At 32.0% G+C, this 72,089-nt stretch overlaps 1 protein-coding gene across 1 annotated transcript; it reads right to left on the bottom strand.

Annotated features, from left to right (window-relative positions):
• Nucleotides 1–12,341: 12,341 nt before the first annotated feature.
• Nucleotides 12,342–54,080, bottom strand: LOC147079344 (uncharacterized). Its single transcript, XM_085949413.1, has 3 exons — nt 54,042–54,080; nt 13,244–13,568; nt 12,342–13,135 (listed from the first exon to the last, which is right to left on the bottom strand). The coding sequence occupies exons 1-3, from the start codon at nt 54,078–54,080 to the stop codon at nt 12,342–12,344; spliced, it is 1,158 nt and encodes a 385-aa protein (XP_085805539.1).
• Nucleotides 54,081–72,089: the final 18,009 nt, after the last annotated feature.

Below are 72,089 nucleotides of genomic sequence, written 5' to 3'. Positions count from 1 at the left end.
AATCTAATTGGAACAGTACTATTTGCAAACTATCGCCGCATTTCGTAAGATACGTACAAATGTATTCCACGGTGAAATGTTCAAGGAAGAACTCGTCATTTGATAAAATGTTATACGAAGTCATGTTTCACGTACTGCGGCGCACGAATAAGTGTCCCACGATGAACTGCATACGTACAACTTACATGTAACCAAATAGTATACTCATAATAGTATATTTTGTTTTTCATTCGATATAAAGGTTTGAATTTTTACTTGAACCGAGGACAAGGCTTGTTCAAATTAATTTTGACTAAGTATGTAAGTAAGTACATAAATACATTTCAAATTTATATTTTTTAATACTTATCTACTTATGTATCTGATTAATCATTTGATTTTACTTATATTTATTTATATATTGATTCGTTTGAAGAATTATTAAAGCATCCGTGAATAGGTTGACCTTTTGAAAGTGTCAAATTCAATAGAATTCCATCGAACTCATACAGCATTTGACATTGAAACAGTAAGTAGTTTATTGTATATTAAATTCAAATTGAATACTCTTCAGTGTAAAGGATTAATTCGTTAATGACTTCTGTCAAAAATACGAATAGTGATAAAAATAATTATTGATTAAAGAGTTATTCTTATAATATTACTCGCCTGTATTATCAACCACTGGCAGTGACATTATTGTTAAAAAGATAAGCAAAAAAAAAATAATTTTGTTTTGTCACATTTGTTACGCTTTACCTACTTCATGTATATGTTACACCGAATGCGTAAAATTGCGTATTACATGAAATCGGCAAAATTTTGCCTAATTCATGAAACATGCAAGCCCGTTGCCTTATTCATAAATTGGCAAATTATTTGCCGAGTGCGTGAATTTGGCAGGATATGGGATTCTTAAACTGTCAACATGACAGTAGAAAAAGTAAATTTAATGCGGATGGTTTTATTAGTTATAATTGGACATAATATAATTATCACATAATATAAGGTTAGGTTAGGTTAGGTTTTGTAATTCTGAATTCAACTGAATGCCCATTTTGAGGTTAGTTAACAACTGTCAACAAACTATCAATTCATACTATCACAAACAAACGATTGATCATTTCAAGCACGAATCAAATCGCGAAAATACCTTTTAATAAAATTCTTCCGTTATCATATTATCGTTCTAGATTTTTTTTGGGCATAGTAAATGGAAATGAACATCATTGTAGTTATTGATTGGTATATTTTTATATAATCAATGACATTTGACACATGTCATTTGGTTAGTTTGATTAGTTGCAAAAAACACCACCGGAGCGCCACTATATATTTTGACCAATGCATGAGCATTTGACACATTTGGTTTAGTTGCAAAAAGCGCCAATATCTAATTTGCCCAATGCATGAACTAGAATGAATTCACGTACTCGGCAGATATTTTGCCTAATTAATGAATAAGGCAACGGGCTTGCATTTTACATGAAATATGCAACATTTTGCCGATTTCATATAATACGCGATTTCACACATTCGCCGTAACATATACAAGAGACTTGAATTTCAGTGCAAAAGTGTTAATGAGGTGATAATACAGTCTATCCAGTACTTCGTACATGGGCCTTCATGTAATGTTCTTCAAAAAACACTTTCGTATGACGGATCGGGAGCCGGGGGCAAAATCTCCACGACGGCGCTTGGGCTTGGGCCAAGGCGGCTAGGGAAGCAGACTTTCACTAGTATGTTAGGGTAATAATCGGTTAAATGGACATAATTTGAAAATATCTCTGATACCTTCTATAAAAAATCTTCATTGAAAATAATAATAACCGTGCCCAGAAAATTGTACGAATATAATTGATTATATTACAGTTCACTGTGAGCTGTTGTATCGGAAACGGATGGCTATATAGCATCGACATCGAATTAATGTCTAAACAAAAAACACATAAAATATATACAAAAACCACCAAAATATTAGAGAAAGTTAAAAGAAAATACATAGGTAGGTACTTAAGTAAATTAGAAATACCTGTAATATAATAAAAAATCTTTATTTTTAAATAGAATTATGAATTATGAAAAAAATGGTTAGCAAGTAGGTGATTCGTGAAATGCTCCACATACAACACGTAATTTTTTTATCTCAACCCCATACGGTCATCTGTTTTCCCTACAACAGCTTATGGTGAACTGTAATGCGGCGTACCGCATACGTTACCAAATAAAACATTTAACGGTCACGTGTAAATATATTATGGGATTATTTGATATTTGTTATATATATTAATTAATACGACATCCGACGGAACCTGAAACTTTCACTTTTAATGTGCTTTTCCAATTAAACTACGGGCATTCTACTTACTTACGTACTTAATTTATGAACCCACTAGAAAATATCTTTTTTGAAAAAATACGACGGTGCTTGAAACGGTAACCATTAGATTTGCGCCAATTTGCTTTAACCAATTAAGCTACGGGCATCCTACTTAAAAACTAGTAGTTCTTATATGAAATGCTTATCAAATCGTATTGATTTTGACTATCAGTTTTTATGTTTTAAATTAAGGTATCATTAATAATTACCCTAGTTATTAACCGACACCCGGATCCCTACAAAATTTTAGTTATAAAGGACTTGCACTTGCTAATAATTTTATAAACCATTGATTTTATTCAACAAATAATTCACGAGATTTGATTCATTTAAAAATTTAAACATTCTATTAATCAGTTACATTTAAAGTGAAAATACAGTTATATTTACTTACAAAGTTCTTTATTCAAAATGTATGAAGTTATTTACTTTATATCTAGCTTATACCATAAATATATTGTAAGTACCGTTTTTTACTGAGTTGATAAAATAAAAAATATTGTTTTTTTATATATTCACACTAACATGTCAAAGATACGTGATCATTACAAAGCGTATCTTTTTTTGAAGTTATACTTCTTTTGCTGCGTTTGGGAAAATATATCAGAGTGTATTTTTTGCGTGTAACGAAGTTGCGCGCGCCCATGTAACACATCTGGCGTGTGACGGAAGTTGCGCGCGCCGATGCAACACATAATTTATTATTATGATTATATTAATTTCGGTCTCAAGGGTACATGCGCATGCATATAGTGTCATTTAGTTAGTCGTTCAATACAACCAAGTAAAAAGCACGTGTTTTAAACATAACCAATATTGTGTCATAATAAATATATATGTTTATAAACAAATTTATGGAAACTAACATTCTACACTGTTAATTTATATTCATACAACTTTATTTATATTGGAGTGTATATTTATTTTTCATTGTAAATATTGTGTATCAAGATTTGAGGCTATGTTTATGTAAGTATTTTTTATGAGTAAAATTATATTTCAATAAATAAATAAATTTTGTGAATGTTGAGTTGGTAAATAATTTTAATTCCTCATGGGCACTTCTGAATCGATTATCACCGCTGTATGGCAAAGATGAGTTTTGGTTCAATACAATAATTAAATTACAACTATCATGTGCTATATGAGACACAGATGAATCGCGTACGTTTTCATCAACCTAATCCACTTTAATAATAATAGACTCAGGTAACAGCTTATTTTGTTTTGTTACGCCAAAGAAGTAGCACTTCTACACACCCCGATTTTTATTTTATCTATCCAGCCACCCACTTATCAGCTTACATCATTTAAATTTCATAATTCACATATTGAATCATAGAAAAAGTTAATATAGTCCATGGAGCATGGCGTAATAGGTAGATCCTTTGAAAACGGCAGATTATTATCTGCTTATTCTATAAGTAAAAAGATCTTTTCTCATATTATTTGTTAGCAAGAATTTATTATAAGATATTTTCAGGAATATTTAAAAATTTTAACATCGTTAAAATCTTAGAACGGCAATTTATTAAGAAACATCGGTGGTTTTGTTGTCTCTTATATTCTTTAATAATATTCTAGGAAATACGGTATAAGCTAGAAAGTTTCTGGAAATTTCTGAATATTTCCCCCTGTAATGAAGATGCTGCTTTTATGGTAGGTATATGCGTAGTATTTATTGGAAATTATAAAGTTTCATGCAGTGCTTTTCAACTCACAGCATATTAAACGTGAACAAGATACTTACAATTTCCTAGTACACCTACTAAAAACACGATTAATAAGGTTCATATTCAGTAGCGTAGCTCTAAATATTAGCATATAAAATATACGTTCAAAATCATTTTCAGAAATGCGAACATGACAATAAGAGTACACGTAAGCAATGCCATGTCTAGTTCAGCTAGACATATGACTTTTAACGGTTAATGAGATACTATTGGATTTAAATTTAAAAGTGACGAAAATTTTGGTACTATTTCATCGAAATCAGTTTCATCTACCCGGGTTTCAACCGGTTGTATACGGCAGTGGTGAAGGGTGGAGGTAGGCTATTAAGAGCCGATATAAATAGTGCACACTAAACTCTGTCAGTCAAACGTATTTCTTTTCATTGAAATAAAACTACAATGTACCTATAGATAATGTATATTAGTTTTTCAATTAAACTCTGTCTCATCCAAGATATCGTTATCTATAACATATCTAAACGTATACCAGTAAACCATACATAATTTTAGATATTTTAAAGATAGAAGAATATTTTTTTTATCGTTTATGGTTTAGTCTAGGCAGGGTTAAATCGATTTTTAAAAAAACCATCTGTAAATTTCTTAGTTCAAAGAAAACAATAATTAAGTATGACTGACAGAGTGTGCATTATTTTTGTCAGATCTCCATGACATATCTCTAGTATTATTATGGTTTGATCTTGACAGGGTTTAATTGGGTTTTAAAAACTAACCAAAATATCTGCAATTTGTATTCCTAGTTCAATGAAAACAAATTTGTATGACTGACAAAGTGTAGTATGTACTATTTATGTCGAATATTAACAGCCTACCTCCACCCTTCGTCACAGGTATACGGTATACGTCAAAGAGCTGGTATATATCATTACCACTTAGATAATAATATATACTAAATTAACAAAATTAACATAACAAAAAAAGAAATTCTTACAATAATTTACCATTCGTAAACGTACTGCAGAAGTGAAATTCAATGCACTGATTGATCTTTAGATACCACGACAATAGGAAACATAATACAATATCAAAGTGATGAAAATAAATGGCTCTAAAACATAATACTAAATTCCTTATTTACAAATTTTTTCATCGTACCTACGTACTGCTTATTGTACCTATTCCAGGTGTAAAACAGTAAACGTGTATGTTTATTTGAATTGTGACATTGACTTAATTAGACGTCAGGATTAAAATTTGATATATTACAACGTTTTTCTTAGCTCGTATTCTTGTTTGTCCGGTGGTTGTTTGTCCAGTACAAATCTTGCAATCGATTTTTAACTAACTTGCCGACTAGCTAGACATTTGTAACTTTTAGAATATATCAGAACACGATGCCAATGCATTCTTTTAATACTTTAAGCCATCTTTAAGTAGAATTGAATTCATTTTCACCTAATACTGTTTTGTATGAAAAGTAAAATACTATTATTGGTTACTAAGTGGGTCCTAGCATCTAAATTATTAATATATACGCTCCGCTCTGGAACCTAATACTTGCTCTAGCTCCGCTCCAAGGTCTGCTCCGCTCCGAAAGTATAAAAAGTATTATATGTATACAAATGTAAAAAAAATAAGTAATTTTATATAATTTGGTTTATTATACGTCCTTTTCATTATTAATATTATATTAAACAAAATTCAAACAGCTAATCGTCTTTCATTATCTACCTCTCCTGTCGAAAAAGTGAGCATTTCAAATAATTCCAATGTTGCAAAGTCTGAAATGTGATATTTTCATTAGATTTTAGGACGAAAGCACTACAAATTCTCGATGCTCCGGGTAAAACCCCATTACTTCACTGCTCCATGCTCATGCTCCGAGCTCCGCTCCAACGCTCTCATTATACTGCATATTTTCAATAACAGTGACGTCCCTTTTCATTTAAAGTTTCAAATTATCTGCGAATTCCTGAGTTAGGTACCTATTTACTTAATTTATTATTTATTTTCGGCTGTCTTAAATAAACAAATATACCAAACATCTTTTAATTGACATACAGATCATATACTAAGAATTAGAACATTTCCACAAAATATACTTACTCTCAAACATTGTTGGTGTTAGATACATGAAGGAATATAGCACTGACAGGATTGGAGGTACCCTTGTGATTTTTTTTTTTGTGTGATAAACCGCGATTACAATACGTATCACAACACAGTTTAGTTATTATATCAGGATTTTTTATGTTTCGATTATTTCTTAAATGTCGATACTTTTGATGAAGCAACCGCGCATCGTCTGCTCTCAAAAAATGTTATACAGTCGCACTCTGTTATTACGATCACGGATAGGTATAGCGAGATCTCAGATTTAACGAGAAAACATTCGTTGATATTTTAGTTCAAGGTTTTTTCCATACATTTATTAACTTTTATAACGAGCTCCTTATCGGATATACCGAGCTAAAATATAAAACTGTTAATGTTTAAAAACATTTCGACCCTAAGGAATAAAATCCGACCGGACAGGATGCCGCCGGGGTCGGATTACGTTTATGACACTAGTTTAGTGTGTAAGTACCTACCTAATTGATGTTTTCGTCAACAATATTGAAAAAGTATACACGCATATGGTTGAAATTGCATGTAAAAAATATAAGGTTTGTGAAGTCACTAGGTACCTACCAGCATTTATTACAATAAACAAATTCTTTTGTAGTTTATGAATGCCATGCTTGTTTCGGGGAAAAATTCTGATTCTGTATTTTTGTTTGAATTGCAACTTTTTGTGTTATGTAACCGCTCATTTAAAAATACCTATTCTCTGATATAACGAGTAACGCTTATTACGAGCAAATTCAGTCGGTCCCATCTTCCTCAAAATTTCTTCTTTAAGCACTATGGTGCATGGTTGCAGCATCAGTCCCGTGCGGCTCCGTCTCGGGACGGAATGAGCACTTATAATCACTTCTTTCAGACACGTTTAAAGCATCATATAAAGCGGCCGTGCATATCCACGGCTGTGCATATATGACGGGTGGTGGTGGGAACTTTAACGGTCCCATCTCCCTCGTAATAACCAAGTTCGACTGTATTTGTATTCGTTCCTTCAGTCGCCGCCTATATGCAACGCATGCCGTGATATTCCCCCACGTGACATCACTGTACAATAGACTATTTTGAAGAATAATAAATTATCGAATATGCGTATATATAAATAAAAATTATTATAAAATATTGACCTTTCAGGCGCCATATAAAATCTCGGCGCCCCTACAACACACGAGTTAAAATCGGTACCTATCCGACGTATTAACGGCCCACGTGCTCGTCGTAGGTCAAAATTGAGTTTTTATCGTATTTTCAAACCATGATCCTGGACACTCTTTAAACGTTGCAGATAATCTATTTATATAATTTTGAAGCCTTATTATCCCGTATAGTTATTTTAAACATTTGATGACTGCATAAAGTATTTTTGTTACATAAAATAGTATTCTTTTAAGCCTCTCGCTCTAATGTTTTAGAATATAGTCATATTTCGGTACATAACTGTGCAGTGGTGTTAATATTTTTTACATTTATTATTTTTTAAACGCATTTATAAAACCATTAGTATAATTTATTACGAGATAATTTTTGTAAAATATTCACGATAAAAAATTATATTGATAATCTCTGTGATCCCAAATTTGACAAGAATTAGGCGTTTTATTATAAAAAAATCGGCAAGATTAACACATTTAAAGATGATTTTAAAGATACCAATTATAAGCTTTGTCTTTGACCATTTAAGTGTGATAAACATCTTATGAATAATGATTGCTTTATAATAATTATTGACCTAAGAAAGAATAAGGTAGTGTTTTTTTGAAATACGCCATTTCTTTTGTCATTCTCAAGTGGTTAATCTACAACATACGGCCGTAGCCATAAATTAACAAACTATAATTGAAGTAGGGAGTAATATGATATTGACGCGCGTGTTTGAACATGTACCGTTTAAAAATAAAATAAAAATAAAATCGGTTAGGTACATGTTCAAACACGCGCGTTAACATAATATTACTCCCTATTTTAATTATAGTGTGTCAATTTATGGCTACGGCCGTATGTTGTAGCTTAACTACTGGGGAATGCCAAAAGAAATGGCGTTTTTCAAAAAAACACTACCTTATTCTTAGGTCAATAATTATTATAAAGCAATCATTATTCATAAGATGTTTATCACACTTGAATGGTCAAAAACATAGTTTATAATAAATATCTTTAGAATCATCTTCAAATGTGTTAATCTTGCCGATTTTTTTAATAATAAAATGCCTGATTCTTGTCAAATTTGGGATCACAGAGATTATCAATATAATTTTTTATCGTGAATATTTTACAAAAATTATCTCGCAATAAATTATACTAATAGTTTCATAAATGCGTTTAAAAATTAATAAAAATAAAAAATCTTAACACCACTGCACAGTTATGTACCGAAATATGACTATATTCTAAAACATTAGAGCGAGAGGTTTAAAAGAATACTATTTTATGTAACAAAAATACTTTATGCAGTCATCAAATATTTAAAATAACTATAAAGGATAATAAAGCTTCAAAATTATATAAATAGATTATCTACAACGTTTAAGGAGTGTCCAGGATCATGGTTTGAAAATACAATAAAAACTCAATTTTGACCTTCGACGAGCATGTCCCCCCTTAACTTATTGCGCTATTTCAGTTATTTCCACGTTATTAAAATGAAGCGGGCGGGCTTCGCGTTGGTGACGCCGGAGTCATCTTTGTTTACAGCGCGCTGGAAAATTCTCTCGGCGTATCAGCATAGGCAATTATATTTTTATTATTGCGTAATGATTCCCTTGGAATTCCTAGGTAGATAATAACTTTGAAGTTCTTCAATTTGAATCAAATTTACCATACCAATACATTATTTTGAAAAGTCTTCGAAACGTGAGAAAAATTCATAGAGCAAGTTGGACTAAGTCGGACTTATTCATTTAACTGCACCATGACTGCTTTTATTATTTAAGCTATTGATACATCCATGATTCATGCGGATTTGTTATTAATGTGCTTTCAGAGATACATACTTCAAATTCCGCCATTTACCTTTTTAATATTAAGGAAATAAATGATATTACAAAAGTGACGTCAGGTTTTTATTAGCTCGTATTCTTGTTTGTCAAGTACACATTTTTACTTGTGTGTCCAGTCCTAGCGACTAAATTATTAATATATACGTGCGTTACTATGAAAATCAATATGAAATGTCAAAATTACATTTCTGTATTATATATTTATTCAGTATTTCTATCAAGTACAAAAAAAGTATTTATTAATACATAGAATTGTCAAGTTTATATGATTCAACAGAAAATTTAAAAACGTGGTATATTAAAAGTTCTTTTTATGTTGTCATTATTTTTTTATAACTCTTACATTTTTTAATCTTGTGTCAAAGTGAGTATTTAATAAATGAATTCAAATTTAGTACGTTTGACATGAATATGAAAAAAATATTTATTTTGTTATCTCGAGATACGTTATTTATATTTATTTATGTCTGTCCTTATTTTACCTAGTTATGCTCCAACATGCATGCTCCGGCGCCTTGTCCTGCGTATTGTCCTTCCTATATATGAGACCGAAACGCGATTATTGCTGCAGGGTGCAAAAGAGTATGTCACCGTCCGATTTTGTTAGCGTGTCGTACTCTTTGACAGCATCCAGAACACATATCCTAACTAGGGATTGCAATACCGGTATTTAAAAACCGGAATTATTTTTTTTATCGATACCGAAATACTGGTTTCAAAAATCTAAAATACCGGTATTTTCGGTATTTAGTAAGCATACACGTACCTTATACTGTCTTATTATGCTGCCAAAACGCAAATACCAACAAAAGTTGAACTACTTTAAAACAATTTCAATCAAATATACTTATAGAATTGTCGCGAGAATTAATATTTATCTCAAAAAAGATAACATTCGTGGCAAATAATTCCAATCATTCTATTACTAATGCTCCAATGTTGATAGTACATCCAACGAACTGTTACGTCCCCAAAAAGTGGAATAGTTTAAGTAAGATAGTTAATCACTTTCACTAAGTCTTTTAGGTTTCGTAATATACGAAATTAAATAGTCTTTATACTTGTAAGGTATTATTTGCTATTTTATTATTATTATACAGAGGACTATGAAATAGGACTCTGTAAAAGTCTCTTTTGTTTTGTCAGGAATAGCGAAAGAGGGCGGATATATTCACAGGAGATATCAAATCGAAAATAGAAGAACTTTTGATAGATGTTTGATTTATTAAACGGTGATAAATTACAAGTAATACAGATTTATTACAATTGACAGAAAGCCAACTTACATAATATAGGTACAATGGTCGATAAAGAACTAACAAATTAATTACGTGTACAATGGTTCATATATAGATTGAATAATGTTCTAGATGTTTTCAATTATCAAACACAAATAACATGATATTATTGTTTTGTGGTTTTCTAGAATTAATTAGAATAAATGAATCAATATTTTAATTGACAATATTATTGATATCAGAGGATGCTATTAATTGTTATCAGCGGAAGTTGCGGTTTCTCTAATTATAATCAATCTACGTATCGATCTAATGCATAACACCTCCCTCTTTAAGACTGAAACTAATATTTTTTAAGTACATTAGTTGAAGTGTCTGAAATTCCTATCTTTGATTGACACGAAGATCTCATTTAATTTATCTTTCAGCATCTTGTTTTGTTTTTCTAGATAATTTTTATTTCTTTTGCATGAACGTAATTTCTTTTTGTAGTTATGTTGATTGATACATTCTTTATATAATTTTACATCGTCATTGTAATAATTAACAATTTTGTTATTATAATAAGGTATTTCTAAAACAGTTTTGTTATTGTCTAATGATACATCTTCATTTTTATAGACAACATGTTGTAAATAGTTTAAATTATCTATTTGAATATTTGAAAATAGATTTGTTTTATTTTTGTTTATATACTAGGATAATATAATGAATATTATATAAATGTTTACATATAATATAATTTTTATTTTGACAGAGAGAACGTATTTTATTTCATTTTAATCATTTGGATTCTATATAATTCAAAACTTTTTATTTGATATAATTCAAAAGTTGACAAAATATAATATGTAGACAGGGGTTGAACATTGTCAAGATCTTTATAGATCAATGAATAACATATTTCATTTCTTATATATTTCATTTTCTTATATATTTCATTTTCTTATCATTAAGATTTTATATAATTCAAAAGAATATAGAATAAGTACATAGATTTTTCTTAATATTAAAGGTAATATTTTTAATTAGAAAAGGATAATCAAATTAATATTATTGATTATTATTAATTATTAATAATTTTTAAATTGAATAAATTTGTTTTAATGTGTTTCGTTCTAAACTTTCCATGTTTATTTTTCGAAACTTTCTATTTAAGTTTTCTATTTAAGTTTTTCCATAACTTCCCTTAACTTTTACATGGATTCTAAGGTTAACTTTTCTAAGGGTTCCTGTTCTAAGAGAAATCCTATAAACTTTTCAATTTTTCTTATAATAAACTTTTTTAATTAAGCTTCTCTAGGAGAACTTTTCTTACACTAAGATTTTTTCCTATTCTAACTTATGAAGTTTTTCTTATTCTAACGCGTTTTAAGTTTTTAATTTGATTAATCATGATCAATATATTTATATATCGGAGGGAAAATCGATATACATGTTATTGATTTTATCAACATATTTATATATAAAGATATTGATATACATGTTATTGATTTATACGTATTAAATTAATTTTTATTTGGATTGAATTATAACCATTTAATTTTTATCTGGATAGAATTATAACCATTATTGATTGATTGACATATTAATTTTTATTTGTTAGCTAACACGTGTCAAAGTAATTTTTATATGGATAGAATTATAACCATTATCAATATATTTATATATCAAAGATATTGATATACGTATTATTGATTTTACATTGGATTCACTTATTTGTATACGTATTTATGTGAACACTTAATTTTATTTTTGATCAATTACTTATATATGCATTTTTATTTGATCACTTATATGCATATTTATTTGATCACATGCATGTTAAAAATGTGAAATATTTATTTCGATTAAAAATGTGAACTATGAACCATTTCCTTTTATCTTTATTTTAGTGAAATTTTTAAATTTTTAAATTTTTATTTTAATTTTAAGAGAATGTATTATCTCTAATTGAGGATGATCTTTTAGTCATCGTTCTAGTGACGGGCCTAGGATGTTCAGGTATTTCCTCTTCATCATCCTTATATCCTGCATTAATATTTGTTAAAGACATCGCTGGATAATCTTCTCGTGATCTTGGAGTATTTCTCCTAGTATTGTGACATTGATTAAATATTTGAATGCAATTTTTACCATGTGGTGTTTCATTTATATATTTTGAATATAATTTTTTCATAAAATATAACATTACTAATCCGATTAAGATAAATATCGCGATTGTAAAATAGTTAGAATGTTTAACTAAAGTCGGTTTTTCTTTCATCTTTTTCAATTCATCTTGGAAAATATTAAGTTTATGCGTAGCTACTCTAAGCTCGTCTAAATTAGCATTAGTTATTGTTAAAGGGGTCAAATTAGGTATGGTAGCATTGAAGTTTTCATTTTTGATACAACAGTCTTCATTTACTATATTAAATTCACTTTTAGTCACAGTAACATTTGTTAAAACATCATTACTTGCTATGAATTGTAAGGTTTTTGTATAAGCTTTGCAATTAGCTTCTAATTTTAATAAACCTGTACCTAATATGTCTAGTTCTTCTAATTGTCTAGAAGGGCAATCGATAGTTACCTTTGTTTTTTCTGATTGAACAAATATCCATCTACTATGTGATATTTCATGCCATATACTCAGTTTTCCGAATATAGTTTTTGTAGAGCAATCAGAAGGTATTTTTGAAATAGTTTCTGTTAATATTTTCGTTTCACAAATTCCATTATCTAATGTAGTGAAAATGTCTCTTATTTTACATATTAAATGTTTTTTCGTTAATGGTTTACATTTATCTAGATCGTTGAATTTTATGTATTGTATTTTTGTTCTAGTTTATCCTATATATTTATACTCATTTTGAATAAGTGAGAATACATCTGGGTTTTTTGGATTATGCGGAATTGGTAAAAGTGTTACCTTGAATATAGTGAAATCTTGTGTACTAGTTAAAGGTACTGATATAACATATATTATTTTAGTTTTATAAAAATATGCTGTTAGAGATGAGATATCCATAATCGAATGTATGTTATCTATAGTGAGCGGTATTGGTAATTCGCGTCCTCGAGTTAATTGTCCTACATGTTTGGATAATTCTTGAAATAATTTCATTGGTGAGATTAAAGAAGGGTGAATAACATTAAAATTAAAATTAAAATTCTGTTTAAGATGCGCTTTTAATTCATCAAACGTTTTGAAGGATCTAATTCTACAAGCTAATTGAGCTGTATGTATTATCTGAGTACGAATGTACGAAAGTAGAAAGTCATATTGATTTTCATCAGCGTGTTCAAAAGCAATTTCACAATTTTGTAAAAATGAACTTAATTGTTTTCTATTACCATCAAATGAATGTTGTATAAGTGAACGTAAATCAGAGTTTGAGCAAGATTTTTTCTTAGTACTAGATTCTGAAGTGTTAGAATTACTATCTGGATTTATTTTGAATAATTTAAATATGTAGAGGTCTATATGTAATTTTTATATAGTTTTGCGTATAATTTTTATACAAAATAATAGAAATTTTTATGTTTCAAAAATATAAGAATATAAAATATAATAAAACTTAAATTTAATGGATAGTTCTCTGCATGTACTCACAGTAATGTATTGTAATTCATTCTTCTATCTTGATGTCTTGTATCTTGATGCGTTGATATGTCTCGATGATCTACGTGAAGACATCTTGTCACAATGTGCACTTGTGTTTTCTTTCTTTCTTGGAAGATGCGGTTCCGCGAGGCTCCCGGCAGCAAAAACCCAAAGGTTCTTTTTCCCGATGATACTGGAAGGTCTCGAAGAAGACGTCTGCTTGTCACTTTCTTTCTGATAAATCCCACGGATGACACTAGTTGTTACGTCCCCAAAAAGTGGAATAGTTTAAGTAAGATAGTTAATCACTTTCACTAAGTCTTTTAGGTTTCGTAATATACGAAATTAAATAGTCTTTATACTTGTAAGGTATTATTTGCTATTTTATTATTATTATACAGAGGACTATGAAATAGGACTCTGTAAAAGTCTCTATTGTTTTGTCAGGAATAGCGAAAGAGGGCGGATATATTCACAGGAGATATCAAATCGAAAATAGAAGAACTTTTGATAGATGTTTGATTTATTAAACGGTGATAAAATACAAGTAATACAGATTTATTACAATTGACAGAAAGCCAACTTACATACTATAGGTACAATGGTCGACAAAGAACTAACAAATTAATTACGTGTACAATGGTTCATATATAGATTGAATAATGTTCTAGATGTTTCCAATTATCAAACACAAATAACATGATATTATTGTTTTGTGGTTTTCTAGAATTAATTAGAATAAATGAATCAATATTTTAATTGACAATATTATTGATATCAGAGGATGCTATTGTTATCAGCGGAAGTTGTGGTTTCTCTAATTAGAATCAATCTCTTATCTACGTATCGATCTAATTCATAACAGAACGTTAAATTCCACAGAGATTTTTCTGTACCCGGACATAATATAGTAATTGTAAAAATTAGAAATTAAATTTTAAAATTAATTATTAAATTAAATTATTATGATCTATACATATTTACAAAGTTCAACATAATAAATGTAGCTAGGTACTTTAGGTTGCTATAAAATAGTATTTTAATAGTTATATATTTTATTGATATGTACTTCTTTGTTTCTAAAATATGTTTTTACCGAAATACCGGTATTGATATATTCATTCGGTATTGCAATCCATAGTCCGAACCACAGGAAACGTATCTTCGTAATCAAAATACACCACTAAGGATTGATGCGCCATCCGAATTCGAGTATATTTTGTAACCTGGTTGAACCAGTGTATTGATGGAGTGGAGGCATCGATATTCAAAGCCCAAGCGCCGTGACCCCATAAACCTTGGTAAAATGGTGTAACTTACGAGCACAGATAGCCACGCATGCGTTGTACGACAAGCATTAACAATTGTTTTTTCAGATAATTCAGCAGCCTACATCTATACTGACCATCTACAATATTATAATAATGTATTCCTAGTAGCGAATTTCCATTGAAAATAAACTACAATATAAGCAACGTTGCAAACTTAGCGTATTTTCTTGCCAGATATAGCATTTTTCGGTAGGCATCTTAGCTTGCAAAAAATGCATCTAGCCTATGGCGTTTTAATTAGCGTTTTTTATGCCTTCAACCAATGGCATTATTAATGGCCAACGCACTCAGTATATTAGCTAGCAAGTAAATTCGCGCATAGCGAAATTCGCACATGTATAGGTAGACGTCACGCAATGTCCATTATGCGATATCACGCATCGGGAATTTATAGCACTTTCACCTTTATTGTAATGGCGTTAGAACAGTGTTTGTGGTGTCAATGTTGAACCCATTCGAACCGAACCATTCGGCAGACCCGACAAAAAGCATCGGAAATTTATAGCAATATCACTTTTATTGTAAATGGCGTTATAACAGATTATGCCATTCGGCAGACCCGACAAAAAAGTGAGTGTCATTTTTTTTTTCCAGATGCTTTGTCCATATTAATCTCATTGCCTTCAACAGCTTTAATTGTGCTAAATAAGCTAAATATTTAGTTGATTTATTCAGATATTTAATGAAGGTAGGATCAGTACTTGAGAAATAAAACAATAAGAGCATTTTTGACATTATAGTCAGTGACGTCCCAAGGCAAAATACCGCCCCTGGGCAGCGCCAAAATGCCGCTCCATTTTTTATGCCGTATTTTTTATCATCATTTCATGACACCAATATCTAAGAAATGTGTTGTATGGAATATGGATACATGACTAACAAGACCTATATTCTTATTTGAACGCCATCTCTGCTTCAATAGACAAATATTACGAGTCCACGGTTTCAGATAGGTAGGTGCATTTTAAAATACACGTAACAACTTATATTTGGATAAATTTTAAATTACGTAAGTATGTACCTACCTATAATTAAAATGTAATTCGCAAATCTGCGTATATCATTCCTGATCACCAAGGACGCGACGTCCAAGGACAGCGGAGGTAAACTAGACATATCAAGCCCGACAAAAAAAATACAATCCTGTTAAGCCTGTTATAGTAATTAATACACTTTGTTTCCAACCAGTGAGCTGATTTTTTTAATTGAAAGATATTTCCGTTATTACTAAGTTTAGGTAGCTATTTCTATATATACCTAATAATTCTCCTCGATTTGCCGCCCTTCGGGTAACTGCCGCCCCCAAGCGACGCTCAATCTGCCTAGCCCCACGGGACGTCACCGATTATAGTAATATAATGGTATTAGATAGTATAATTTAATGTGTGCTAGGCATGTGACATCGCATTGACGATTATCGGGGATTCACTTATCATAATTATGTTGTTAGATTAATTTAATAGATTAACAATTTTGAAATGAGTTGTTAGTTTTTTTGCACTTTTTTTTCAACAGGCAAAAAAAGATATTGACATTTTATTTTCACAAAATCTACTGTTTTTCCTGCCAAATGCATGTTTTTGTCAACGGCAGTTGGCAACACTGAATCCTAGATAATTATTAAATTTGTGTTTGTATTTTCTCGTGATTTTTAATCATGCATGCATTTTATTTTGATGAACGCAAGCAGCTAACTAAGACAATGTCAGTTTTACTTTTATTTTATCGTTTTCCATCTGTGGGAAACGTCACAATTAAGTGCGAACGCATCAAGTACAATAAAACGATACGTCTATCAAATCTTACTGTTTCTTTTGATAGTAAAACATAAATTTAACTTTATTTAATTAGAGCTCGTTGTCACAAAAATAATAGGTTATTTCTGATGAACAATGTTTTAAATTCTCATTCACTAGAATATTAAGGTGCTATCGTAAGATATTTAGGGAAAAGATTTTTTGCCACTTTAGTAATCAATCTCACAATCTTCCTAAAATATATACTTACCTAAATTTCAAGTACTATGATTGTTGTGATATAATTATTGTCAACTACGCCGTGTTAGGCATGTCTGAAATTTTGCCAATCTCACTAATTTATTAGAAGATAGGGGACATATTTCATTCATCATAGTTATAGGCATAAAGCCCATTGACGCAGCGAGTGCGGCGCTCGCGCAAAATTTCTACAAGTGGCGCGTAAATCATCGAAAATACAACGTAATCAAATACGCCAGCGCACACTGGACTTGACGATGCCTTGCGCCCCGCCTGCCGTATGAGTCACTGTTTTTCGCTTCTCGGCGATACGATTTAATGAAAATACAAAGAAGTCCATTCATTGAACACGGCTACCAAAATCACGCTGCGCGAAGCGTCGTCGATCGACGGGCGAAAAGCAATTATTTAATTACAGAGAAGTCATTGTTCCGTGTCCTATATTTCGCTGGTTGAATAATGTCGTCGTAAATATTAATGACAAGCCCCGAAATAATATAATATTTTTATTGCTTTGTTATGAGAGACGCTGTAAAAATAATTATTTTGTGCTGCTTGTGCCGCTTATTACATATGTGAAGGGTAATGCGCGGGAAGAGACGTGTGATTATGGTTATGAATAAACACTTCATACGCCGACTTCGCCCGCCCGACGCGTTCTATGGGCATCATCGCATAGATTAAATAATAATACATGTGGAGTAAGGTCATACATTGATATAGAAAATAACATGCTGTAACCTCAGTTTTCCCCATATCTCTGGCTATCTCACAGCTTACATTATTTAAAATAGATTCGACCTATTAATAATATTAGCCAACCACTGCTTAGCTTACAGATCGACTCGCAACAAAGGTCACTTTATTTAAACGGGGATATATTATGTCACATTAAATATAAGATAACAATTGTTTGTGTCGTACTTCCACGTAACCAATCTCATCGGATTTTTTGGATTTTTCAGTTTGATTTTTTTAAGTATTAAAAAATGCATTGGCATCGTTTTCTGATATATTCTAAAAGTTTCAAATGTCTAGCTAGTCGGGAAGTTAGTTAAACATCGATTGCAAAATTTGTACCGGACAAAGAACCACCGGACAAATAAAAATACGAGCTAAGAAAAACGTTGTAAAAATGACGCGTTATAATATGTGAAGCATTTCACGAATCAACAACCTGTTAACCAACTTTTTCAGAATTCTATTTAAAAATATACGATACGATTATTTTTCTAATTTACTTATCCACCTATTTTCTTATATACCGGTGGTTTTTTTATTATGTATATTTTAAGTGTTTTATTTAGACATTGATTTGAGCTCGATGGTGTAAGGCCATTTGTTTCGATACAATAGCTCACGGTGAACTTTGATATGGCCAACTAAATTCGTATAAATTTCTGGACACGGTTTTTATTATCTCTCCGTCTCCCTCGCAAGGTTTTGTGAATATATTTTTTACCACTGGATAGTAATAGTATTTCTTTTTTAGATTTAATTTAAATTATTCAATATAATATAAACCACATATTGAAATACATATCCCATTGGTTTACTCACGTTTTGCCTGTTTTGAAATACGGACAATTAAACAATTGTGTTATTTGTAGCATTAATTATTGTGAATTGTTGTTGATGAATTATGTACTAGTCAAGTCAAGGGTCAAAGCATCGTCACACTCCACCGTGAAATGTTGTATCGGAAATGTATGGTCGTATATTAAAAACCGTCCAACCTCTTTAGGTCGTATAGTACCGAGATAAAATTCTTGTCTCAATACAACATGGTTATTGTCGGTTTAAAAGAAGCCAGCGGCACACAAATTTTGAAAATAGCTGATATACTGAATTATTTGTTAGGTTAGGTTAGGTTTAAATTGGAACATTATTGTCTGCAATGCTCCACGAACAACGCGTATTTTTTCATCTCGGTACTATAGGGATGACCGTATACTGTACTATACGTATATGTACTTTCCTATAAGAAAGCTCAGCCAAACTGTGTTAGAGTGAAACGTAATACGTAAGTACAATTAACATGTAACAATTTCACACACATACGTGAGCACTGATAGCACAAATTTGTTGAACACTTTACGCTTGAGACAAAATGTGAGGTCACTTTTGAAGATACTATTCAGGCGCCGAAGAGAACGCAATATAATAAAGCTCGCTAAGCAGGCAATAATAATTTATTTATTTATTTAAAAAGTCACGTTGAGTACAAAACAAATTATTAATTCAGGACGTTCACAACATGACATTTAGAATAAAAAATACAAGTAATCATAAAAAACAAGGTAGAGGGGCTAAACTTCTATCTTCTTCTTTGGCCATATCCGCCCCTTAACTGGAGCATATGGACACCACGCGGCGTCTCCAAGAATCCCTGTCGTTCCCCAGTCTTCTTGCTTCGTCAAACCAGCATCAAACCAGCATCCCATAGCTCCGCCGTATACACTCTGTAGATTGTATTTAGCGGCCATCCAGGACGCCGGAATCCGGTCGGTTTGAAGAACAGGCAATCCAGGTTGAAGTTCTCTTCTGGCATCCACAGCACGTGGCCGAGCCAGGTCCAACGCCACCTATTCACTTTCAGCATGATGAGAGGCTGCTTGGTGCGTTCTCTTATCTCCTCGTTGCTCCTAAAGTCATACCACCCACCACACACCCAGTATTCGTCGCAAACATCTGTTTTCGAAGCTCAGTATACGGTTGCTCTGAGCCTTCGTAAGGTGCCATGATTCGCTACCATAAAGCAGCACCGTCAGAATGCATGCGTCGAATAGGCGGCGTTTGGTTTTGACCAAGTACATTCGTGAGTCCCAGACATTCCGCATCGAGTTGAATGTTCCTTCAGCCATTTCCATTCGGATAGCGAGCTCTTTCTGCAAAATGCCATCTCCCGTGATGTGATGTGTACCCCCAGGAGGGGCTAAACACTACTGGATAAATGCCTAGTGGGTACTAATCGACCATAACGATGCCCTAAAATCCGCTGGATAGATGAACTCACCAAGCTTGGTGGATGTACGAGGCAGCGGAGAGCTATGGACTGAGGAAAGTGGTGGAGCTTGGGCAGGTCTTTATCTAGCAGTGAATTGACCCGATCTCATGATAATACTGCATATGTATTATTGATCGCTGTGTAAGTCAGTTTATTTTGAAGGTATACTTCTTTTGGCGCGTTTGGGAAATCAGATCAGAGTGTATTTCTGGCGTGTGACAAAGTTGAGCACCCCGATGAAACACATAATTTATTTTTTTCACACAAAAAAACGCACTCTAATTGATTCGAACCACCGATTCTTCGGTTATCAGCCGAACGAACTACTTTTGCGCCACGGTAAGGTACTGCAGTAGTGACGATTATACAGTAAGTATAATATAATAACTGCAAATTTGACAACTGGGAATAAGTTATGAAGTATTTTTCTAACCCAACAATAATTACATTATTTACATTTTATATTAGTATTAATGTGTTTTATTTTATTATTAATATATATTTCAATAAAATATTTTTAAACCAGCTGCGCTCAAAGTGTGTAATTTGACAAGATATTTAAAATAGTAATAGTAAATAATATTAATAAATACGGAATGAAGCAACAAGGTAATTTTAAACCAGCGGCACTACATTTCAACTTCCTACCAATAAGAAAAACAAATAATTTGGATAGTTCGATGAACCAAAGAAACACTTTTATTTATTTTGTGAACCTGATTCTAAATCACCACACCAGAGCTAGTCGAAGAATCTAGGTATTCACAAGTTGTTTTATTACAATTATAATTGTTTACTGCGTGGTACAACCCCCCAAAAATAAAAGACAGTTTCTGTTTAGTGTATGTATAATGCCGGGTCCACACTGGCAACATGTCGCCGGCAACCTCGTTAAATTTTAAGATAAGTATGATAATTATCGTAAAATTTAACGAGGTTGCCGGCGACATGTTGCCAATGTGGACCCTGCATAAGGTATCAAAAACTTTGAGAACTACAATATAACGTGATGCAATTAACTAAAAAAATGTGTCTAATGACGCATACCAGCATCACATCTCAATATAAGAAAGTCGTTTCAAAACATTATTTTTCGTGTGGTCTGAGGTTTTACGAGGTATTTCTTATGAAACCTTTGACACTGACCCTTCCAAATACACTTGAAACCGCCAAATCGTTAAATTTGAACGGCAATAATAATTATTCAAGTATTTTAGAAAATAAAATAATTGTTTCACGTACGATTGATTCCCTGCGACATATTGGCAACATTCACTTTTTATTGTGTAGGTATAATGCGAAAGAAAAACTACGCACCGACAAGTATACTGTAATTAGTGGTTATTTAAATACAACATTCGAATTTCACAAAATATCATAAATACTTGCGTGAAGGAGATATATTATATATAATAAAAGCTTTATTATAACAGTTTTGCCTGTCACCAAAATATAATATCGTCTGGGTTTAGAGACATTTTGACTTTGGATACCATATGCCTTGAAGACGGTAGTTGAGATCGGTCTTGACTGATAAAACAGTTGATTACCGTTCAACTGAGTACCTTAGACCAGCGGTCCCAAACCGGTGGTCCGCGGACCACCAGTGGTCTGTGAGAGAATTTTGGTGATCCGCAGAGTAATTTGAATATATTTTCAATTTTCGTATTTATTAAAAAGTTTCATTATATTTTTATAATGTTTTTTTTTCAATTTTAGCCATATTACGTCGTCAGTCCGTATTCAATGTGTGAAAGAAGGAATAAATTGAATAAACGTAGCTGTTCGGGATAAAATAAAATTCAAATATCGACATATATCGGTATTATTCCAACCAACCAGCACCTGATACACCGGCAAAGGTACCAGTTCAATAGGTGCAACATGTAGCTTTTATTTTTAAATCATTAATAATATGAAAGTACATTTTTGCGCGTTTGGGAAATCAAATCAGAGTATATTTTTGGCGTGTGACATGTAACACATAATTTATTTTTTCACACGAAAAAAACGCACTCGGTTGGATTCGATCCACCGATTGTTCGGTTATCAGCTGAACGCACTACCTTTACGCCACAGTATGATACTGCAATCGTGACGATTATACAGTATAATATTATAATTTATAATTGTTCCGTTGCCTAGGCAGCGAATTTATTATTGTCGGCCATTTGCAATTTCTTACGTAAACAAATTATTAAACGTCATAGTGGCAGTTGTTACTTTAAAAATAAAAAAAAACGATAAATAATTATATAATTTAGTAATATAAGTTAAAGTGTATAGAAATAAACCAACGGCGTTCCAATAAGTGGTCCTCTTTCTTGAGTGTGTAATTTAACAAGATAATTAGGAGCTAGTCAAAGAATCTAGTTTATCACAAGTTTTGTTTTTTGTTTTGTTACGCCAAAGACGTATAATTTCTAACGCGCGTATATAGGTACACACACTGATTTTTTTATGTAAGTTTATTTATTATAATTCTTTTATCATTATATTGACATATCGAATTTTTAATAAGTGTGGGAAAATACGTGGTAGTGGCCCGTGGGATTCAAGATTTTGAGTTTAGTGGTCCGCGAGGTCCAAAAGGTTGGGGACCGCTGATTTAAATAATGTTACATACTGTATATAATTATTCCCATGTATCAGTGTAACAAGAGATTAAAAAAATCACAAATATTCTTATTACCTCACTTTTTATCAAAAAAAAGAGAAAACAGTCAATTCATAATATTAATACAGGCTTTATTTTTTTTACGATAATAATTTAGTGCAGAAAAACCTTAGTAGTGATTCTAGGTACGATCTGTGATAACCATCATTTTTGGTGTGAAAAATATAGTAAAAGGTATTACACTAAACTTCAATGTAAATGTGTCTTTTGTGAAAGTATGCATACAGAACTAGCCTGCCATTGGTAATGCCGATTGGGAGGGCAATAACTCAGTTCACCAAATCACTTCGAATATTCACATATTCCACCTGCATGAGGATGAGTATAGGTGGGCATTGTTTTATAAATTCTTAAAATTGGGTCTGCTTAGCCATATATTATTTTTTCTTTGTATTTACACTTTTCTACTGTTTAATAACATGTATATAATACTCTTTTAATAATATTTCTTTGTTTCTAAATGTAATGTTGTGAACGTCTTGAATTGATAATTTGTAATGTTCACTATATTTAATAAAAAAGTATTTAATTTATATATGTTTTTGTTCTTGTATTTACACTTGTCTACTATTAAATAACATGTATACAATACTGCTTAAATAATATTCCTAAATGTCATGCTGTGAACGTTTTGAATTGATAATTTGAAATGATCACTGTATGTATTAAAAAAATTATCTAATTTATATATATATATATATATGTTACGCCGAATGTGAGAAATTGAATATTACTTGAAATGGGCAAAATTTTGCCTAAATCATGAAAAATGCAAGCCCGTTGCCTTATTCATGAATTAGACAAAATATCTGAAGAGTGCGTGAATTCGGCAGTAATTTTTCTGCCTAGTTCATGTATTGGACAAATTAAATAGTAGCGCTACGGTGGTATTTTTTGCAACTAAACCAAATGTATCAAATGCTCATGCATTGGTCAAAATGTACATATATTATCTATGGTCAAAATAGATGATCGCGCTCCGGTGGTGTTTTTTGCAACTAATCAAACTAAACAAATGTGTCAAATGTCGTCCTACAATGACGTTCATATACATTTACTATGCGCAAAAAAATCTAGAACTATAATATGATAACGGAAGAATTTTATTGAAAAGTATTTTCGCGATTTGATTCGTGCTTGGGTATCAAACGTGCAATGGTCGATTGAATGTTTGTGATAGTTTGTTGACACTTGATAGCTAACCTCAAAATGGACATTCAGTTGAATAATTTAATTCAGAATTACAAAACCTAACCTAACCTAACCTAACCTAACCTAACCTAACCTAATAATAATAATAATATATTATGACCAATTATAACTAATAAAACCATCCGTATTAAATTTACTTTTTCTTCTGTCATGTTGACAGTTCAAGAATTCCATACCCTGGCGAATTCATGTACTCAGCAGAAAATTTACCTTATTCATGAATAAGGCAACAGGCTTGACTATTACATGAATTAGCCAAAATTTTGCGCATTTCATGTAATAGTTAATTTCACACATTCGGTGTAACATATATATATATATATATTCTTGTATTTACACTTTCCTACTGTTTAATAACATTTATATAATACTGTTTTAATAATATTTCTTTGTTTCTAAAGGTCATGCTGTGAACGTCTTGAATTAATAATTTGTAATATTCACTATGTGTAAAAAAAAAAAAAAAAAAAAAAAAATGAATAAGCACTTTCAGTACTTTTTTATTAAAATATTACAGTATCTTATGTGGAATCAAATTAGTGACGGCTTATTCAAAGAATAAATATTTTCTGGAAATCTAAAACCATCTCTGTATATAAGAAAGTGTCCCGCATCATTAGGTCTGAGCACCGATTAAATATCATTACATATCAGATTTTCCAATGGTACAATAAACACTATTATCCCTTATACTCAGAGCTTTTCAGTTTTTCTTTATATTATATTTCCTCCGGGAAACATTTATCCTCAAGGTTTCAAAGGGAGAGCAAAAATCGTAGAATAAGTGGGGTGTATATTTTTATTTTTCAGTGCGGTATTTGTGTGTATTATTAGTATTGGGTGTCTATATTCAAAGGTGGGTGCTGCTTGACGAGAATACGGCATTTGTAGACGGCTTGTTAAATTCCGCAACTGGAAATGTATTGTTACTAAAATACAATATCGGCGAATAACATAGAAAAAATTGTATATTTATATTGGTTTTTCTAAAAGTAAATATTCCTACTACGACCAAGGGCGCACAATTAAAAATAATTACAAGATTAAAAGAACTTTCCATATACCACGTACTTTTTATTGTACTTCATAGAAATACTGAATAAATATTATAGAATACAGAAATGTCATTTTGACAATTGATATTCATTTCCATAGTAACGCACGTGTATATTATTAATAATTTAGTTGCTAGGAGCCCTTTAGTAATCAATAATAGTGAGTAGTAAATATTACTTTTAACGATTTTTTTTCCGAAACATACAAAGCAGAATTAACTGAAAATGAATTCAATTCTGCTTAAAGTAAAAGAATTGCCATTGTGTTCTGTTGTGAAGTTTCAAATGTCTAGCTAGTCGGGAAGTTAGTTAAAAATCTTGGACAAACAAGAAAAAAATTGTACTGCACAAGAAAAATCTGCACCGGACAAATAAGAATACGAGCTAATAAAAACGTGGTAAAATAACAAAAGGCACTCTTCTATAAAAAATAATCAAGTATGATTATTAATCAATCATCATACTTTGAAAACTTATCAGATGAGTATTAAATTAATATATATACTTATATCATCATATTTGAGTTATCTCTTCAAAAATAACCCAATAACTGCTTGATAAAATATAAATAATACAACTTTGCTTTTTGTTTACATACATTAGTGGTACGAATTTTGTTCAATAATAAAATTAGTTGAGGCGCGGATAAAAAAGAATATTATGAAGCAGTACATATTTATTCTATTACCACGTTTTTATTAGCTCGTATTCTTGTTTGTCCAGTACAATTTTTTTCTTGTGTGTCCAGTACAAACTTTTTCTTGTTTGTGCAAGATTTGTATTAGACGATTAAAGAATTTTAACTAACTCCCCGACTAGCTAGACATTTTAACTTTTAGAATATATCAGAACATGATTACAATGCATTCTTTTAATCCTTTTAACCGTCTTTAAGCAGAATTTAATTAATTTTCAGTTAATTCTATTTTGTATGGAAAGTTATTTTTTCGAAAAAAAATCTTAAAAAGTAAAACACTATTATTGGTTGCTAAGGAGGTCCTAGCAACTAAATTATTAATATATATGTGCGTTACTATGGAAATCAATATGAAATGTCAAAATGACATTTCAGTATTCTATATTTATTCAGTATTTCTATCAAGTACAAAAAAAGTATTTATTAATACATAGAATTGTCAAGTTTATATTATGATTCAACAGAAAATTTAAAAACGTGGTATATAAAAAGTTCTTTTTATCTTGTAATTATTTATGATTATGGGCTCGAGTCGCACCCGACATTATATTTTTTTTAAAGAATTTTTTACACGCCTACGAAGGCCGAGTCAACTCATTGCGTCGTCTGTTCCATTATTGAATTCTGGTTCCACATGTTATTTTTGTGTGTATTTGGATCCAGGTTATGGATCTAATAGGTTAAGGGGGGACATGCTCGTCGAAGGTCAAAATTGAGTTTTTATTGTATTTTCAAACCACGATTCTGGACACTTCTTAAACGTTGTAGATAATCTATTTATATAATTTTGAAGCCTTATTATCCTTTATAGTTATTTTAAACATTTGATGACTGCATAACGTATTTTTGTTACATAAAATAGTATTCTTTTAAACCTCTGCCTCTAATGTTTTAGAATATAGTCATATTTCGGTACATAACTGTGCAATGGTGTTAAGATTTTTTACATTTATTAATTTTTAAACGCATTTATAAAACCATTAGTATAATTTATTACGAGATAATTTTTGTAAAATATTCACGATAAAAAAATATATTGATAATCTCTGTGATCCCAAATTTGACAAGAATTAGGCATTTTATTATTCAAAAAATCGGCAAGATTAACACATTTGAAGATGATTCTAAAGATACTTATTATAAGCTATGTTTTTGACCATTCAAGTTTGATAAACATCTTATGAATAATGATTGCTTTATAATAATTATTGACCTAAGAATAAGGTAGTGTTTTTTTGAAATACGCTATTTCTTTTGTCATTCCCTAGTGGTTAAGCTACAACATACGGCCGAAGCCATAAATTGACAACAATTTATTGGAAGATCATTCGAAAAAAAGTGTCAATCATTCAATTACTAAGTATTTGTTAACATCAATATCTCTACCATGTCTTATCGTTACCTATTTTTAAATGTTTACATATTATAATATGAAGGTACTTATTTAGATATTTTTTCTATGACATAATAATATTTTAAAGAGATTTTTATATCTATATTTATTGGTAGATTTTTTCATATATTTCACTAACACCGGTATTTATACCGGTATTCAATAGGAAATATCGAAATACCGGTATTTGCAGTTTCATTCAGTATTGCAATCCCTAGTGGAGGCCCAAATGATCTTATTAGTAACGGACGTGGTAAAAAAAGTATTGTATATTGGTATTAATTATTGAACGAAAGAACATACGTCTCTGTTCTGGCAGAACACACTAACTGGATAATACTAATTTTGAGTAGTTTTACTTTGAACTTGTTAAAAAGTTTGAAATAATGGTCTATCATGTGAGTTTATTAAGTAATCGTAAAAAGGATGACTTTAAAATAAAGACTGTTTATTTATTAAGAAGGTTTCCAGACGGTAAAGTTTGAAATAATGAACATTTTGGTACTAACTCAATATGTATTTTTTTCGAATTAGTGTCTTCTGCCAGAACAGTGACGAAGGTGTCCGTCGCGTTATCATAATATGAGATAGTGACATTATAACATATAAAAATTCGCACGCGAAACATTACCCGACACTTGCACTTTTTGCAAAGGCGTACGTCGTTTATACCATCAAGGGGAAAAAAGGTAAAATTATTCACTTACTCATTTAAGGTGGTACTATCATTCCGGTGCATGGCTAATTTTACAACTATACTTAGAAAACCCTATACGGTATTGAACCTTGTGCCTAGGGATTGCAATACCGGTATTCCAATAATTATCAATACCGAAATACCGGTTTTAAAAATTCAAAATGACGGAATTTTCGGTATTAAGAAAGCACATTCGTTAACGTGTTTAAAAATGAATTGATGTTATTCTTCATTACTATTATTTATTACATTATCATTATTTAGAAATAGAAAAAATCCGTGACAAAATGTTCAATCATATTGTACAAGCGTTGAATTTAAGATGAAACCTTTACTGAGCCGTTTTTAAAGAGGCACCTAGCGGAAAGATACGAAGCTTGCAATTTGAGATTTTTTTTGATAATTTACAATTTCAACTGTATTAATTAATAAATATGTTTCTGAAAATAATAAAAAGAAAAATATTTTTTATTTAAAGTCAAAGATAAACTTACAATTGTAAAAAATGTAATAAAATGTGAATTTGTTGAATCGGACCGCACCCTATTATTACATATATTTTATGGTCATATTTATTATTAAAATTTAGTTTATTAAGTTTTCTAAGCATCACCTAAGTGATTTTTGACTAATTCACAGTTTTAATATTTTTTATATATATTTTAAAACTTGTGTATAACTTGAAATCCTTTTTATGTATATCAAATCAAGCTTCAATATTGGGACCATACATAAATAAAATTTAAGAGCTTTCATATATCGCTTATAACTTTCAATACTTTATTATTCATACGTCAAAGGCCTTCAAAACAGTATCGATAGTGTATTTTTAATAAATCTCTCGCAGACAAGCATCATTTGATACCGATACTTGCAAGTATCGATTCTTTTTGGTCAATACGATTCCGGTATCCGCCGTTACATGTATGATATTGTACATATCACTTATCGTGTCGGCGCCTGTACACGTACATGGATTTACTTGCAACAATAGTGTGTATTTTAGACTCGCGATAATAACTTTTTATACGTAAAAGTGCAAAACTGTTTCCAATTTCATTTTTGAAACGTAAGCGAGTCGCGATGTTGTCATTTTATGGTGCTATTCGAAAGGTTTGTAGGTAATCGGTAAACGTCAAAATGTTCTGTGCGGTATAGCTCGTATTACTTCCGGCAGTTTCGCCACTATCGTATCGCCACTACGTATGCGCACCGCCATGCAAGCACCAATTATTGCGTGAAAATTTAGAAGCTTTTGAACTGGCAACTTGCAAGATAATACATGTTTACACATATATTTTCTGCCTATGGCCGCGATAATACGTACTGCCTGCAGTAAATCCATGCAAGTGTAAACGGGGTATAAGGTTTTCAAGTTGTCACTTTTATTATTTTATATAAAATCCATGGGTCACTAATAGTCTGAACGTGACACAATTATTTATTGCTCATACATCGAGTGCAAAATGATAAACTGATAATAAAATCTCTATGTTTTATTTTTGTCATTCGTTTCATCAATTATTCTTTATAAAGTTTCGTTCCGACCATGTCCGGGCCTCCACAGAGTGGAGGTTTGTATTGACAGACTTTGTTTTTACGAGAAATGGATGTCAGCTACTTCCTCAACCTATTAGGTCCATACTCCGGCTCATACACAAATTGAAAAACAATTTGTGTACTTGCCAGACGTAGGATTCGAACCTGAGACCCACGCGGTCATCGTGGGTGAACTATAATACTGAAATATAATTTTTAATTTTTTTGAATATTCGTTTCAATAACGACTAATATTTTATTGTGAGTTAGATAACTTACAAATCAATGTTAAATCTCATGAATTCAAATATGCATATTATTATAATATAATATTTATTACACATATTTCTTACGGAACGCTACTGGCGTAATTGTTGTTTCCACCGGATCGAGTAATAATCTTTTCGGATTACGGAAACGATCGCGGAGGCTAAACAGCGGCATGAGGAAGGCTCTCTGACATCCGCTGAGACTAGAAAGAGTTTCACACAAGCACTATTTTGCGCCGATAGAGAGAGTATGTTCCTCTTACGTGATGCATTCGATTCAATTATGATGAACACTATCTGAACCCAGACGTCGACAACTAAAGTAATACTTACCTCTTTGAAAGATTGATTTGACGATAATAATTACTTACCTATTTAATAATGTTGTAATAATTTTAGACTTTCACTGCGTGCACATTGATGGCAGTCGCAAGTAGATACTGTCAAATTTCTAGCCCTAGAGATTGTATTTCAATTATACCGTGAATCAGTTTTGAATTTTCATTGGTCATCGTCCATTATCAATATTTCATTAGATATCAACTAGGCAACTGCGTATTGTTACTATGTCATACAAACGTACACAACTTTAAATATTAAAATATTTTATTCCTCTCCAAATATATATTTTGGTCAGAGCATATATTGGGAGTATATTACTAAACAAATATATTCAGTTACAATGTGTACAACGTCACATATTATACAGGGGTAAAGATTAGAGGTTGTGCTCGAGATTTCGCGTCTAGAGAATTATCGAGAAATAATAAGAAAAGATAATTTTCATTTCTCCGTTTTTTTCAACCCGAATTGTTAAACGGAAAGAAAATTCTGAAGGAAGTGGACTGTAAAGAGATATTTTTCGATAATTATCGAGTTCTTGAGAAATCAATAAACCGATCTAAAATTCACGAGAAAAAAAATCTTGAATTTGATAATTCTCAAGAAACGAAACTCTAGTTGTTACGATATTACAATGTTGACAATGAAAACATATATAAATTCTAATGGATTCAAGCTCTGTACTATTCCATTTAAGTCGTTTTTTGCGAACCGAGTTTCGCCTTTCGGCATCTTCAGGCGCCGTGTACACTCACCAAAGGTAAACACACACTGACAGTCGCAACCCAAGGCGAAACCCGGGTCACAAAAAACTACTTAAATGGAATAGTAAAGAGCTTGAATCCATTAGAATTTAAATTCAAATTCCATCAAGATAGTATTAATATTATGAAAACATATTTCTTAATCCATCCAGCATGGCGGAGTGTATGGTAGCAAGTCTTATATGTTATCTCAATGTTATTTATTAATGAAGTAATTGTATTTTTTACCGATTATAACATTTAGTAGGCACCGACACATAACTTCATTTGAACGATCTTAAGATGTATTATATCTTCTGAACGTACACATAAATTAAAAACCTGACATCTAAACATATTACAAGAACAAACATCTAAAGAGAAATCGTGCCTAGACCCCTTTTCAGGAATATGCACTATTAAATAATCTGAAATGGGGTACTTAATTATAATGAAAACACAAATACTATAGAAAAGCCTCATCTACACTTTCACAAATACTTACAACAATTGCAGCAATGGTGGTATCATATTGGCAATATAATCATATCACCATGTATAGTATAATCACACATAGAGCTACGAATATTTATAGGCAAGAAACCACATTTAAAAAATCGGTGTGTGTACTTATGTATGCGCGTTAGAAGTTATACTTCTTTGGCGTGACAAACCAAAAACAAAACTTGTGATAAACTAGACTCTTTAACTAGCTCTTAATTATCTTGTTAAACTACACACCCAAGAAAAAGGACCGCTTATTGGAACGCCGTTGGTTTATTTCTATACACTTTAACTTATATTACTAAATTATATAATTATTTATGGTTGTTTTTATTTTTAAAGTACCAACTGCCACTATGGCGTTTAATAGTTTATTTACGTAAAGAATTGCAAATGGCCGACAATAATAAATTCGCTACCTAGGCAACGGAACAATTCTAAACTATAATATTATACTGTATAATCGTCACAATTTGAGTATCATACTGTGGCGTAAAGCTTTCGGCTGATAACCGAACAATCGGTGGTTCGAATCCAATCGAGTGCGTTTACTAACTAAAAATGAATTCAATTCTACTTAAAGATGGCTAAAAGTATTAAAAAAATGCATTGGCATCGTGTTCTGATATATTCTAAAAGTTTAAAATGTCTAGTTAGTCGGGAAGTTAGTTAAAAATCGATTACAAGATTTGTACCGGACAAAGAACCACCGGACAATTAAGAATACGAGCTAAGAAAAACGTTGTAAAAAGCATTGAGTGATATGTCAAATATTAGCATATGGAGCCCTCACTCAGTGGACAACTTATACTGGTTTGAAGAACCTAACTGCTACTCAAATTTCATGTACCTCTCCTATATATTCACTAAATATATAATATAGATATATGTAGTACCTATTTATGAACTTGTAACATACTAGGTACTATTAATGTAATTATTAAAACAGTATAACTATTAGCATCATCATCATCAGCATGAATCTATCCACTGCTGGATGAAGGCCACTCCAGGCTGATTTCACTTCTCTCGGTCTGGGCGTTGCGTTGCCACGTACCTCCGCTGAACTTTATCATTTCATCGATACAGCGACCTCTAAGTCTACCTTGCGGACGTTCCACTGAATGACTAAATTTGTCCAACGATTATCCCTTCTTCAAGCTATGTGTCCAGCCCATATCCATTTGACGCATTTAGCGAACTCTATTACATCGCATACCTTTGTCTGTTTCCTTATTCACTCATTCCTCTTTTTATCTCTCCATACCACGTTGTGCTACTCTAAGTTTCTAGATCTCTCTTTTACTTAGGGTCCATATTTCACACGCATATGTGATTACGGGAACCACACACTTTGTGCTTTAGACACAGTGGGAGGTCACTTTTGAAGACATTATTCAGGTGACTAAAAGCACACCAGCCGAGCTTTACTCTGCGAACAATTTCATCAAATATACATTCATCTATAAACACTTGTTGTCCCAGATAGATGTAGTTTTTCACTCTGAGTGCCACTGATGAGAATCTCTTTTTGGCACGCAAAGCAACTATATAGTTAATATGTCAAATGTTGTAATTTATTTATAAAATTAAAACTGTTGCGAATTCATGATCAATCATGACAATGGACGTATTTTGTATTCACACGTAACTAGAAGATGAATATTTTTCTTACCGCAAATAACAGTTAATAACTCAGCATGACGTAGAATCGAAAAATAATAGCAATTAAAAAAATGTATTTCTGATTTAGTTAATAATTATAAACACACATTTTAATTTATTTTTTAAACTGTTAAATACTATAAATACAGTTAAATTTTAATTCTTCCGTAATTTAAAGTTTATACAATTATAATAATCAATATATTTATCTATACATAAAAAAAACTTCTTTATAAAAGACAACAATGTACCTGTCTGTTTTATGATAGTTATGATTTGTAATATTTTAAATTCAGATAGTTTACAATTTTATTATACAATTAGTTACTGACTAAAAAATAAATCTAAATAATTACAAGATAAAAAGATCTTTTTATGTACCACGATTTAAAAAAAATTGTTGAATTATAATATAAACGTGACAATTCTATGTATTAATAATTTAGGACAAATAAGGCAATTGATAACAAATCATTTTTTTTGCTATTTTGCAACAAACAAACAAATATAGAATACTGAAATGTCATTTTGATTTCCATAGTAACGCACGTATATATTAATAATTTAGTTGCTAGGACCACACCCTTAGCAACCAATAATAGTGGATTGAATTACGGATTTCTTCCGAAATAATTTTTCATACAAAACAGAATTAACTTATTCGAATAAAATTAATTCAATTCTACTTAAAGATGGCTAAAAGTATTAAAAGAATGGATTGGCATCGTGTTCTGATATATTCTAAAAGTTTCAAATGTCTAGCTAGTCGGGAAGTTAGTTAAAAATCGATTCCAAGATTTGTACTGAATAAACAACCACCGGACAAACAAGAATACGAGCTAAGAAAAACGTGGTAATAATAAAATATTATAAACATTTCTAATATTAGTGCCCGCAGTGGATAATTGATGAGAACGTCACTCTTTAAATCTGGCGACTGAATTAAATTCTTTTTTTTCTCAATGTGTGTTTTCATCGAGAGTTCTTTCAACTGTTCTCTATAAAAAATAAAGTTTTGTAAGATGTGTCCTCCCTGTGCACCCCCGTACGCGTCGCATATCAAAGCTAACATTGTAATTTACCTTCAAGGGTTGTCCCACACCATTGCCGACTCAAGAAGAAAGCCGATACATTCACAACGACTGGTCCTACTTTTTCCGCCCCTACCGTTGTTGTCTATATATGACCTTTCATTGTTCTATAGAGTGCTCATACTGATGCGTCTGTCGTGTTCACATAGGGAATGGTTTGATTTGGATAGATGAGTTATAGATAAATAATACACTAGCATTAACACACCTTTTACAAAAATGTAATCCATAGATAAATGCTACATATTTATTTTGGAAATTGATATACCACCGGTTTTTGTGTGAAGGACTAGTCTGACTTTGACAGCTGACTGTTAACAGGAATGTTTATTATTTATAAATAACACTGATAGTTAATATATTTAATTTGAGATTTTTTTATAATTAACTTTGAAACGAGAAATGGCGAATCAATATGTCAAGCAATCTGGGATCTGATTTTGACAGCTGAAGAGTGGACCACTCGTTGCTTGTGCAAAAAGATATGCTCATGCTTTATTAATAATCTAAAGATGGCGCTGACCACACACAAAAACTCAGTATCATGCGGTAGCTTGAAGAATCGACCGTGTTTTGCGGACTGGGCCTGCAGCGGTGTTTTCAGTCGTCATAAAATATCGAATTTTTGTAACAATGGGCCGACATATCAATAACCTTTGGGCAAAAGAATTAAAAAATGGTATACGGAAATCATTACTGTAATAATTTTACATTGCAATTCTTTTAATATAAATTATTTTAGGAAAAGCATATACATCAAATCACCCGTTACCATCTACTAAATTGGTTATGAGCAACCTGCAGCCCTCAGGACGATTTTTCCTTACCCAACACGGATTTTTTTATAATAATAAATATCAAACAATAAACCTTTTTTTAATAATGCACAAATTCACACACATAAATAAATGCAGCCCTCGAAACTCGAAAGGTTTGTACTATTTAATTTGGCTCTCGTGAACAAAATTAATTATTAATGTGCTAAATCGACTATAATATTATAAAAAATTAACACTTTACAGATAATATTTTTTCTTGGTTTCTTGGTAAAACCACCTTAGTTTTATAATCAACATAATAATAATTTTGTTGTTGAGTGTTTTGACTACTATAAATAAATAAATTAACCCTACAGTAATGATCAATAAATTGGTAGGGCAAGTAAACGTCCAATGAGTAAAATAATTGGTGTTAATTGGACTGGTGTTTATGTTTTAGAATTCTATTATAAAGGTTTTGAAATAAAGTTATTTTTGTTAATTCTACTAGTCGAATTATTAGAAGTAAGTAAAATTAGCAAAAAAATTACATTATTTTAAAACCATTAAAATCAGTTACTTGTAATCATTGAATATCATAAACTATTCAATAAATGTGTTAAACGACAAGTAGTTTTACACAGGTAGCCGTTTATATTTCGGGAATTGGCAACACTGGTGTTGCTAGGTGGAATTTGACTTCTGTATTTAGAAGTTTGACATTTTTAACGGCAAAAAGTACTCAAAAAGTTTTAGCAAACGGACGCTTTTTGTTTTTGTTTTTTAAATTCATTTGAAAAATGTATCTCGGCCAAAAAATGGAATTCAATCGTGAAAATTTTCGTGCGACTATTTTTCACAGCTTTCGACATGGATTATCGCAGGAATAGTGCATCGCTGAACTTATTGTTTTATAGGACAATAAAGCACTATCAAAAACTACGGTATATCGCTGGTTTATTGAATTTTATCGTGGCCGTCGTTTGCTCACAGGTGAACCGCGTGAAAATCGTCCAAAATCGGTTGATTTCCCAGAAAACATCGATGCTGTGCGTGAACTGATAATGCAAGATCGACATGTGATATACCCTGAGATTAAGGCATCCCTGAGCATTAGTTACATTAGCATGTATATGATCTTGCATGAACATTTAGACGTAAAGGAGCTATATTCGCGTTGGATCCCGCATAATTTGACAATCGCATAAAAAAGGCGCGTGTCAATTGGTGCAAGGAAATGCTCAAAAAATACGATTGAGGTGCTTCAAAAAACGTTTACAAGATTGTTACAGGTGACAAATCTTGGATCTATACGTATGAGCCCAAAAGTAAACAGTAGTCGACCGTATGGGTCTTCCAAAATGAGCTTAAACTAACAAAAGTTGCTCGCGCTCGAAGCACTTCGAAGCAAATGGTCGCCTGTTTTTTCGGAAAAACGGGCCAAATATTTTTTTGCCAGAAATTTTTGGTGAAATAAGGAAAAGTAGCCGTCGGCGTCAAATCATCCTTCATCAAGACAATGCGAGCTCTCACACATCGGCTTAAACAAGCGCCGATTTGAGCACTCAAAACATTAAATTTATGGGTCATTCGCCATACAGCCCCGATTTGGCACCAAATGATTTCTTTTTATTCCCAATAGTCAAAGATAAATTGCGTGGTCAACGATTTTCTATACCAGAAGAGGCGATTGATGCATTCAAAAACCATGTTTTGGAGTTACCTTTTGCAAAGTGGCAAAAATGCTTTCCAGATTGGTTCAAACGCATGGAAAAGTTTATAAATTATCGTGGAGGATATTATTAAAAACTATAAAATTGTTTTCATTTATAAAAAAATCGTTTTTGTTTGTTGTTTCCGAAATATAAACGGCTACCCTCGTATCACATATTATAATAAAATAAACGTTTAGTAAAATTTTCAATCTTGTCTTCAAGTTAATTAAACTACATGTAGTCTACAAGATCTTCAATATAATAAGACACTGTGTAGTTGACAAGTTCTGCTTGACTTAACCGAGGAGCCTTTTGTTCGCAGAAAAGGCAATCAAGAAAATCGTCAGCATAGATATTATAATCTTTCACGTTTGAGAGGAAAACGATTATTGTTATAAACAGTTCCAATTTTCCGAACGAACGGCAACTCAGTCAACATTGCATTTAAGAGCGATTCACACTTCCAATCTAAGATGTAAAGTGTAAACAGATATTAATAAACACAATAAAATGATTGTATTTGTATGCTTTTTTTAACTTCGTACCTGAATCTATGAAAGTCTCTCTGAATAAAAACATTTTAATATACAGAATTATTACATTCTTTAGAATACATAATTTCAATATTGTAATACTCAGTTTCGTTTATTTTCAACTACTGGGCTTTAACAATAACTACGAGACATTTGTAGAGACACATTTTTTGTGCTGTTGTTTATAAATCCTTATTAAACAATCCTTAAGATACATTTTAAATGTTCAAAAATTATTCTATTGTTTTCATTGGGTCTACAATTCTATGTGAATATTGGCAGCCTCACAAATAGATGGCGGCTGCTCGAAATAGTCTGTGAAGGCCAAATTTGGGGAAGCAATTATATGATTTGAATGCGGCTACCAAATTGGTCATCCAGAGACACTGAAAGCAAATACTGTGAATCATCAGACCATTTTCAAATTCTCTCCAATGTCTTCAGTATCGAAAATAAAAAGGTAACAAAAACGATATGATACCTAATTTGATTTGAAGTTATGCTTCTTTTGGCGGGTTTAGTAGAGGGTAAAATTGAGAGCTGCGCGCGCACTCAGTTACGAAAGTGCGTCATGATTTTGATAACGTTTGATAGTAGAATTGTTCCGTTGCCTAGGAAATGAATTTACTATTGTCGTCCATTTGCAATTCATTACGTAAACAAAGGATGAAACGTCCGAGTGACAGTTGTTACTTTAAAAATAAAAACAACGAGATAAAATTATATAATTTAGTAATATAAACTTAAAGTTTATATAAAATAAACCAGCGGCGATCCAATAAGCGGCCCTTTTTCTTGAGTGTGTAATTTAACAAGATAATTAAAATAGTAATATTAAATAATGTTAATAATTACGGAATGAAGCAATAAAATAATTTTAAACCAGCGGCACTCTAATAAGTGGCCCGTTTTCTCGAGTGTTTAATTTAACAAGATAATTAAAACCTCCATGATAAATAAATTTTAACTAACGAAATAAAGTAATAATTAATTAAAAGTTAAGAAAATATTTCTAATAAATATATATACAATATGGATAAGACTTTTAATGTCTAAGAGATAGTTGGATAGTTGGAATACAAACGAAGTGTTTTATTTCAACTTCCTACCAATGAAAAAAACAAATAATTTGGATAGTTCGATGAACCAAAGAAAAACTTTTATTTATTTTGTGAACCTGGTTCTAAATCTCTACACCAGAGCTAGTCAAAGAATTTAGGTTATCACAAGTTTTGTTTTTGTTTCGTTACGCCAAAGAAGTATAACTTCTAACGCTCATACATATTAAGTACACGCACCGATTTTTTTTATTTTATGTCATAGTGTTTTGATCAGAGTTGTTTTTTCTTTGACAATCTATCACAGTAAATATATTAAAATCATTCTATAATGGTACCATGGATAACACAAAAGAGATTTTCAGTTACATTTATATATATTGGTAACTTTTGCTAGCATTGAAATAGCTATTTTACCATTGTTTCGCGATCTTTTTTGGTCATAGGTACCCACATAATTTCAAAATATTAATTTTAAAAAAAGTCTATTAAATTATTAGCAAGTGCAAATACGTTAAAACTAAAATTTGAAAAGGTCTTGACGTCGGCTAGGAATCAAAGTAAGTACATATTATTGGTACTTTGATTCAAAACACAAAATCCGATTACCAAAATAAACGCAATTTTTATACAATCGTCTTAATTGGGTAGAGCGAAAGTAGCTCAGTTGGTAAAGCACATTGGCACGAATCCAATAAATGTGAGCCTGAGTCCCGTCCGGCGTCATATTTGTTTCTAGTATGTAATATATGTAGTGTTTTCAAATAAAGGAAGTATTTAATAAGCTATATAAATTAGGCTAGAGTGCTTTTGACCGCCTGAATAATATATTCAAAAGTGACCTTCCACTGTGCCTAAAGCACAGTGTTCAACCAGTGTGTGCTTCCCGTAATCACATACGCGTATGAAACATGGACCCTTAGTAAAAGAGAGATCCAGAAACTTATTATGCCATAGGTGCATGATGGGCATAACGCGAAAGGACAAAAAGAGGAATGCGTGGATAAGGAAGCAGACAAGGGTTTACGATGTAGTAGAGTTAATTACATCGTAAACCCCATCGTAAAAAAAAGCCTCAAATGGAGATGGGCTGGACACATAGCTCGAAGAAGAGACAATCGTTAGACAAATTTAGTCATCCAGCGGTATTCAAGAGGTACAAAACGTCCGCAAGGTAGACGATAAAATGATATAGTTCTGCGGAAGTACGTGGCAACGCATCGCACAGGATCAAGAGAAGTGGAAGCAGCTTGAAGAGGCCTTCATCCAGCAGTGGACAGATTCAGGCTGATGATAATAATGATGATGATTCAATACACGTGTGAATCGCCCACTGTAAAATAATGATTATTTACCTCTAGTACATAATATTATAATAATAATTTTATTATAAACGATTTATTTGTTGAACAGAATCCTGTTAAATCGTAATCCCTTACGTGACAAAACGACTGCATTGAATATAAAATAATATGACAAGAAATCGCTTGAAAACTAATAAGTGTTACTGTTGCGGTTACGCCATTGAAATTTAAATCAACTTTCGTTACAGACCTACCTAGATGTAGACTCGGATGTAAGCAAGAGTGTGTATTGGAATTTATAAAGTGGTATTAGGTATGTAGGTGCTTGTAGGTAGGGCCGTCATATCAAAAGAATAAGTATTAATACCCGATATCGGTATCGTATTGAAAGAAAGTATCGATTCCGAAATATCGAAGTATCGGTCAAAAAATAATTGTTACTTGCAATCGTTAGTATCGATGATTATTTGCTAGGTATTTTTTTACAAAAAAAAAACTGCAAAATATCGGTATTGGAATAAAAAAAAAGTATCGAAGTATCGGTTTAAAAAAATTGATACTTTTTTTACGGCTCTACTACTCGTAGGTGGTGTATACTATTGTATAGGAATGTCGTGACCGAAGTTAGTTCTTACCAGCGGATATGTTTTGCAAAGCAAAAGAGAAGACTCGTTATGTGCTAGTACCATTTCCGTTGGCGGTCAACCAATGGTCCGTAATACCGACGCAGCAAATTAGAAAAATATTATATATATAGGTATATTATGTTTATTTATATGATGCCTAAAGCTTTAATTATTCCCCCGACCATGTCCGATCCTAATAGGACCATATGGGCCTCCACAGAGTAGAGGTTTGTATTAACAGATTTTGTTTTTTACGAGAAATGGATGTCAGCCACTTGCTCAACCTATTGGGCCCTACCCTGACACACACACAAATTGAAAAACAATATGTCTACTTGCCAGACCCAGGATTCGAACCTGAGACCCACGGCGTGATAATCCAACGCTTAAGCCGCGCAGCCACCGTGGGCTTTAATTATTACTAATGTTATAATATAACTTATTTAAAAAAAAAATTAATCTTAATTTATATCACAGCTTCAAACCGTTATTTTTTTCGTTTCGGTTACGGTTTTCGATCCGAAAAAAATTAAGGTTTTTCCGGTTTTCGGTTCAGCTCTAAGTGATTAATTTTTAAATGATTTTATTTGTATTAAAAAAATATTTTCTACCATAATTTAAGAACATTTTTGACAACTTGGATAGTAGCTCGGCGCCAATGGTTATGCATTATGCTACACCACACGACCTAAGCCATACATTTTTAAGATACTACGACAACTGAAGTGGGGAGTAAGAGTATGTTAACGCGCGTGTTTGAACATGTACCAAACCGAAAAAACCGATATTTTTTTCTGTTCGGTTCCGTTTTTCGTTTTGACAAAAATAATGGTTTTTTAGGTTTTCGGTTCAGTTTCGGTTTAAAGCCCTGATTTAATTTAATTCAATTTTACAATAATTGAACGTAAGTTTTCAAAGTATTTTTTTAATAAATTAATGAAACTAATGACACGCTTAAAATAATAGGTAGCGGTTGAAAATGCGTGGTTATGAAAGTTATTAAACTTCTCATCAATGAACTTTACTGGAAGATTGAATGAAGGGTCAGGAGACTTTAGATGGGGTGCTTTATACACAGCTTCGTTTGGGGGTGGTGAATTCCATTCGTTCTGAATACTACATTGTCACTGGTTCGCTATATTAGAAACCTATCAATATTTTGAACTTATCAAAGCTTCAGTACTGCGTTTCAACATGGTCTGGGTATACTACAGAGAACTATACCTATATGAAACAATGACATATGGAATATCTTGTGTATATGGGCACTGTCTGATTATAGAATAATACATAATTATAGAAACGTATGACGTACGTATAGGATGGTTCGATAATAGAGATAATATTATGAACGTAATATGGAAAATAATAATGACGACAATTATCGATATCAGAGAAAAGCGACTAAAAAGTAGAAGTAGGCCTTATAATAATAACGTATGTTTTGAAGTATTTTTCATGGTTCTTAACAGAAATTAAGGATTCATTTAAAAATGCAGTTAAATTGAAACAATAATTTAACAACAGTTGGTTGTGATTCCAAAACGTTTTAGTGCGAAAGAATTGATTGACAGATAAAAATATTATATGCAATAATAAAAAAATATATCTTTCATTCGACCATGTCCGATCCTGATAGGATCATATGGGCCCCCACAGAGTGGAGGTTTGTATTAACAGATTTTATTTTTATGAGAAATGGATGTCAGCCACTTGCTCAGCCTATTAGGTCCATACTCTGACTCATACACAAATTGAAAAACAATATGTGTAAGGTATTTGCCAGACCCAGGATTCGAACCTGGGACCCGCGACTCTATAAATTATACTGATGGTTTTATAAATGCGTTTAAAAATTAATAAATGTAAAATATCTTAACACCACTGCACATTTATGTACTGAAATATGACTATATTCTAAAACATTAGAGCGAGAGGTTTAAAAGAATACTATTTTATGTAATAAAAATACTTTATGCAGTCATCAAATGTTTAAAATAAATATAAACGATAATAAGGCTTCCAAATTATATAAATAGATTACCTACAACGTTTAAGGTATGTCCAGGATCATGCGTTGAAAATAGAAAAAAAGCTCCATTTTGACCTACGCTAAGCATGTCCCCCCTTAATTACAAAATAATGAACCAGTACGAGGGTGGGTCAATAATTCCTTAGAAAAAAGCATTAAAACAGGTTTTATTTTTGTATTTTTTTTTATTTCTCAACATAATTTCCTTGGAGCTCAATACACTTGGTTAGACGTTTCTCAATTTTTTTAAGCCGTCAGAAAAATAAGTTTTCGGAAGGTCCTCAAAATAAGCATTTGTCCGATCGATGACTTCTTCATTTGAAAAAAAACGTTGTCCACTTAGCCATTTTTTTAAGTTTGGGAAAAGGAAAAAGTCACTGGGGGCTAAATCTGGCGAATACGGTGGGTGGTCGACCAATTCGAACTTTAATTCTTCAATTTTAGCCATTGATCGTAAACATGTGTGAACACGGGCATTGTCCTGATGAAAGAGGATTTTTTTCCTGTTTAAATGAGGCCGTTTTTCTTCAATTTTGTTTTTTAGCTGGTCCAATAAAGATGCATAATAATCCCCTGTTATTGTTTTTCCTTTTTCCAAATAGTCAACGAAAATAATTTCACGTGCATCCCAAAATACAGTAGCCATAACCTTACCAGCTGATTTTACGGTTTTCGCCTTCTTTGGACATGGTTTGCCTTCGCAATCCACTGCTTTGACTGTTCTTTCGTCTCGGGAGTATAGTGGTGTATCCATGTTTCATCTACAGTCACAAAGCGACGAAAAAATTCATCCGGATTGCGTTGCATGAGCGACAACAGGGCTTTAGAGGCCACCACCCTATTGCGTTTATTGTCGACTATGAGGAAACGCGGCACCCATCTTGCAGAAATATTTTTCATGCCCAATTTGTCATGTAAAATAGAAATGACGCTACCTTTTGAGATCCCTGTAACCTCAATTATCTCACTCAACTTTAATCTTCGGTCACTTAACACCATATCGTGGATTTTATTGATCATTTCTGGTGTAGTCACCTCTACAGGACGTCCTGAGCGTGGTTCATCCTTTGTTGATGTACGACCACGTTTAAATTCATTTAACCAGTTATAAATAGTTGCAAGTGAAGGAGCAGATATGCCGTGAACTAAATCCAACTCATTTTTTATTTCCTTTGATGTTAACCCTTTTATATTAAAATGTTTAATAACAACTCTAAACTCAATTTTCTCCATTTTCCATTTTTCCATTTTCCACAAGCAAATTTTTTTTTTAAATGTACGAGAAACACACAACAACCCGACCAATCTGATTGAAACTTCGCAGCATACTGAATCGGTAGTGCCGCTGCATGAAAACAAACCACTTGCAGTACTAGTCGCGCCACCTGTCGGCTTTTCTAAGGACTTATTGACCCACCCTCGTATAACAAGAAAGTAGAAAAGACAGTATATATGCTTATGTAGATATTAGAGTAAAATGATAAATACAATAATTATAAATTTAACCTATTTAACACGTCCACAAACATTATTACAGTTAATAAAAAACAAATCAACCTTAATGGTGCCATCAAATAAGTAAATCCCACGATACACAGCATCATGAAACATCACATCTGATATAATGAAGATATCCACCTGTTTGACATTTTTCTATAGCTACCGTAGTGTAGGTATATTCAATATTATAACATACTGTATGTTTGATCTTGTTATGATTAAAATAAGTAATGATGGTTCGCTGTATAAAGCTTTTATCACGCATGTAAGTACAATTTTAATAAAAATCGCATAATGAAAAAAAAAAACATAGCCCAGTATTGTAACTTTGCTACAAATGAATTCGCACTATTATGACAACGATCAGGCTGTTTGCAGCTTCACTTTTGTGCATTAATTTTAGTCCATCTCTATTAAATAACAACTTATTCATGATTCTTATGCCGTGTCCACAGTGGCAACAAGTTGCTGGCAACCTCGTTAAATTTCGTATCGTAAAATTTGAACGTAAACAGTTCACCGCAGGACACTTATTCGTGCACCGCAGTACGTGAAACATGAGTTCGTGTAACATTTAATCAAATGACGAGTTCTTCGTTGAACATTTCACCGTGGAATACATTTGTCGTATGCTACAAGATGTGGCGAATTTTATGAGATGTCTTTACTAGGCTAGTTTAGGTTAGGTTAGGTTAGGTTAGGTTAAGTTAGGTTAGGTTATGGTTAATCTAATTGGAACAGTACTATTTGCAAACTACTGCCGCATTTTGTAAGATACGTACAAATGTATTCCACGGTAAAATGTTCAACGAAGAACTCGTCATTTGATAAAATGTTATACGAACTCATGTTTTACGTACTGCGGCGCACGAATAAGTGTCATACGATGAACTGCATACGTACAACTTACATGTAACCGTTAAATTTCACGATAATTATCAAAATTTGTTCGACCAAAAATTATTTTAATCGAAATTTAATGAGGTTGCCAGCAACTTGTTGCCAATGTGGACACGGCTTTACTAATATATTATATTGTACTAAATTAAGATATATTATTTTATTATTGGCGCACGGCTATAAAAGGTTTGCCTTACTTGACCTACAGTGTTACAACTTAACAGTCCGGATATGAAGAATTATAGCCTCGCCTCGAATCAAGGTAATTTTCTACGAACCTGACGTACGGACAGCCACTTAGTTATTGCATCAAATGCCGCAATGTCTGACAAAGATCGTAAGCTCTTTATACAATAAACATTTTTGAATAATACAACGACGCCCCCATCATTTTAATTTACATGTTAAGCTCTTGTGGCAATCTCCCAATGATTTGACAATAATCCGCTTTTAATAGAGAACAGAAAAACAATTTTACCTCGAGATATATTAAGAGTATTGATTTCCGACAGACCTATTTTTAAGGAGGAGAAAATTAGAGCAATACATCGATACTTTTATAAAATAATATATATATGAATTTTTTAAACATTATCTACGGGACTGCCACGAATAAAATTGGTTCATCCGTCATTACGTGAGAAATTAGTAATACTATGAAATTATTAGATCTGTAATCTGAAGCTTACGCGTCGGCCTATAATGACACGCCTTACCACTATAAATATGGAAGGATCGGGGAATTTCGATTGCCACAAAAATGATGCTTGTGCAAACATTAGTGTTCTCGATATTTCTATACGGAGTCGAGTCGTGGACCCTGAAGGCAAGAGAACGGAAAGCAATTGATGCCTTTGAGATGTGGTGTTGGCGCCGAATGCTTTGCATTTCTTGGAGGACGAACCAGTCAATCATCCAGAGACTGAAGATAAAGGAACGGCTCTCGACGATATGTCTGAGAAGAATTCTGCAGTTTTTTGTACATATTGTCAGGCGCGGACCAGACAACCTGGAGAGACTGGTAGTTTTGGGTAGCCTCGAGGGAAGGCGAAGCAGAGGAAGAGCGTCTGCGCGATGGAGCGACCAAGTGAAAGAGCTGACTGAGGGCACCATCCATTCTGCCCTGAGAGAAGCGGAAGATCGAAAAGGATGGAAAGTCTTGGTCGCTCAAAGAATGGCGAAATTTAAATGTGGTCACGATCCTCAGCCATGAGTGCACGACCAAGAAGAGAGAGAAGATAATGTCATGAGTCCCAGTATCTAATCCTGGGTCTGGAAAATACACAATTTGTGTTTAGAGTCAGAGTTTGGACCGAATAGGTTGAGCAAGTGGCTAACATCCATTTCTTGTAAAAACAAAATCAGTTAATACAACCTCCACTCTGTAGAATACCATATTGAAATCCTCTAAGGATCGAACATGGTGAACTATTAGTAGTAATCATAAATTATTTTGTAGAAACAAATATTGTAGCACACAATATATAGAATATAAATTCTCTAATTAGAATCACGATCATGATTTAAGAACCCGTGCTCTAGACCTATATACACAGGTCTAATATATTGAAATTAAAATAACATGCAGATAGTCCCACTAATATTTCTTACGGTAATATTGTATTAAGTATTACATTACTTGTCTTAATTTATTTATAAGTGTATCTGTCGTTCTGTAAAGCATGGGAGAAAACATAATGTAAATGTGTAGGAGAAAACAAGACAGGGAAAAATTCTAAATTTTAAAAATAAACTGATACACAAATAAAGTGCTTAATCGTTTATTTTAATCGAGTCATGAAAGAAATCCTCATAATGGTTTGACATATGCTTACAGTGTACTAATCGCATATCGAGTATATAGAAAGTATTAAACGACATTACAAAAAAATAACAGATTGGAGGAATGATAGTATGGTTAGGGATTACAATACCTGTATTCAATAATATTAATTTGTCGATACCGAAATACCGGTTTAAAAAATCCGAAATATCGGTATTTTCGGTATTAAGAAAGCATACACGTTTATGTTTTCGAAAATGAATTATAGTTATTTTTTCATTATTTACTACTATATTGTAGAAATTGTATGCTGCCAAATCGCAAATATATTAACTGAAACCAACAAAAGTTACATAATATAATATAAATATATAATATAAAAGAAGACATTCGTGGCAAATGTCTCCAAATATTCTTCAACTATTGATCCAACGTTGATAGTACATTCAACAAACGTTGTATTTCAGAGAGATTTTCCCGTACCCGGACTAGTATTTTGTAAAAATTAACAGTTCTAAAATATTATCATCTATCCATATTCATAAAGGTCAACATAATGAATGTAGGTAGATTGCAAAAAAAATAGTATTTCAAATAGATTTTAATAGTTATATTTATTGATAGGTACTTCTTTTTTCTATTATAAGTTTTGACGAATACCGGTATTCAATAAGAAATACCGGTATTGATATATTCATTCGGTATTGCAATCCCTAAGTATGGAGTCGAATAGAAAAGACGATTTAAAAAAAATGTTATATGTAACTCTGAAAATGTCAATTTCTATAAGAATTCGATTAAAATTGAAGAAATTTTGGGAGTCGATAAATAATTGTAGTGAAGTCTTAACAATTAACTTGAATGGTTGTATTCAGAGATGATTCCCAGTTAAATAGTCTACATTATGTAATTTCAATAAAAATAATTTATGTTGCAGAATTTATTAAGTCACACCCAAGAGTGTTGATAGGTGGCACCTCCATCTGTATTTTTTTTATAATTAGTTATCGATTATTAGATCTGAAAAGAAATCTACTGAATAGAACTCCATTATAATATTTAGAGATATGCTTAAAATTCATTCGCATAACAGTATTGTGACTATGATTAATGACGCTACATGAAATATGATTATTTTCCATGAAGAGAAATGCATTTGAAGAGTATAAATGAATTACATATTATACTCGCATATCTGCCTAGGTACTTACTCATAATAAACACTTGAAGGCAATAATACATAATGTCAGTGATATTCAAAATGTGCGCCGCGCCGCATAAATCAAAAATTTTATAATAATTCCATATACGTAATGTCTCAGAAGAATTCTGCAGTTTTTTGGACATATTGTCAGGCGCGGACCGGACAACCTGGAGAGACTGGTAGTTTCGGGTAGCCTCCAGGGAAGGCGAAGCAGAGGAAGAGCGACCAAGTGAAAGAGCTGACTGGGGGGGCACCATCCATTCTGCCCTGAGAGAAGCGGAAGATCGAGAAGGATGGAAAGTCTTGGTCGCTCAAAGGATGGCGAAATTTAAATGTGGTCACGATCCTTAGCCATGTGTGCACGACCAAGAAGAAGAAGACGTAATCTTGCTCTCATTGCGCTGAAGCTTGACCATAATAATAAAAATCACATATTTGCGCGAATTTACAACCTCCAACGTTTCTTCCATGAAACAAAAAATGTGTTTGAACACCACCTATCTCAACTTACTAACTGGTTTTAAAAATACATACTTAAAAACAGATTAAATGTTACATTAGAATCACACTGTGAGAAAGGAGGGAAACTCCAGTGACGTATTGTATGTGTATGTAAGTACATGCGTTGCTTGTGAGTGCTACACTATAAAAAACCAAATAATTAATAAAGGTATGCAAATAATACAATATCTGAGAGTAGGTTCTGTATAGTTTATTTCTTGCTTGCAGCGCTAATGAATTAAGTATATGTTTATGCATATTGATCTATCGAATATCGGCCACCATCGTGGCGATCTTTACTCAATCATCTGCTACCCGTAGCAGTTCGGTGGAGCTGCACTCGTACCAATCACGGAGGTTCTTATGGCTACGGAATGTAGTGTCGTCCTATGATACGTTTGTCAGATATAAAGAGCATAACCAGTTGGATAATGTTCTACTTATCCTCTCATAATAAGAACATTAGATTTTTTTAATCGTTGTGTGTTTCGGTTTAATATATCGAAATAACAATACATAATATTTTAAACTGTGTAGTTGATGCCTAGTTTAATTATTCAAACATTAATTTCTTTTATTTTTTTAACTGTCAATTCATGGTGGAACTGCATTGTATTGTTGTTTTGATTTATTAAAACGCAATTGTTTTTTTAGTACTTATTCCACTTTTAATCAATAAATTAGGACCGGTTTCGTCCGCCTTAGAGGGACATTTTCAACTAAAATTAAGAGTTGAAAATGTCTCTCTGAGGCGGACGAAACCGGTCCCAATTTATTAATTAAAAGTCGAACTAAAGTTATGAGTTAAAAATGTCCCTCTGAAGCGGACGAAACCGGTCCTAATTTATTGATTAAAAGTGGAATAAGTGCGAATAATGCGTTTTATTAAATTAAAACAACAATTCATTCAAACATTTGAGAAACTGCCTAGTGAACAATAATATACTCACCCCACCCTCTAAGTGGCTTAAATGATATTTGTTTAGATCACCCATGAAACATTTTTATACACAACAGTCTTTAGAAACAAAAATGATTGAATATCACTGAAACTGTGTACTTACGTTTATTAAATACTATTACAATCCTATCCAGTTTGTATTGCTTCTTCCAACTTCCGTTCAGTTCTTTGTGTATAATATAATATAATATTTTTATTTTTTGTGTACATTATTATTTAGTTAGTTGTTAGTACATACATAGAAGAAGAGCTGATATAATAATTACTGCGACTATGTAATCGTAATCATTGTGATTATATTATTTTCTATTCGCCAGCATTTTATTTCGCCTATCGAATAATGATTAATTTTGATTTTAAATGACCATTTCACGCCGCATCGTTAGAATAATAAAACACTTGAGTAAATAATGTATAATATTATTTTATACTAACTATAATTATTATTGTTAAATATTTTTTTAACTCTACAATCTGTTATGGATTATGGTCGCCTCCCGAGAAGGTTTCTTAGCAGATTTTTTTTAAAATCTAAATGGTTGTTAGCCATTCGCTGAGCCTATTAGGTCCATAATATGCTTTTGATCAAAAATACCGTTGACTTATAAATTGAGGTAACACTAAAACAATACAAAAGCCGTTGTAAATGAGTCTGCTTATATTATACAACCGCTAACACGCCCTCGATGGCCGAGTGGCTTAGACCGACTTGACTGACTTGAGATAATCCTCGGTTTCGGGGCACCCGGGCTAATTCCACATCCCCTTCATCTGTATTATTATCTGAATTATAGGATTGTGTGAGTTTACGTGTGTTATTTTAATTTTAATTTCAATTTCCCGGTTCTTGAGGAGGACCGGGAGGGTTTTATACCTTTAATGCAAGGGTGTTGTTTTGTAAAATTTGATTTTATAAGCTATTAATTATTTTTTTTATTTTAATTTTAAGTCCTCATGTTCTCGAGCCACCCCCTCGGCCCACGCCGCACCAACCGCGTCGCCGCCTTTGTTGCCAACGTGTCGATCATCCTGCCGCCCGACCGGGTTCCTTTTGGTACATCTGGGTCCATTGGCTTCGGCATGAGGGTTGAGAAGGTTGCGAGTTTCGGAGTTCGGACGTTGTACCAGTCACCAGCTCGAGCGAAGACCATAAGAAGAGAATACTTTGTCAGGGAACCAGTTAAAACCTGTTCGTTCATCAAAAAGTGAACCGCGATGGGGTGAAAAACTCCGAGAGTGCGTTGTGCAGTACTCTCGGCCAAAAACCCCACCGCTGTGATTTTTTCTGAAAAGGAATTGGTATTAGTGGTTGTCCTTGGTTGTGTTGGTCGTCATGGGCTGCTTGGCTCTGATATCAGAGGTGGTGTGTTGGTATGTCCTGGTACAACCGCTAACACGCCCACGATGGTCGAGTGGCTTAGGCGTCAGCTTATAGTGTCGTGGGTCCCAGGTTCGAATCATGGGTTTGGCAAATACACATGTTTTAAATACAAATTTGTGTTTGAGTCAGAATATAGATATACCTATTAGGTTGATCAAGTGGCTAACATCCATTTCTCGTAAAAACAATATTCTCTTAATACAAACTCCCGCTCTGTGGAGATCCATATGATGTGGTTAAAAAAATCTTTTAAACACTGAATGTATTTGGTTGAAAAATGAGCTCTATCTACATTACAATATTGTCATTATTGATAGTATCCTATTCTGCTAACGTGGCTGAAGATGTACGCTGAAGTATTAAATTGAATTTATCTGTATCCAGTTGATTTATTTATCCGGATTATTCCGAAGGTGTGTTTGTGGATTTAAGTTATTCCTCTCACGTACCCATTTTAATATTGAAATGTTCTAAATATGAATCAATAAAAGACAAATTTCAGTCGCCGGATTCGAACCCGTAATCCACGATTACAGATTCGGTTATTCTACCAAACCACTACCGCGGGCGCTCATACGTATTGTAGGTAGGTATTTATAAAATTAGTTACGTTATAATATAAAGAAAGGTGCCTAATTATGCAATTCCAGCATCTGGCTAGGCCGTACTTTGACGTGTCTCGTACGTATCACAGCTCGAAACTTCCTAGAAATTATTGATTTTGCATGTATACCCGGGTTCGGAAATTTTTTTTTCGATTCTACCCAAAAAAAAAATATTAAAAGATATTTTATCCCTCCCCCTCTCCCATACAATATTATTACCAAACAATAAGATCACCTTAATAAATTTCTCTCAATGTTAATAATGACTAAAATAATTACAAGATAAAAAGAACTTTTTATATATCACGTTTTTAAATTGTCTGTTGAATCATACAAACTTGACAATTCTATGCATTAATAAATACTTTTTTTTTGTACTTGATAGAAATACTGAATAAATATGGAATACTGAAATGTCATTTTGACATTTCTTATTGATTTCCATAGTTACGCACGTATATATTAATAATTTAGTTGTTAGGAACCCCTTAGCAACCACCAATAATAACTTTCCATACAAAACAGAATTAACTGAAAATGAATTCAATTCTGCTGAAAGATGGCTAAAAGTATTAAAAGAATACATTGTCATCATGTTATGATATATTGTAAAAGTTTCAAATGTCTAGCTAGTCGTGAAGTTAGTTAAAAATCGATTATTTCAAGATTTGTATTGGACAAACAAGAAAAAATTTGTACTGGACAAACAAGAATACGAGCTAATAAAAACGTGGTAAAATATCTTAAATTGGCGCACATTTCGTAATAAGAATAACACGCATACAATATTAATACGTTACTGAAGAATTTCAATCAGGTTTTGGAAATTAATATGGTGTTTCGTTTTTGATAGCACAGCGTGTATATCAGAGTTTAATGTAATATCACAACTATATTTTCAAAATCATAAAGGTAAGTAATACGAGAATACGAGCTAAGAAAAACGTGGTAAAATAAACAAAATTGCGTCAACGGTGATTTTGTTTCTCTGCTTACATAGAAAAAATTCTGAAAAACCCGTACTCAAATATTGCTATTTAGATGTATGATTATTAATTATAAGAGAAATGGGATGATAGCTAGCGAAAAACTCTGGTATATACTAGCATCGTATACATTTGGACTCAATCCTCGAACTCGATTGACCCAAAACTAATACATCGCACATTCTACAGGAAGTTAAACCGGAGTTACAACTCGTCGTCAACACGATATTATGCGGTTAGCTTGTACGGCTAAGTGAACAGCAAGTAAATTTAAGTCCTTGGTCAAAAGCAATTATTTAACAGGAAAACGATCCCGTAAGACCGTCTAACCCAGTGGTCGGCAAACTCATTAGTCAGTAGAGTCAAATATCAACAGTACAACGATTGAGATTTGTGGCACAGCATCAAGAGTTCCGTCGCCGTGGCTGAGCCTACCTCACCCTGCAGCGGTGCTACAAGAGTGACCTACGTGCTGCAGGTCTAACATGGCGGGAGGCGCAAGAGTTGGCGATGGACCGAGGAAAGTGGCGCCAACTTGTGCTTGCCCTATGCCCCAATGTTGGGACGTGACAGGGTGGAAGAAGAAGAAGAAAGTTTTGAGTCTTAATTAAACTATAGGTACACTGAATAAAACTTGAAATCATACTTAATAATTATCTTATTTATTGATAAAAATTAAATTGTAAGTAAGATATCCAAAAAATTAAATCATGACAATGACTGACAAACACTTAATGTGAACAATGGCCTTGTATCTATTTTTATTTTTATTTTTATTTATTTTATTTATTAAGGAAAACAAACAGTTACATATTGATTACAGAAATTTATAATATAATAATAAAAAAGTTAATGCAACCAGCAAAGTTTCCATATATACATTATAATATATTTAAGCCTAACAAGATAGAGAGTAAAATAACATAAATATAAAGAAATTACATAAGAACATTACATGAGAAAAGTGAGAAAAATGAGGAAGAATAATGAATAATTAAATAATATACAAAAGATAAAAAAAGAAAAATAAAAAAGTAACATAAAAAATAAAAGAATTAATATATATGTATAAGTAAATACATTATAAATCTATTTATACAAAATCTCTTTGAAAAGTTTGAGTAAGTCAGGTTTGTATGTTGTTTTTAATTTTAGGCACGATTCCAGGTTCTCATCAATAAGACGACTTCTCAATTTACTCTTGAAAAGGTTCATTCTTAAAAAATATTGTTCGCATGAAGATGTAGAACCGAAAAGGGAAACAACAGCAAACGCTTGTTTTTTCAACTGATCATATGAGTCAGAAATACTATTTCAGGTGTTAAAAATTATCTTTTCTTCCTTCTTCAGATCTTTCAAAGCAGACTACTTGTGCTGTGAACTATTTTCACATTTCTTTTTCTCCAATATGTCCATATCAGCATAGAAACGTTGAAATTTAGAGCTCCATAGCTCTTTATTTTTTAAATCCAGCAATTGCATTTCAAAGTTGCTAATGTCAACATTAAAGGGAGAAAAACTTAATTCTGTTGACGTATAATTAAGAGGGTTTTTTTTAACAAAGACTAACGTCGCTTTGCTGTTTCTGAATTCCTGAAACCTATTGAGAAAAGCTTCCCTCATATTTAAAATTGTTTTTTTGAAATAGCAAAAGTCAATATCAGAATTATTTTCTTGGCGATGTTTCAGCAGGCTCAGAAAGTGAATCAAAGATTCTCTTTCGAATTCTTGAGCAAAATGGGATACCTAATTTGTTTTCGGATGAAATAACTTCTTCTAACATCGAAAAAAATGTGTTTCCTTTCCCCTGCAGTTTACGATTAAGACGTAATGTCTATCAAGAAATATTTTTTTGGATCAACTGATCGTCTGTTATTTCTGGATAGTGAACACCCTTCTCAAGGAGAAATTCTTTAATCTCTGTTAATCAGGAAGCGAAACGTTTTAAAACGTTTCCTCTCGATAACCAACATACCTTGTTATGCAGCAGAAGATCTGCGAACTCACTCTCCATTTCAACTAAAAAGAGTTTTAGCTATAATGGAGTTGATAATCTTAATCACCAATTCCATAAATTTGCAAATTTCTTCTTCAAAAATTTGGAAATGTCTGCGCACAAAGCGCTTCTTAGTGAATGATGCAATGGTAAGCAAGTATCTAGTGATTCAAAATAGCAAAAAACCCTTTTCGTACGCTGGTCATACTTTTCGCCCCGTCTATTGAAATTGACACAATTTTATCGAGTGAAATATATTTTTCCATGCACTTAATTACAGCATTTGTAATATCCTCTCCTCGTGTTTGACCTTTTAATAATCCTGAAAGTTCTTCTGTAGGACCTGTAGATGAAATAAATCGCACAAAAAGTGAAACTTGTGCTGTATCATTTATGTCACAAGACTCGTCAACTACTATTGATAAAGCTGAAATCAATTTAAGATCTTTGATTTGCTGGTTGGTTATATTCGAAGACATTTTGACTGTTCTATCTTTCATTGTTTTAGCCTGTACGTGGTCATTTGTGGCAGAGCCGCACTCAAGGACCCAAAGAGCCGCAGTTTGCCGACCACTGGGCTAACCGATGACTAACTTTTGCCCTGGGTCACAGGACTCGGTTACGTGTAATCGTACGTAAAACATTTCACCGTGGCACAGTACGCCGTGAGCTTATACGGTCTCCAATTTTATTAGATTATATTATATAAAAATTAATTCAATTTTCATAGCTGATTTTGGCAAAATTCATGAATTCAAGAATGATAACTTAACCTAACCAAAACTAACCTAACAGATAATCCAGTATATCGGCTATTTTCAAAATGTGTTTGCTGCTGGCTTCCTGTAAAGTGTAAACTGACAAGAACCGTGTTTTATTTAGACATGAATTTTATGTCAGTACTTACTATACGACCCAAAGAGGTTGGACGATCTAATTAGGGATTCCAATCCCGGGATCCCGAATCCCGGGATCCCGGGATCCCGAGCTATTTTCGATACCTATGAATCCCAGGATTGATAAACATAATCCCGGGATTTCGGGATTGATTTTTTATCAATTTTTATGGAAAATAAAATAAAAGCGAAAATATAACAGAAAAAATACTTTTAATAAAAAATAACTACATTTGAAATAAACTGAGTTTGAATGAAGTTTGATTTATACCCATGTGTAGGTTGGCGATTTATTTTATTTTTTCACGTAAATTATTAAAAATGGAAAGATTGGAAAAAAACAATGCTTCGCACTTTTAACAAAGTAATTCCACCATGATATCATACGTTTTACGGCAGTTTCATATTTGTCTGACTAATTAGATTTATGAAGTGGAAAAGCCATACGTACGCCATGATTATTTGCTTTAATATTTTAAATCTCGCTAATCCATTCATTAAGTCTTTACTATCAGAAACAGCAATCTCCTATTAAATTCACATTATTATTTAAATTACAATATTATTTATTCCGTTAAACTTGTGTATTTCCAAGATTGAACGTATACAATATTAACAATAAACATCTTAAATTGTATAAATTTTACTAGATTTATTTTTGACCGATTTTATCAATGTTATTTGTAAATATAAAATTTTTATATATAACAATGGAAAAAATGCCAATCCCGGGACCAGTCCCGGGATCCCGGGATTGTCAAATTGTAATCCCGAAATCCCGGGATCAGAATTTTGGCTCGGGATTGGATTCCCTAGATCTAATATACGGCCATATATTTCCGATACAACATTTCACGATGAAGTGTGATGCGGCGAACTGCATACGTACAATTTTCCGGCCACGATAGGAGTCAATTGCAATGGATTGCCATTATCGTCATTGAGCTGTGACAAAAGCTAAATTGTACGACAGTAATTTTAGTTTGCGATGTCACTTTCGTGAATGAGAAAAGATGAAAAACAGATATTATAATAATATAATATTATACCCTGGTAACAGGTTATTTGAAACTTTCACTTGAGTTATTGTCGACCGTTCAGAATATGGGTTTATAGCCCGAAACAGCTGTCAACGTAAATAACTCAATTAAGAAGTAAAATTAACAAAAATAATTTTGTTTAAAAAATATTATAATGGAGTGTTGCCGCCAGTTCAATTGACAGAATATTTTGAGTAATTTTTAATATATTTAGTCGCTTCAGAAGGCACCTCTTCCGAGAATGAACAGAAAAAATATGTTTTTTAAATAAACATTTTGGCAATGTAACATTCAATGTGTTAACGGCAATATTCGTCTATTTAATTCTAAACTATCCTAAACGCCAAACCATAAAATATTTAGGAAAGCGAAATTTAGAAATTACGAAACTATACTTAATTCGATTTTAGTTCTGTAATATCGAAATATTAAAAAAACATTTTTTTGTGTTTCAAATTACAATTAATTTTGGGGATTTATGAAAAATTCAAATTGAGGTACATTGGGAAATAATGTCACTTAGGATACTCAAGAAGTGGCATGAACATTTGATATAATCAATCCCATGCATTTTTTTTTAAATTGGCGTTTAGTATAGTTTATAGTTGAATAGACGAATACTGCCATATATTATTATTTCTAGCATTACTACTTTTTTTCAGGATTTGGTCGATTCTTGGTCGACAGATAATGGTCAGGTATCTTATTGTAGTCTATGTACAGTTTATAACAGAATACAGGTGTATATGTTACGCCAAATGTGTTAAATTGCGTATTACGTGAAATTGGCAAAATTTTGCCTATTTCATGAAAAATGCAAGCCCGTTGCCTTATTCATGAATTAGGCAAAATATATGTCAAGTGCGTGAATTCGGCAGTAATTTTTCTACCTAGTTCATGCATTTGGCATGTTAGATAGTAGCGCTCCGGTGGTGTTTTTTGCAACTAATCAAACTAACCAAATGTGTCAAATTTCATTGATTATATAAAAATATACCAATCAATAACTACAATGACGTTCATATCCATTTCCTATGCTCAAAAAAATCTAGAACTATAATATGATATTGGAAGAATTTTATTAAAAGGTATTTTCGCGATTTGATTCGTGCTTGGGTCTCAGGCAATGGTCGATTGTTTGTTTGTGATAGTATGCTTTGATAGTTTGATGACAGTTTTTAGCTAACCTCAAAATGGACATTCAGTTAAATTCAGAATTAAAAAACCTAACCTAAGTTAACCTTATAATATTAATATTATATTATGTCCAATTATAACTAATACAACCATCCGTATTAAATTTACTTTTTCTATTGTCAGTTGACAGTTTAAGAAATCCATACCCTGCCGAATTCACGCACTCGGCAGATAATTTGCCCAATTTATAAAAAAGTAACGGGCTTGCATTTTTCATAACATTTATATAAGATAAAAATATTCAAAAGTTCAGAACTCCAAATTAAATTAATAAAATGGTGATTTTCAGCAATTGTGTTTGTAATTATTAATAACAGTAATAACCAAATAGTTTGAGCTTTAAATAAAATATACTAATACCTCACCTGGTCATTCATCAACATTTTAGTGTGGTATAATCGGTAGCCAAAGCAAAATTCATAATAGTCTTTACGCAATGACGTTTCTAGGTAAATTGAAGCACAAGGCTTTGACAGGATTAGAGTGTTCCTTGTGATAAAAAAATCCTATCGGAATACCGACTATTATATTTAAAAAATTTAGCATTGGGTATGTTGGCCAGATTGATTATTAATTCAAACTATAAAAATGTTAAAACTTCTTTATTACCATAATCAATATGTTACTTTACGGTTTGAAAGTTACTGTTAATAAAATAAACGAAGTGATCTCTGCTAATGCTAATATTACAATTATGGCGTTAATTAAAACACTACAATCGTATTATGATGTGTACGGAAAGGTAATTCAATTTAATCCCTGTTTCTCTCCATTAGGCTTAAGTGGCATTAAAGTATGTACATGACTGCACCATTATTATTTGTACTCGGCTTTGCAGTGTTTTTCCTTTGCGTTTGCGTATTTTATATTTTTCCATATTGCATCCCTTCTTAAATAATAATTATTTTTAAGTTATCAACGGCAATGTTAATAGTATATGTGTTGTTTATTCTCTAGTACAGGGGTTGACAAATTTTTTCGTCAAGGGTCAATTTTGAAATCAAAAATATTTTGCAGGTCGCCCCTTTGTAAATATTTTCTGTTTAAAAAAAAACAAGGCAAAAAAATTAAAAATAAATTTTATTGTGTAAACTTATATTTTTATAACTATGTAAATATACATTATTATCACTCTTATTAATATACTACAAACAAATATTTTTTAATTTTTTCACCATGTGATTTATTCAATCGTTTGTTTGAAACTAAATCCCGCAATATAGGCTCAAATTTTGTAGTGTAAATACTCAAAACAGGTGCGATATGGTTGTCTGCTAATTTTGGTCATAAGTTTGATTTATTAATACTCATTGTAGGAATTTTTTTTTCACAAATATAGGTACTTAAGTACTTCCAAATAAAGAAGCCATTTGATGAGCATATTTAACTGTATTTGGATATACCTCAAGTGAAAGTCCTTTGTAGAATTCAATTGAATTCTTATCGCGATAAGATGCTTTTGCTTCCGCGTTCTTTTTCATGCAATTTTTAATATTCGATATGAAGAATAATAATAATACAGATTTAACATAAATCTCGCGGGACAAATCAAAAAGTCACGCGGGACACACTTTGTGAACCCCTGCAGTAGTCCAATGTGTCAAGATTATGGTTTTATTATTGCTTAATTATTATATTAATTTTTCCAAAACATAAAAAAAATATTTTTGTGAAATTATTATTCTCAGCTGCCAGTAGGTTTCTGGATTCTCTGGTCATTATATTTCGACATAAAATTGACCATGAAAGAACCGTTCATTACGTAAGTTATTTCCTGTCACATTGAGATTTATTACATTGTCAAGATGAATCGAGTATTGCATAAATTACGTAATTTATTAATAAGTCGGCCGGAGCAATAAATTGACAAACTAAAATTGAAGTAGGGAGTAATATCATGTTAACGCGCGTGTTTGAACATGTACCTAACCGAAAATTTTTTATTTATTTTTTAAACGGTATATGTTGAAACACGCGCGTTAACATCATTTTACTCCCTACTTCAATTATAGTTTATCAATTTATGGCTTCGGCCGTATGTTGTAGCTTAATCACTGGGGAATGCCAAAAGAAATGGCGTATTTCAAAATAACACTACCTTATTCTTAGGTCAATGATTATTATAAAGCAATCATTATTCGTAGGATGTTTATCACACTCGAATGGTCAAAAACATAGCTTATAATAAGTATCTTTAGAATTATCTTCAAATGTGTTAATCTTGCCCATTTTTTTAATAATAAAATGCCTAATTCTTGTCAAATTTGGAATCACAGAGATTATCAATATAATTTTTTATCGTAAATATTTCACTATAATAATGTCGATATAAATTATACTGATGGTTTTATAAATGCGTTTAAAAATGAATAAATGTAAAAAATCTTAACACCACTGCACATTTATGTACTGAAATATGACTATATTCTAAAACATTAGAGGGAGAGGTTTAAAAAAATACCATTTTATGTAATAAAAATACTTTATGCAGTCATCAAATGTTTAAAATAAATACAGGAGGACCTCGACTTTCGCACATAATTGGTTCCTGAAAAGGTGTGCGAATGTTGAATGTTCGAAAGTAGAGGGAAGTAAAAAAAATTAAATTGTGTGTGTTTTGAAATATTTATTTATCAAGTAAATATAAGATGTTTAAGAGACATGTTTAAGTGGGGTTTGCGGGTGTTTCCCTTAAAAAGTTATCAAGAGTTAGCTCTTTGCCACGCTTCTTTTTCTTATTTTAAATAAAATATTTTAAATGGTAAATCATTAACTTTACAATATTGCTTAACTGCTGGCACGAAATGTAAAGTGAACCAATCTTTTAATATTAACGCAGTAAGCCCAGGTTTTTTTATTTGATTACTGTAAGCAATTCTTTATCCTTTCCTTTCAATGCTCTGGAATTTTCTGGGTGATAAATTAACATTGGCATCAATTTTAAATCACCAGCCAAGTTTCCACCAAGAAGCAATGTCAATCGGTTTTTAGAAGGTTTATGCCCTGGGGCAACTGATTCTTCCTTAGATAAGAATCTACGACTAGGCATTTTTTCCAAAATAAAACTTTGTCATCTACATTAAATATTTGGCTAGAGGAATATTCTCCATCTTCAATAATTTTGGATAATGAGGAAATAAATTCTTTTGCAGCAATCGCATCAACCGATTTTCCAGTGAATTTAATATAAACCAACTGTCACTTGCTTGAAAAATCGTGTTAGAATCTTCTTTTTCTAGCCTTCCAATCTTTGTACAAACTAAGAGCCTTCGCTTGAATAATTGAAATATTCAGAGGGACATCTTTTTGATGTTGGTCGTCGATCCATGATGACAAATATTTTTCCATTTCATCCATAACTATGCCGTGTCCTTTAGAAACAACCTTTAAAGATAATATATTTCCACAATTTTGAACGTATTCCTTAATTTTATTTTTATTTTTCAAAATTGAACATATCGTAGTAGACCTATTTGTATCATACGAACGTCCGATTGAAGCAAAAGATTCACCGCAATCAGAACGTCATGTGAAGTTTATAAGTCCTTGATTTCTTTTTGTTCGTATCAACACTGCAGTTTTTCCGTTTCTCACTCATGTTTATAAATTTTTAGGGTGAAGTATTTCAAATGAAGAAAATTAGCAAAACGCACAACATGACACGCCCGCACGCGCTCCTGCGCAAGACACCTATCCTAGTTAGGTCACAAGCAAAGTGACGGGTGCGAGCAAGATGCAAGTGACGCAAGAAATGCACTTGCTTGTGAGCGGGCGAGAAGGGGATATCTTAACCCCACGGCCAGCGCGACGTTTAAAAAAAACGATTTTTTTGAAATGTGCGAAATAGCGAATTGTGCGAAAGTCGAACGTTCGTAAGTCGAGGTCCGCCTGTATAAAGGATAATAAGGCTTCAAAATTATATAAATAGATTATCTACAACGTTTAAGGTATGTCCCGGATCATGCTTTGAAAATAGAACAAAAGCTCCTTTTTGACCTATTCTGAGCATGTCCCCCCTTAAAGTGATCGATTTAGATTCCCAATCCCTGTTTCCAGAGCATTGGTATATAATCCGGGAAGAATCGCTCAATAATGTGTTCGCCTTTCTTCCGACAACGAAATAGATTCCGGTCATTTCAATAATATATTCTTCAATCGTTACTACTTGACTGTAAATAATATTATCGGTTAATTCAGAATTCAAATCTATTAAAAAAAAGTGTCGTTCTGTTACCAAGGTTTCATTTAATTGTTTCTTCTTCTGTATAATATACAGGACCAGATTAACCTCCACTTCGGTCCCTGGGTTAATACTTATTGGACACCCCAAAAATACAATATATCGAAACGTATTTATTTAAAAAAATATATTTCTTCTTTATTATGTATTTGTTTACGAAGAACGAAGAGTAGTATATTACAGCATTTGATTTGCTCACAGATTGTAGGTATTTCACCATGTTATAGTGAAATTGCTATAAATAACATTATTTCAATTCATATTTCAGGCTACGGTGCCTTTATCATTTCGGAGACCCTATCCTATAGCTCATTAACTCATTCACTACGGACCAGCTAATTTCTCTTTAATTATCACATTTAATTATCATGCTAATAGTATCTAATGGCTATCTAATGCCGACACGGCAGCCGTGTTGTCAGCGCTGTATAGTAGGTAATGTGCAATTTAAAATTTCCATACATTGTGATTGAATCACTCAATAACTTCATACTTAAACCATTCGGCTTCCTAGAACCTCCTAACACGTAACAAGTTTTTGTCATATCTTATACGTATTCAGACGATAAACAGCAAACTAATAATAATAAACTTAGTACACTTTCTGATGCAAGTTTCTATATTTTAGTATTTTTTCTCTATCTCTCTAATTTAAATTAATATGTATTGTGTCAAATCCGTTTTAAAACATTTATTTTGCCGTGAAAACTATTCTATCGATTATTGTTTGTATTAACCCTTAATTGCGTGGTGTTGCCTTTCAGCGACAAACTGTAATATTCTTTATATTTTTTTTATGAATGAAATTTTAATTTAAGACTTGCCGTTCTCTGCAGTTGACAAAATGTACTTATAAAATAGCTATAGTTTTTATTAACAGATGCCACTATTAATTTGTAATAATATTTCACATTAAATGTGATCGATTAGAAAAGTTAAATGAAAATTAAAGGGTTCCCATTGTGCATTTAAGAGGTTCATTAAGGTTTATTTGAAGAGCTTTTATTTTTATACGGGGGTTAATGCCCAAGGGGTAATTGTCCTTGCACCGTTATTTAGGCGTGGTAATGCCTCACTACTCAAAACTTAGATTTTCATACATTCAAGCGATCATAATCGATTTATTATTAAACGGCTTATAAGAGAAGAAGAAAGCTTAATGAAAGAAAAGCAGTCAAAACAACTAATTGCTAGTTTGGATCAGGGGTTCACAAAGTGTGTTCCGTGGGCCAATTACGTCCCGCGTGACTTTTTGATGTGCCCCGCGAGATTTATGTTAAATCTGTTCTATTTTTTACAACGTTTTTATTAGCTCTTATTCTTATTTGTCCGGTGGTTATTTGTCCGGTACAAAGCTTTCAATCGATTTTTAGCTAACTTCCCGACTAGCTAGATATTTTAAACTATTAGAATATATCAGAACACGATGCCAATGCATTTTTTTAAATAATTTTAGCCATCTTTAAGTAGAATTAAATTCATTTTCAGTTAATTCCGTTTTGTATGAAAAGTTATTTCTGAAAAAATCCCTAATCCAATCCACTATTATTGGTTGCTAGGGGTCTGGGGTCCTAGCAACTAAATTAATAATATATACGTGCGTTACTATGGAAATCAAAATGACATTTCAGTATTATTTCTATCAAGTACAATTTTTTTTGATCCTTTAAGCTAGCAAGTCAAGTTTATATGATTCAACAGAAAATTTTCTGTATTTTGTAATTCTTATTCTTCATATCGAATATTAACAATTAGGCACATTGAAAATTAAATATCCTCTGGCAAGAATGAATGGTCCAAAAAATTTGTGCCTAGATTGCAGGATTTAGTTTCAAACAAACAATTGTATAAATCACATGGTGAAAAATTTTAAATTTCAATTTTTAGCGTATTTATAAGAGAAATAATAATGTATATTTAGTTAAGAATATAAGATTACACAATAAAACAAAAAAAAAAACAGAAAATATTTACAAAAGAATGGGCCAAAATATTTTTGATTTTAAAATTGTTCCTTTGACGAAAAAGTTTGTGAACCCCTGGCTTAAATCCTTCCGCATGCCGCTTCTTATGCAGAAAAATTAACATTTTTGGCAAATAGGTTAGATGTCCCGATAGACCTGCAACCTGATTAGACCGAATGGAATACGATATACATCTCAGGACGTTCTCAGATAATGTGGTTGGTTTTTAATTAATTTTCTTAATAAATATCACATATTCTTATGTTTTGAAAGAGAGTAAATATTCGGAAAGTTTTTGAATTAAATGTATATGGGCGCTTCCAGTTGGCCATCCTGGCTCTTTTTATTTCTATTTTTTTAGTACGCCAATGAGTGATGGCATCAAATCAAAACACCTCAGCATAGACATCGGTATAGTACGTCAGGTAACTATAGTAAATAATTTATGTTGGCGCAATGAACCCAACGTAGAAAGCATACCAGTTGCTGGACAACACAATAAACCGATGCGTTACATAAACGCTGTCTATACACAATTCGATTCGCCAAATCTGAGCAATAATGCATTATTTTTTCATTCGAAATTTTTGATTGATTTCTTATAGGCTGGAACACACCTTTATTTTAGGTACCTACGTTAAAGTTCCCACCACAACTCGTCATATTATATGCACAGCCGTGGATATACACGGCCGCTTTCCATGATGCTTTAAACGTATCTGAAAGAAGTGATTTTAAGTGCGCATTCCGTCCAGAGACGGAGCCGCACGGGACTGATGCTGCAACCATGCACCGTAGTGCTTAAAAAAGAAAGTTAAGAAGAAAAAAAATAATTGTTTTTGGACTGGCTCTGCTGACGTTCTGTGTACCCGCATACTGAGTCTCATGAATTGAAATGGACGAGTCTACAGAGGAGTCGGAACTATCTCACTCCCCATACGACGCTGAAAATTTCTCGAATGCCACAAAGTTGGCCTAGGTTGCTACCAGATCTCCATGTCCAATTGGGCCCGTACCGTAACCTCATGACTTATGATTACTTTCAATGGATGGCAGAAAGCTCTGGAATTGGAATCTCATTACAAGGGAATGAGTGGTAAAGCATAACACGTAATTTTGCGTATCAGCGTTGCCAACTTAGCGTTTTTTTTCTTGCCAGATCTAACATTTTTCGATAGGCATCTAGCTTATGACGTTTTTATTAGCGGTTTTTTGATGACTTCAACAGCTTTAAATGAGCTGAAAATCTTTATTTATTCAGATATTTAATGAAGGTAGGTCGTTACTTGAGAAGTAAAACTACACAATGAAACAATATGAGCATTCTTGGCGTTATAGTGATATATTATAATATAATATGTGGCATCGGATTGATGATTATCGGAGATTTCACTACCTAGTTTTACCTAATTATTACTTATCGTGGGGTGTTAGATTTTTTTTTCAATTTTTAAATGAATTCTGGAAAAATGTGGTGTGATTTTTTTGCACTGTTTTTTCGATAGGCAAAAAAGGTATTGAAGTCTTATTATCACAAAATCTAGCGTTTTTTTCTGTCAAATAGCTTATTTGCTTAGCCCGTCTGGCATGTTTTTGTCAACGATAGTTGGCAACACTGGTCAGTAATTTATTTTATATAATAACAAGAACAAAACACATCTTAGGATCAATATTGTGACCATACCGAAATTAGATTTTATTAAATAAAAAATATTTCAAGTTATACACATCATTTTATAAAAATCGATGTTTTTATATAATACATTAAATAGTCAAAAACCTTTTCAATATAAAGAAGAAAACTTAATAAGCTAAATTTTCATAATAAACATTGATAACTGTAAAAATAAAAATATATTTTGATTTTACAACGTTTTTCTTAGCTCGTATTCTTATTTGTCCCGTGGTTCTTTGTCCGGTACAAATCTTGCAATCGTTGTTTAACTAACTTCCCCACTAGCTAGACATTTGAAACTTTTAGAATATATCAGAACACGATGCTAATGCATTTTTAATACTTTTAGCCATCTTTAAGTAGAATTGAATTCATTTTCAGTTAATTCTGTTTTGTATGAAAATTTATTTCGACACCATTATTGGTTGCTATGGGTCTGGGGTCCTAGAAACTAAATTATTAATATATACCTACGTGCGTTACTATGGAAATCAATATGACATGTCAAGTACAAATTCTTTTGATCGTTTAAGCTAGTCAAGTCAAGTTTATATGGTTCAACAGAAAATTTAAAAACGTTGTATTAAAAAGTTCTTTTTATCTTGTAATTATTTAATTTATTTAGATACATATGTATTACTTACTTAAAACATTTTTAAATATAAATTATCAATTATCTCTAATTGAAAGCTTTACGAATATTCACCTTAAAAAGTAAACAAATTACCAAAATTACTTACCTCGTATACCTATTATTATTTTTTTCAAATAAAATTTATAGGTAATGAATCAATTTAATTACCATTTATGTTTTAGTTACGTACCTATGTATAAATTTAAAAAAATATGTAATTAATAAATAGTTTTTTTTGCTTTTTATAATTTTCTTCGATAATATAATATTTAAATATAAAATATATGCAACTATTTTTTAAATAATCGTAATAAAATTAATAATAGTTCATTTTCACAATTTCCTGCAACCTGACAGAGTGGCGCCAAATTATTGTCACCGATTGTCTCTAATGGGACCATTTGTCTCTAATGGAACAATCGCCCGATTATTCCGTCCATAAGTTCATAAGTTTTTTTACATGCAAATCTGAATAATGTGATTTTGAGCACTGTATTTTGACGCATCCAATTAAACCGTATTATTCATATAATATGTAGCAGACTGAATTAATTTATTATCATGTTTAGCATTCTTTTCAACTACAAACTTACATGTCACGCAAGGTGCAAATAGCCGTAATGATATCCAAATGATCGGTTTAGCTATACAGTGTTAACCATCTACTCGTAACATGAGTTGCAATATGTGTGAATTAGGGGTGGGAAAACTGGTCGATTTTGAAGACTAAGTATACTTACTACCAGTATAAAAAATACTTAGTATCGAAACTTGTTCCAAAATACTTACTAGTAAATGTAAATACATACTCAACTGGAACTAAAACTAACTCCATATTATTACAGTATAGTCACCATTTCTGTCAACTTTACAATTGGGGAGAAAGAGATAGAAATGACTATAAATAATTACAAGATAAAAAGAACTTTTTATATGCAACGTTTTTAAATTGTCTGTTGAATTATTATGCTCAATATACTCAAACTTGTACTTGATACGGAGTAAATAAAAAACAAACAAATATAGAATACTGAAAAGGCATTTTGATTTCCATAGTAACGCACGTATATATTAATAATTTAGTTGCTAGGACCACCTCCTTAGCAACCAATAATATTCTTTTACTTTTTTACGGATTTTTCTGAAATAACTTTCCATACAAAACAGAATTAATTAAAAATGAATTCAATTCTGCTTAAAGATGGCTAAATGTATTAAAAAATGCATTGGCATCGTGTTCTGATATATTCTAAAAGTTTCAAATGTCTAGCTAATCGGGAAGTTAGTTAAAATCTATTGCAAGATTTATACTGGACAAACAATCACCGGATAAACAAGAACACGAGCTAATAAAAACGTTGTAAAATACACTGAGCGCTGAGCCGATTTTAAACACATTTATAATTTGAGTTGTTTTTATGTTAGGTTATAAGTTATATTATAATATTTTTGAATGAATATACAATGTGTGTTTTTATTTTAAACATGTTTTGAGCTGTCATAATAAGCCTGTAGGGATGTGGTACAATAATTACACAAAAACTATCACCTATTGTTTATACATAAGCGAGTCGCGGCGTCCGCGGCGATATGTCATAGTTTGGTACCAACTAGCTAGCGGACTCGCTAGTATAGAGGACGGCGAGATCTCATAGTCGTAGCATGCGTAAGTATTTTGTTAGAAGTATATTGGGCCACACGTACTGTGTATGGATAGTATAAGCCGAGACTTGAGTACGCAAACTGGTGACAGTATTTCTAACTCACCTCCAGTGTGAATGTAGTTTACACGTCATTATGTCATTAAATTTATCTGACATGTAGAGTGACACATTATATCATTATATTTTTTATAATATACATATAAGTAGCTCATGTATTATAATAAGGACTATGTATATAGAGTATTGTGTATCAATCATCTTCGAATCGTTTCATTTGTACCTAAAGTTAAGTGCTTAGCGGGGCCACGTCGCGTTAAACTCTTTATCTACCATTACACCGATCTACTTGCCCCGTATCTGGTTGTATTATGTCAGAAGTATTATCCAACCAACACCTTGTCCATTGCATTTTCTCATCATAAAATAATGACGCCTGCATTTTAATTGATGATTCATCAAAAGTAAGCACCTTTGGACTGTGTTTTATATGAAAGTATGCACTTGTAGTCAGAATTACAAACTTTCTGACACAGTGATTTCATGTAAAACTTATATTTTAAGTACACGAGAGATTGTCATAATGTAGTCGAATTGCTCGAAGTTTTTTTCACTGATTACGAATATACCAGATGCCGGGATATTTGTGTGTTATAAAATATTATCTATACTATAATTTTTTGAACTTTGAACTCTACGTATTAAATTTAGAATTTTTATTTTCAAATATTAAACCATTCCACTCCCGGGCAGCGCCGAGGGATACTGCTAGTTAGATATAAAACATGAATCAATAAGTATATTTATGACTGACCGAATTTTCATAGTATTGTATTGTTAAATATTATGAAAGGGATGTTTTTATATAAATAAATAAGGGATACCTTTTAGATTAAGTACTAATTATACTAGATTTATTGTGTAATTTTAAGAACTAGCTATATTCTCACAATACTGAAGTAACAAGAATAATTATAATTGTTCACACCATAAAACCAATAGTTTATGATGTTTTTTTGGAACATCTGGTGTTTAGGGCAATGTTTCTTAACCTTTTTACATCCACAGACCACAAAAATATCAAAATATGTTTTGCGGACATCAACATTGGAATAAAATAATAAATATTTATATCTACACTATTTTTGAAACAATTGTCGAAATATAATACAACCCCACTTCAAATGTTGGATGTCTACGTAAACAAGTCCTTCTATGAAACGATTTATGACTATATACAATAGTGCCATTCATTCCGGAAATGACTTGTTAATTCATTGCGAACCCTTATAAGGTGCACGAGTTCTGAAAGATACTTATTACTTGAAATTTAATATAAGCTTTTAAAAATGGATACTAACTGTTTTTGAAGTGCAAAAAATTTTTGCGGCCCACCCAAAAATCTTTGTGGTCCACCAATGTTCCGTGAACTACCGGTTAAGGAACTATGGTTTAGGGGACCTACATATTATTGTCTCTTTGACCATTGTGGAATATTGCAAGTGCAATAAATCTCTATGCAGTATTCAAGCTATTATATATTAAACATCTAGTGAATATAGAGAGAACTCTTGTTTCAGACGCCATACTAATAAATACCTGATTTTACAAATTGTCAATTAATTGAACGCAGTAAAGTATTTTACTAATTTTGGATAATAATGATAGCACTGTTTAACCGAGTTGCTTTCATCGCCCGTTAGCCTTACACTTTGTTTTTAAATAAAAACCGTAAAATTATTCACAAACATATTATCTTTTATATTTATAGTAAGTTCAACGGTTGTATCTTCATTAAGTAAGGAATTATTGATTTTTATTTATAAATTAAAGCAAACTAATAAATATACTATATCTTGGCTGTCTTGTTTTCCCAGATCTTAAATAATGAAAACTGACATGTAAGGGGTCGTGAGCTAACTTAACGTACCTCCAGCGAAAAATATAGATGTAAGTACATTGTACTGAGAAAAATTGTACGAATTAAGTCTGGCCGGAGTCAAGAGTAGATACTGTTTTTCAATTTAAAAATTACCACATTATCATCTATCACATAACTTAACAACACAATAAATGACACATTTTATTACATCAATGTTGAATTATTATTCGTCTAATGACGCTGGATGTTGCGTTAAGGGCGGACGTGCTCAGCGTGGGTCAAAATGGAGCTTTTTTCTATTTTCAAAGCATGATCCTGGACATACCTTAAACGTTGTAGATAATCTATTTATATAATTTTGAAGCCTTATTATCCGTTATATTTATTTTAAACATTTAATGACTGCATAAAGTATTTTTATTACATAAAATAGTATTCTTTTAAACCTCTCGCTCTAATGTTTTAGAAAATAGTCATATTTCAGTACATAAATGTGCAGTGGTGTTAAGATTTTTTACATTTATTCATTTTTAAACGCATTTATAAAACCATCAGTATAATTTATATCGACATTATTATAATGAAATATTTACGATAAAAAATTATATTGATAATCTCTGTGATCCCAAATTTGACAAGAATTAGGCATTTTATTAATCAAAAAATGGGCAAGATTAACACAATTGAAGATAATTCTAAAGATACTTATTATAAGCTATGTTTTTGACCATTTAAGTGTGATAAACATCCTACGAATAATGATTGCTTTATAATAATTATTGACCTAAGAAGAAGGTAGTGTTTTTTTGAAATACGCCATTTCTTTTGGCATTCCCCAGTGGTTAAGCTACAACATACGGCCGTAGCCATAAATTGACAAACTATAATTGAAGTAGGGAGTAAAATGATGTTAACGCGCGTGTTTGAACATGTACATAACCGATTTTTTTTAACGGTATATGACAAATTATATTTCGTTTGGCATGCGTCATTTGCACCCGCGACCCGAAATCCGCGCATCGCCTAGCCATGCTCTTTTTAGACCGTGCCTCAACTGAGGTATAGCCTTAAGGAGTAATTGCAATTTTAAGTTTGACATCCCCTCTACTCGGGCATAATGTTAATTTATTCGTGCTTTATGTGCATGTTCTATGTTTTTTCTAGCATACATATTTATATATAAACACATAAATCTAAAGACATACATTATCGACTTAACAACTTTTGGCCTCAACCCAAGGATATTATACTGACACATAGATTATTAGCCTATGGTTCCGTCTATCAAATCCGTCAGACGCGATAGGTATAATGAAGGAGCAGCAGATCAACTAAGTATAAAAATAATTACAATATAAAAAGAACTTTTTATATACCACGTTTTTAAATTTTCTGTTGAATCATATTAACTTGACAATTATATGTATTAATAAATACTTTTTTTGTACTTGATAGAAATACTGAATAAATATTATAGAATACTCAAATATCATTTTGACATTTCATATTTATTTCCATAGTAACGCACGTATATATTAATAATTTAATTGCTAGGACCCCCTTAGTAACCAATAATAGTGTTTTACTTTTTACGAATTTTTTTCCGAAATAACTTTCCATACAAAACAGAATTAACTGAAAATGAATTCAATTCTGCTTAAAGATGGCTAAAAGTATTAAAATAATGCATTGTCGTTGTGTTCTGATATATCCTAAAAGTTTCAAGTGTCTGTCTAGTCGGGAAGTTAGTTAAAAATCTTCAATCGTCCAATACTATATATTATTATGGTGCCTTTCGAAAGGGTTAGGGGGGGTTGTATAAATGCAATGTCACAAAATCAACAAAACACTCATTTTTTTTTTTTTTTTGAATAAAAATACTTAAGTACCTAGCAAAATCGAACTTTTTGTAGCGTAATTTAAACAGAAGAATAAAAGATTTTGTGAAGAAGTCTGACTGTGGTGGGAGGGGAGGAGGTGAGTCAGAAACATCGAACATAGTATGACGTCATTTATGGACGATACGTTGATTGGCAGACAATAATAATATATAATGTACAGCAGTAAGTATTACGGTAGGTAGTTAAAAGATTACACTCCTGTAATAAAGTCGGCGCTTGTGCTTAGGAAAAGAAGTTGGGCGAACTTTCACTGACCTTTCGCAAAGAATTTTTAAATTAACGATAGCTCTCACGATTCGCTTTCGTGCAAAAAATTGACACCAGGTCAAATTCTCTTTTCATCTTAACATCGCCGATGTTTGTTTACCCATCAACAAGTTTATTAACATGCTAATGCCGTTTATATTATAGATTCATTTTCCCACATACTTTTTTGAAGTTATATTTATTTTGACGCGTTTGGGAAATCAGATCAGAGTGTATTTTTGGCGTGTGACATGTAACACATGATTTATTTTTTCACACGAAAAAAACGCACTCGATTGGATTCGAACCACCGATTGTTCGGCTATCAGCCGAACGCACTACCTTTACGCCACAGTATGATACTGCAATCGTGACGATTATACAGTATAATTTATTATAGTTTAGAATTTATTATTGTCGGCCATTTGCAATTCCTTACGTTAACAAACGATCAAATGTCAGTGACAGTTGGTACTTCAAAAATTAAAACAACGAGAAACCATTATATAATTTAGTAATATAAGTTAAAGTGTATAGAAATAAACCAACGGCGTTCCAATAAGCGGTACTTTTTCTTGAGTGTGTAATTTAACAAGATAATTAAGAGCTAATCAAATAATTTAGTTTGTTTTTGCTTTGTTACGCTAAAGAACGCTAACGCGCGTACATAAGTACACAGACCGTTTTTTTC

The sequence above is a fragment of the Rhyacophila brunnea genome, unplaced genomic scaffold, assembly GCF_057557595.1.
Source record: "Rhyacophila brunnea isolate RB1 unplaced genomic scaffold, BYU_Rbru_1.0 scaffold_1, whole genome shotgun sequence".
In the NCBI taxonomy this organism is placed as follows: Eukaryota; Metazoa; Arthropoda; class Insecta; order Trichoptera; family Rhyacophilidae; genus Rhyacophila; species Rhyacophila brunnea.
The sequence above is the reverse complement of the archived record's forward strand: the minus strand, read 5'-3'. Positions and strand labels throughout refer to the sequence as shown.

Bases quoted from the DNA above. Each gene is read 5' to 3' on its own strand.
- LOC147079344 (XM_085949413.1), bottom strand. From the start codon at position 54,080: ATGGAGAGTGAGTTCGCAGATCTTCTGCTGCATAACAAG. The intron at 13,569-54,041 runs GTATGTTGGTTA...CATCTTAAACAG, and splicing joins ATCTTCTGCTGCATAACAAG to AATTTTAATTTTAATTTTAA. The intron at 13,136-13,243 runs AAACTAGAACAA...TCACTACATTAG, and splicing joins TGAGTATAAATATATAGGAT to ATAATGGAATTTGTGAAACG.